We start from the raw sequence: 72,089 nt of genomic DNA, 5'->3' as shown, positions 1-72,089 counted from the left end.
CCCACTCCCTACAAACTGCAGCAGAAGGAACAATTGGGTACCAAAAACCACCACCAAGAAACCCATGGTACGATCAGGAGTGTCGTAATGCTACTGATGTGAAAAACGCAGCGTATAGGGCAACCCTGCCGACAGTAGCAACACGTAACGTGATGGAGAACTATCGGGAGAAAAGGAGTGAGGAGAAACGTATTTTCAGAAAAAAGAAGAAAGATCAAGAAAAAGGTGATCGTGAGCAAATCGAGATGTACAGGAGTCAGAATGAAGTCCGGAAATTTTACCAACGAGTAAAACACCAAACCGAAGGCTTTGGTGCAGGCACATCCTCCTGTAGAGATGAAGAAGGAAGCCTGGTGACAGATACAGACAGCGTGTTGAGGATCTGGAAGGTGCATTTTGAAAAGCTTCTAGTATCAAATAGTGGCGATGAAGAAGATACCCCAGAACCAATAAGAGATAACGATATAGAGTGTATACCACCTAGCCAAGAAGAGGTCATATAAGCAATTAATCGGCTCAAGAACAACAAAGAACCAGGAGCCGATGGGTTACCAGCCGAACTATTCAAGACTGGTGGCCAGATGATGGTTAGGAGCATGCACCAGCTGATTAGCACAATTTGGCTAGATGAATGCATTCCCAATTATTGGAACCTCAGCATCCTGTGTCCCGTGCACAAAAAAGGTGACAAGACGATATGTGCCAACTATAGAGGAATAAGTCTCCTTCCCATCGCATATAAAGTGCTATATAGTGTGCTGTGTGAACGATTGAAGCCAATGGTCAATGACATCATCGGACTATACCAATGCGGCTTCAGACCTGCCAAATCCACCATTGATCAAATTTTCACTCTGCGCCAAATCCTGGAAAAGACCCACGAACAACACATCGACACATACCACCTATTTGTCGGCTATAAAGCCGCATTCGACACCCTATCCGTTCAGAGGTGTTTAAAGCCATGTCTGCGTTCGGCATTCCTGCCAAATTAATACGGCTATGCAGGATAACTTTAAGTGGCACAAGGTCAGCAGTTAAAGTAAGAAAGGAGTCCTTCAATACCGAACGAGGATTCAGACAAGGTGACAGTTTGTCGTGTGATCTTTTTAATATCCTACTGGAAAAGGTCATACGATACGCTAAGTTGAACAGAAATGGCACTCTGTACACCAAACATCACATGTTACTCGTCTACGCCGATTACATCGATATAATGGGTCGAACATTGCGAGCGGTAACAGTCACCTTTGAACAAATTGAAAAGGAGTCTGCCAAATTGGGTCTGGCAGTAAACGGCGAGAAGACCATGCTGATGGTATCAACGCGCAAGACGTCCAGTAGACTCGGACCAACAGTGGAACTTGAGAACTACAGCTTCGAGGTAGTTAAACATGTTATATACCTTGGTACCGCCATAAACAAAACGAATGACATCAGCTTTGAAATTCGGAGAAGGATTGTGATGGCCAACAGATGCTACTATGGTCTAAGTAAGCAGTTTAGAAACAAGGCTACCTCCCGACAAACCAAACTCACACTTTACAAGACGCTGATACTACCCGTGCTATTATATGGATCTGAAGCATGGGTACTTGCGCAAGCTGATGAGACAGCTCTTGGGGTGTTTGAAAGAAAAATTCTCCGAATCTAAAAATTCTCCGATCTACGGGCCGATCTGCGTTGACAATTTATACGCGGACATCGACATAGTCAGTCGTATTGAGCTGCAGCGACTACGGAGGCTAGGCCATGTTGTGCGGATGAATGAACATGCCCCAGCTCAAAAGGCATATAAAAATGAGCCTACTGATGGTTCCCGTAGAAGGGGAAGGCCACGAATTAGATGGAAAGACCAAGTAGAAAACAACATCTTGGAACGTGGTCTTCTAAATTTGTGGAGTTGCGCACAAGACCGAAATCTTTTTTAAGCTCGGCTTATGGAACAACCGTTCTGTAACAAGCCAGCTAAGTAAGTATGTAGAATATTTAAATAAAAATATTTTTTCGGGCATTAAATAAGGAGTGGATTTTTTAAAAATATTTTTATTAGTAAACAAGGCGGAGATTTTTTAATTTTTTTTAATTAGCAAACATGGCGGGGATTTCTATTTTTTTAAATAGTAAACAGGGTGTGTATTTTTAAAATATATATTTATTTTCAAGTCACTGTAATCCTGTCATAATAGACATATGTATGTTTTGCAGCAACATATAATTTATAATATTAATTCGTTTTTTACTGTGTTGTTAATAACAAATTCGCTGGTTACGTTTAAAGGGATGACTTTATTGGTGTGTGAGTGTGCGTGTGTGTTTGTGCATCCGCGTCCATAAAGTCTACTTAAAATCACATCTTTTACTCACGCCACAGGCACAAATCTTTCACAATTCATGTGGTGATGCGGCTGATGTTGCCATTGCTTGTTATTACTGGTGGTGGTGGTGGTGGTGATGGTGATATGGTGGCGGCCATAACAATGGACCTTTATGATAGCCTTAACTAATCCCCTACCTCGCTCACTCCTGCTGTAAAATGGAATGAAATCTAAATTATAAAATATTACCAGAGCCTGGTATTTATCTAGTTTCAAGCTGTGATTTTAACAGGATTGAAAGAATAATGCAGACGGCATTCAACTATGGCAGAAGAAGAAAAAGAAGGGGGCAGCACAACAAACATTCAAAGTCAAAATCGAAAATGAAATGCATGAATGATGAGCACGGCATGTGGCTAAAAAAGAAGAAAGGAAAGGACGGAATAACACCAGACTCCTGCTGTAAAGTGTGATTTATATGTTATGGAAATTGATATATTGAGTAGTAGTAAAAGAGGTTGTGGATTGAAACCCTATGCTGAGTGTTAGCTTCTTAGAAGTGTAAGGAAGGGCACGTAGGAACAACAACAACAATGTGTGGCCTCAAGAACATCATTGACCTTAGGTCTCATATGCATAACTATTGTTTTATAAAAATAAAATCTATGGAAGAATGTGTGAGAACTTTGTTGCAATATGTGAAATGTTTTGGAATGGTTTTTCTAATTTTGACAATTTGAAATCTAACCAGTAAGGAAAGTAGTAAAGTCGGACGGGGCCGACCATATGATACCCTTCACCACTATGGGTATATTAAACAGGACAATTAGCATGAAATTGGATGAAATAAAATATGTGATATTTATCTAAATGTGAATCTACCTAGATCTATCCATAAAGTATGTAAATCGACTTCAAACAAATATAAATAGGTCATCCGTTGGGCTATGTCTGTAATTATAGAAAACGCAACTAAATAATTTTATGCTCAATTTTGTACGATGTGCAAACTTTGATGTCAATCTGTCTAACATGAGGAGTTTGATTCCCAATTTACTTGAAATCGCGCGAAAATATATAAGGTGCGTTAATTACTTAAAATCAATCTATAATAAAAGAGACTATATCTATCTATCTATCTAAATCTGGACCGATTTTCACGAAACTTGACAGACATCATTCTAGACCTAAACGATTAGGCTGTACCAAACTTCGTGCAAATCGAAAGATATATAGGGACTTTGGGGCATCATTTACATGAAATCGGATGAAACTATATATGGGAGCTATATCTAAATCTGGACCGATTTTCTCGAAACTTGGCAGACATCACTCTAGGCTTAATTCAGTACGTTATGCGAAATTTCGTGCAAATCGAAAGATATATTGGGACTTTGGGGCACCATTTACATGAAATCGGACGAAACTATATATGGGAGCTATATCTAAATCTTGACCGATTTTCATCAAACTTGGCAGACATCACTCTAGGCTTAATTCAGTACGTTATGCCAAATTTCGTGCAAATCGAAAGATATAAAGGGACTTTGTGGCACTATTTACATGAAATCGGACGAATCTATATATGGGAGTTATATCTAACTCTGGACCGATTTTCTTGAAACTTGGCAGACATCACTCTAGGCTTAATTCAGTACGTTATGCCAAATTTCGTGCAAATCAAAAGATATATAGGGACTTTAAGGCACCATTTACATGAAATCGGACGAAACTATATATGGGAGCTATATCTAAATCTGAACCGATTTTTACGAAACTTGGCAGACATCATTCTAGACCTAAATGATTAGGCTGTACCAAATGTCGTGCAAATCGAAAGATATATTGGGACCGTTTACATTAAATCGGTTAAATATATATATGGGAGCTATATCTAAATCTGAACCGATTTTTCCCAATTTCAATGGGGTTCGTCCTTGGGCCGAATAAGTGGCCTATGCCAAATTTCATCCAATTCGGATCATAAATGCGACCTGTACTTTGTTTACAATTTAACATGGACAGGCAGACGGACGGACATGCATAAATCGACTTAGAAAGTGATTCTATGTATATTTTCAAAAGGAAGCATGGGTCTATCTCGATTATTTTTGCCTGTTACAAACATATGCACAAAGACATAATACCCTGTACCACAGTGTGGTGAAGGGTATAAAAATTCTTATTTTTACGCAAAGAAAATATTTAGATATAATATAGGCAGTCCCTAATCAGCAGAAATTGGTCTTCTTGTATGGTCTTGCATGGCAAATTCATTAGACCCAGTTTTCTTGGAGATAATGTCATGCGGGCAGACATTCATATTCATTGTCCTGATGAACTTCCCATATACAATTATGTTCGGAAATTAAATAATCGGAGACTGTATATATATTCATAATAAAGTACATGCGTAATTTATCAAAATTGTTCGTAGCTTATCATTTGTCTAGCTGTCATTAACATCCATTCGCCAATAGTACATCAATGTGCATAATAAGATTTCTCCTGTCCGTTTTAATTCATTATGTTTTGATTTGGGTAGACAGCGGTCAGACATTTATATCATTACTGTATTTGACATATTTTGACCACAATTTGTTTGCAAATGAATGTTTGATTAACAACGGTTTGTCGATGTTAACCTAATACAAAAATCTTGTAATAACTGAAATGGAGACCATAAAATGAACTTGTTTTCATACACATCTCCAACTTCAATACAATATAAATTTTTTTGGGTACCCTCTACCATAGGTATACTGACAGGTACTTGCAATGATTTGTTATCATATGCGACTACAAAATACTAAATTACAGCGAATTCGGTTGAAAAAGGCGCTCAAGAACCCCAAAATATCGAAAACTGGGATCAACTTTAAATGATGGCTATCCGAAAAAAATGACCTATTTTTATAATTTTTAGTGGAAAAATTTGCTACCCAATAAGAACTCAAAGTACTAAATTAAAGCCAGTTCGGTCGAAAAATACGTTTACGATTCGTTTAAAGGTAAGAGTGATTACAACAGACGGGCATGTTTAAATCGTCAAAGAATTTTACGCTGATCAAGAATATTGCATTAAATTTGACATTTAACTAGTAACGAAAGGCAAAATTCGCTACAGAGATGCTCCTAAGATTGATATTGTATATCATCGGGAGAAAATATATATGGAAGCTCTATCCAAATCTGAACCGATTTCAAAACTTTCCACATTTCTAAACTTTAGTACGTTGTTCAAAATTTGTGTCAATTTTGTGTAAAATCTGACGAAAATATATATGTAGAAGCTATATCAAAATCTGAACCGATTTCAATGAGAATGGCAGAGATTAACTTATATTAACTACAGTTTATTGTGCAAAATTGTGTGGCAATCGGTCAAACTTTGGGTCTTTAGGGCACAATTTTCATAAAATCGGAAGAAAAAATGTATAGGAGCTATATATAAATCTGAACCGATTTTCAGGAAACTTTACACACATCACTCCAGACTCATTTCAGTACACTATGCCAAATTTTGTGCAAATCGAAATATATATATGGACTTTGGTACACCATTTACATTAAATCGATATATAGGAGCTATATGTAAATCCAAACCGATTTTCACGAAACTTAACGTGCACTATTCTAGACTTAATTAAGTACGATATGCCAAATTTCGTGCAAATCGAAATATATATAGGGACTTTGGTATATCTAAATCTGAACCGATTTTCAGGAAACTTATCACACATCATTCTAGACCTAATTCATTACGCTATGCCAAATTTCATGCAAATCGAAAGATATATGGGGACTTCGTGGACCATTTACATTAAATCGGACAAATATATATATGTGAGCTATATCTAAATCTGAACCGATTTTCTCCAATTTCAATAGGGTTCGTCCTTGGGCCAAATAAGTGACCTATGCCAAATTTTATCCAAATCGGATCATAAATGCGACCTGTACATTGTTCACAAAAATACATGGACGGACGGACAGACGGACATGCATAAATCGATTCAGAAAGTGATTCTATGCATATTCTCAAAAGGAACCATGGGTCTATCTCGTTTCCTTTTGCCTGTTACAAACATATGAACAAAGACATAATACCCTGTATTACAGGGTGGTGAAGGGTATAAACAATTAAGTGTAAATAAGAAAAAATATTTTATATTTAAATAAAATTTTGTACACTTCGTTTATTTGGCCCAAGGACGAACACTATTGAAATTTGTGATTTAGATATAGCTCCCATATGCGGTTTCGTCCGATTTTATGTAAATGGATCATCAAAGTCCCTATATATCTTTCGATTTGCCATCGCGTACTGAATTGAGTCTGGAATGATGCGTGCTAAGTATCGTAAAAATCGGTTCAGATTTAGATATAGCTCCCTTATATTTTTTCGATATATATTATTTTATTTTCACAGAAAAGTGCATATGTCAGAAAAACTAAGCTAACTAAGCTAAAACTAAACACAGTAATTTCGATCACAAATTAAATTTGAGTACCATTTAGTACCAAATTTCATGATTCACGCTCTACAGGTTCACCCAAATTCAAATTGTACCAAATTTAGCACACACTATTTCCAATAGTACCCACCCCAACAATCCAATTAAACTTCATGCATACCCCGACCATGCACCCTCACAATGATTCCAAATTAAAATTTCAGGATTCCAAGTCTATGGTTCAGCCACAATTTAAATTGTACCAAATTTAGTACAGAATAGTACCCACATTCCCACAGTTATTCTAAATCAAAGTTTCAGAATTTCAAATATATCGGTTCATCCACAATTCAATTTGTGCCAAATTTAGTACACAGTAGTACGAATTTCCAAAACTTCCTACTTAACTCAAATCTACACCTCCACAGTGATTTAAATCCAAGTTTCAGGATTCCAACTCTATCGGTTCACCCACAATTCAAATTGTACCAAATTTAGTACATAGTAGCACCAATTTCCAAAACGTCCTACTTAACCCAAACCTACACATCCATAGTGATCCTAACTCCAACTTCCAGGATTCCAATTCTATCGGTTCATCCACAATTCAAATTGTACACAGTAGTACCAGTTTCCAAACCTTCCTACATACCCCAATTCTACACCTCTACAGTGATCCTAAATCAAAATTTCGGGATTCCAACTCTATCGGTTTACCCACAATTCAAATTGTACCAAATTTAGTACACCTTAGTACTAAGTTTCGGTTCACCTAAAAATTTAGTACATAGTAGTACCAATTTCTAAACCCTCCTACATACCCCAACCCTACACCCCCACAGTGATCCTAAATCCAAGTTTCAGGATTCCAATTCTATCGGTTGGCCCACAATTCAAATTATACCAAATTTAGTATACAGTAGTACCAGTTTCCAAACCTTTACATACTCCAAATTTCATGATTCTAGCTCTATTGGTTCTCCTAAAATTCAAATTGTACCAAATTTAGTACTGTTTAGTACACATAAGTATTATTTTCTCAAACTGAATCCTGACCCCAATCCCACACATCTACAGTGATCCTAACTTCAAATTTCATTGTTCCCGCTCTATCGGTTCACCCAAATCCAAACAGTACCGATTTTAGTACGATTTAGTACTTTTCGTACACACAAGTAACAAATTTCTAAATCTACCTTCTTATCCCAATCCTACACTCCGACGGTATTTTTAATTTCAAATTCCAGAATTCCAGCTCGACTTGTATCTCCAAATGAAATTTGTACCAAATATAGTACCATATAGTACTTTTCGTACACATGAGTACACGCTTTCAAAACCATCTACTTAAATGGACCCTACTTCTCAACCATTATTCACACTCCGTTCCAATGCTACAGAACTGTACCAAATTTAGTACATATTCGTACTTTTCGGATAGTTAATGTTCGAATTTCCAAAAATATTTTGGTACATCTATCCTACACTCCATCAACGACCACCAAACCGAAAGCATAGCTCTAGCTCCACCGGTTCCCCAAATACAAATGGTATCACATGTAGTACTTTTCGTACCGTTCTAGTACGAATTTCCAAAAACCAAGCCTTATCTGTCACCTTTGGACCATGATTTCAAGATTCTAGCTTCAGCCGTTTCGTCTGGGCGTTGATGAATCATTAAATCAGTCAGTCAATCACTTTACTCTTTTATTAGTATAGATTAAATTTGTACCAAATATAGTACTTTCCGTATATACATGAGTACACGCTTTCAAAACCATCTCCTTAAATAGACTCAACATCTCGACCCTAATTAGCATTCCACATTTCAAGTCTTTAGCTCTATCCATTCACATGCTACGAATTTGTACCAAATTAAGTACATTTTAGTACTTTTCTGATAGTTAAAGTTCCTATTTCCAAAAACCCTTTGCTACACCTATCCTACAATCCATCAGCGACCACCGATACAAATTTTAGAGTTCTAGTTCTACCGGTTCGCCAAATACAAATGATATGACATTTAGTACTATTTAGTACTTTTCGTACCGTTCTAGTACGAATTTCCAAAAACCCAGCCTTATCTGTCACCTTTGGACCAAGAGTGACCCTAACCCAAAATTTCAAGATTTTAGGTTCAGCCGTTTCGTCTGGGTGTTGATGAATTGTTAAATCAGTCAGTCTGTCAATCACTTTACTCTTTTATTAGTATAGATAATGATGTGTGCTAAGTTTTGTAATTATAGCTCCCATATATATTTTCTTCCGACTTTTAAACCCTTCATCTGCAAAAAACGATTCTTTCGTGAATATCCATAGGATCACGTCCTAAGTCGGCAAATGCATGTCCGTCCATGTGAAAGTTTGGTGTGGAAAATATATATGGGAGCAATCATTCTAGACCTAATTCTTTATGCTGTGTCAAATTTTGTGCAAATCGAAAGATATATAGGGACTCTGCCGCACAATTTACATTAAGTCGGACGAAAGTATATATGGGAGCTATATCTAAATCTAAAGCGATTTTCTCCAATTTCAATAGGGTTCAATAGGATTATAAATGCGACCTGTACTTTGTTTACAATTTAACATCAACAGACGGACGGACATGCATAAATCGACTCAGAAAAGGAACCATGGGTCTATCTCGTTTCCTTTTGCCTGTTACAAATATATGCACAAAGGCATAATGCCCTGTACCACAGGGTTAGCAGGTATTAGCAGTTAATATTACACATTTTGGACGCACAATGGCTCATATTTCCTGTTACAAAAGAGACCGAATCCGTGCGTATCTTGTAAGTTCTACTCCACGAACGACAGCTGCGTGCTATAGCGGGCTAGTTGTTAATACACTTAATTACCACTACGTCTTATGAACAGCACATTTATAGACCGGTCACAAACACAGATTTTGTATGTAATACATACCTTGAAGTTAATAAAAAGACACACTTTTAATAAAACAAGTAAAAATTTTAAATTTCCAAGGAGCTCGAAATCAATGCGCACAACAAAGAAAAAATATTGTAAAGCACTTGCTAAAACATATTTTGTGTTTGACAGCTCACAGCTAATGTTCCGATCGTAGAGCTTATAAAAAAAAACATCAAAAATCTAATCAAAGCGTCCGTTATCCATTTTTGAAAAAAAAAATTAACGCTTTTTCAAATTTGAAAATTTGAATTAAATGCCGCTAGAGAGGCCCAATCGCCCACTGTGTGACAGTAAGGCAATTTGCAGTGTCCAAATAAAAGTCCCGATCGATTTCAGAATTTTGGACGATAAGCGAGAGCTTGCGCTGCTCATTTTTCGAACATTTTTGTTCCCCTTTCGAAGATATCGGAGGTTTCGGATTAACTCCGAATTGACCGTTCTCAGTTGAGCATGTGAAATGGTCACCACGGACAGTTTTGCGAAAAAACAGGCGAATATTGCATTTAGCCAATTATTAATTTTTTGTTGCTGGTTCATACGCATAGACTCATAACATATCAGCTATGCCAATCTCTAAATAAAACTGTCGAATGGAGCCACTTTATGAACTTCTTGATGATGTTTTAGATTTACATAGTAGATTTGAAAAAAGTCTTTGATGTTATCTGGGCCTTTCTTTATTTCATATTTTACACAATTCAATTTTATATTATTTCTTCCGTTATGACATATTTATAACATTCCTAATCATACAATCACTATAACAAAACAGTATTCCTGGAAATGCTAACTGATATTTTTCTAAAAAAGAAGTGTTGAGTTGTTAGTAATCGGAAACCATCGAGATTATATATCTGTTTAACGTTGCATCATCTCAAATTTCAATAACTTTATGAGTGATTCCTTTATTTATTAATTTGCATTCATGGCTTCTTGCGGTATCAACACATTTCAATCGCTGTCTGGCTACTCAGCGGGATACACTTTTAATAAACTATAAATAAGGCTAAGATGTCTGGAACAAAATAAAAACATAGTCATCAGGCAGACACATAAACAAATTAAGAAACTTCATAAATTGTTTAATGTATTCTTTAAGAGAGAGAGAGAGAGAGACAAACATGTCATATAGACATCCAAACTGTATAGGCATGGTAAACAGTCACCAATACCTGCTGATTAACATTAGGTTGTGCGATGAAGTGCTGAGACTGCTGGTGACAATGTCGTTCTACGGATAGCCGATGTAGAAAACGCTGATGATGAAATTTTTTAAACATGCCATAAAGAAGGAGTTGCTTTGAATTAGGCTAGCCGAGGTTAGTTGTCACTTGTGTTGACTTTAATGGTCTGTTGAGATCTAATCACTGCCACTTTAAATGGGATTTTATTGCATCAATGCCACAACAAAGAAAAGCCATATGAGATGAAGGAGAAAATGTGATACACCATGTTTATTTTATAGTCAGACCATAATAACTACATAACCTATGGACCTAGTATTGTGTTTAATTTAATATCTGTTTTTGAATCATCGCGTAGTACACTGTGGTATAGGGCATTATGTATTTGTACATTAGTCTGAAACAAATAGAATGGAACCAGACAGCGCAATTAAAACATTTGGGAATGTACTTCAATGCCACTACATTGGTACTGAAAATTTAGGAGCCTAAACAGAATTGGTTACAGGTTTCGTTTCTAATTGGGTGACACATCTTACTACCAAAAATTAATAATATTGGTCCACTTTTAGGAATAAACTCCATATAACTGTACTCCACAGGGACGCAGGGGAGCCCGGCTCGGTTTAGTTTTCCAACAGAGAAATTTTAATTCCACTAGAAATCTTCAAAGGAATGTAACAAAATTTTGGATGAAATCGTAACAAAATCGGTGGAGAATATGTCAAATCACATTAGAAGTGTAATGAAGATCATATATTATGGACAAAATATTAAAAATCGTTTAATATTTTGGTTTTTTCTTATACGTGAAAAAGTGTTCAAATTGAGTTGTTTCTAATTTTAATTATACCCGGCCCGGGCCCCGGGTTTTTTGTATCGCATATTCAGATTTAGCAAAAGGAGCATTTGAATTAGGCAGGAGCTAAAAATCGTCAATAAAAATTTTTTTAACCGTTTACACAATGCTGGATTCAAAAAGATGCCAGATGTTTGGGTGTCACACCAATTAGCAGAATAATAGGATGGATCGAATTTCCAACTGCGAAGCCTTGGCCAACGGAATGAGATAGACCCATTTCATAAACGGATGGTGACTGGAGAAGAGAAATGGATCACATACGTTAACCCTGTGCGAAAACGATCGTGGTTAAAGAGCGGTGGAGCACCTCAAACCTTGGCCAAACCAGGACTAACGGCCAGGAAGGTTCTGTTTTGCATTTGGTGGGACTGGAAGGGGATTATTTATTATGAGTTGCGTCCATATGGCCAAACGCTAAATTCTGATCTCGACTGTCAACAGCTGGACCGTTTGAAGATAGCAACTGACCAGAAACAGGACCACCAGGACAACGCTAGGCCACACACATCTACAGTGACTCGCTAGAAACTTCGGGAGCTAGGTTGGGAAGATTTAATGAATCCACCATACAGTCCGGACTTGGAAACAGGCGATTATCATATTTTTCTTGCATTGCAAAATTTCTTTAATGATAAAAATTGTTATCTAGGGAGGATTGTGTAAATCGACTACTAGAGTTTCTTTTTTTCAAATAGAGAGCAGGACATCTATGAGACGGTCATTATGAAGTTACCTTTAAAAACGGTGCAAATCGGACATTCCGAAGCATGTTAAAATAAAGTCCTATAGTTCATATACAAGTAATGAATTTCTTTTTCCCCAAACTAATATTTTAAAACCAGTAAGGAAAGTAGTAAAGTCGGACGGGGTCAACTATAAGATACCATTCACCACTATGGGTAGGGGAGAGGGGGCACCTTTGAACACTTTTTTCTTACAAGCCTCATAAAATTTTGTGTGTTATAATTTTTGGTTTCTTATAAGTTTTAACTAATAGGGACATATGTAACCTTTAAAATGAATATACATATGACATACTTTAAACTCGATATACATATTTTATTACTGTTAGTCAAAGTGTTCAAAATTTGATGTCAATCTGACTAACATGAGGAGTATGATGCCCAATTTACTTGACATAGGGCGAAAATATATATGGAAGCTCTATCCAAATATTAAGCGATTTCAAACAAACTTGTCACAGGTTAGGTTATACTAATTTCAGAACGTTTTGTTCCTATGGGTACCTTGGTACGTCAATTACTTAAAATCAATCTATCATAAAAGGGAGCTATATCTAAATCTGTACCGATTTTCACGAAACAAGGCAGACATCACTCTAGGCTCAATTCAGTATGTTATGCCAAATTTCGTGCAAATCGAAAGATATATAGCGACTTTGGTGCACCATTTACATGAAATCGGACGAAACTATATGTGGGAGCTATATCTAAATCGGGACCGATTTTCTCGAAACTTGGCAGACATCACTCTAGGCTTAATACAATACGTTATGCCAAATTTCGTGCAAATCAAAGGATATATAGGGACTTTGGTGCACCATTTACATGAAATCGGACGAAACTATATATGGGAGCTATATCTAAATCTTGGTCTATTTTCACGAAACTTAGCAGACATTATTCTAGACTCAATTCAGTACGTTATGCCAAAATTCGAGCAAATCGAAAGATATATAGGGACTTGGGGCACCATTTACATGAAATCGGACGAAACTATATATGGGAGCTATATCTAAATCAGGACCGATTTCCATGAAACTGGGCAGACCTCATTCTAGGCTCAATTCAGTACGTTATGGCACCATTTACCTTAAATCGGAGGAAAATATATATGGGAGCTATATCTAAATCTGGACCGATTTTCTCGAAACTGGGCAGACATCACTCTAGGCTTAATTCAGTACGTTATGTCAAATTTCGTGCAAATCAAAAGATATATAGGGACTTTGGGGCACCATTTACATGAAATCGGACGAAACTATATATGGGAGCTATACCTAAGTCTGGACCGATTTTCACGAAACTTGGCAGACATCATTCTAGACCTAAATGATTAGGCTGTACCAAATTTCGTGCAAATCGAAAGTTATATAGGGACCGTTTTCATTAAATCATATATATATATATATATATATATATATGGGAGCTATATCTAAATCTGAACCGATTTTCACGAAACTTGGCAGACCTAAATGATTAGGCTATAGCAAATTTCGTGCTAATCGAAAGATATATAGGGACTTTGGGGCACCATTTACATGAAATCGGACGAAACTATATATGGGAGCTATATCTAAATCAGGACCGATTTCCATGAAACTGGACAGACCTCATTCTAGGCTCAATTCAGTACGTTATGGCACCATTTACCTTAAATCGGAGGAAAATATATATGGGAGCTATATCTAAATCTGGACCGATTTTCTCGAAACTGGGCAGACATCACTCTAGGCTTAATTCAGTACGTTATGTCAAATTTCGTGCAAATCAAAAGATATATAGGGACTTCGGGGCACCATTTACATGAAATCGGACGAAACTTTATATGGGAGCTATACCTAAGTCTGGACCGATTTTCACGAAACTTGGCAGACATCATTCTAGACCTAAATGATTAGGCTGTACCAAATTTCGTGCAAATCGAAAGTTATATAGGGACCGTTTTCATTAAATCATATATATATATATATATATATGGGAGCTATAACTAAATCTGAACCGATTTTTCCCAATTTCAATAGGGTTCGTTCTTGGGCCAAATAAGTGACCTATGCCAAATTTCATCCAATTCGGATCATAAATGCGACCTGTACACCCGGTTGTAATGCAACTTCACTCCGAGCCACAGCAATTAGATCCGCAAACCTAGGGGCTCTGACACGCGTGCTACTGAAACCTTCGGTCAGGTTCATAGCCGAAGCTATTACCAGTAGATCCCCAAACAGTTCGAGACTGTTCATCCATAGACTAAAGCCTTTGCCCATCTTCATAGCCAAAGCTACTACCATTAGAACTAATATTTGCAGGCTCTCTACAATGAAACAATCGCAGAAAGGTAAAACAAAGCAAAAGTGACCACCAACTTCTTACGATATTGGTAGCCACCATGCATCTCACCTCTCCCAACAATTGCTCCACAAGACTTCTAGTTCGGGAATGGTCCCCTCCAGTCTAACCTCTGCACGTTTCCATAGCCGAAACTACTACCATTGGAACTAATAACTGCAGGCTCTCCACAATGGAATGACAATTAAAGGAGGATGAAAAACAAATGCAAAAACTAACAGAAAATGTTCAATATGTTCAGAACATGGTCAATCTTTGTAAATACCGCATTCGCATTCGACAGCCCTATCCGTTCAGAGGTGCTTAAAGCCAAGTGTACGTTCGGCATTCCTGCAAAATTAATACGGCTATGCAGGATAACTTTAAGTGGCACAACGTCAGCAGTTACAGTCGGAAAGGACCTATCGGTGACAGTTTATCGTGTGATTTTTTTACCATCCTGCTGGAATAGGTCATACGAGACGCAAAGGTGAACAGAAATGGCACTCTGTACACCAAACTACACATGTTACTCGCCTACGCCGATGACATCGATATAATGGGTGGAAAATTGCGAGCGGTAACAGCTACCTTTGAACAAATTGAGAACGAGTCTGCCAAAGTGGGTCTGACAGTAAAAGGCTAGAAGACCAAGCTGCTGATGGCATCAACGCACAAGACGTCAAGTAGACTTGGGCCAAATGTGGAACTTGAGAACTACAGCTGAGGTAGTTTAAGATTTTATATATGACATCAGTTTTAAAATTCGGAGAAGGATTGTGATGGTGAACAGAAGCTACTGTGGTCTAAGTAAGCAGTTTAGAATCAAGGCCACCTGCCGACAGACCAAACTCACATTTTACAAGACGCTGATCTACGGGCCGATCTTCGTCGACGGTGAATATCAGCGTCGAATGAACCACGCGCTTTAGAATTTATAGCGGACTTGGACATAGTCAGTCGTATTGCAGCGACTACGATGGCTAGGCCATGTTGTGCGAATGAATGATAATGCCCCAGCTCATACGGCATATAATAGCGAGCCTACTGAATGGGAAGGCCACGACTTAGATGGAAAGACCAAGTAGAAAACAATATCTTGGAACGTGGTCTTTCAAATTGGAGGAGATGTGCACAAGACCGTCGCGCTTGGAACTCTTTTTTAAGCTCGGCTTATGGAATAACCGTTCTGCAACAAGCCAGCTAAGTAAGTGTCTTCCTGCACTGAAGAGTTGCCAGCCAAAAATTTATCACGTCATAACTCAATGGTAAATATTCCTTTTTGAAATATCGATCGAAATAGTCTATACTTCTACTTAGTCCCCATAAATCCATATGTTCAAGGTCCTAGCCCAATGTTTGTACATAGGTATTTAGATTTTAAGCAATTTAACAAAGCATGACCTCTTAATTTTATATGATTTCTACTCACTGTGTCTTCGTTTTAGAATGATACTTTGCAAAACTTTGCATACAGAAGGACTGTAGGTAGACATGATAAATAAATGGTCACCAACTAAGCAATTTGACTTGTATTTTATTAAGTATACAATAAAACAACAACACAATCCCAACAACATTAACAATAAAACCAATGCTTAATAAGTCTCAGATAACACCAGACACCAATATAAACATCCTAAAACATCAGCGCTTGAAATAACTTCTTCTCCGCCACACACACACATTATGGACACTTTCAGCATATGTCCAAGTTAGTGTTTAACAACAGCAACAACAAAAACACCAGCGAAGAATAAAAAATCCCATATCTCTCTGAATCACTAGTCAAACCTAAATGGCTTAGATGCGATGCAAATGACATTCACCTTGAAGTTAATCAGGTTTGTAGTAGTGGTGGTAGAGGGATGTATGTGTGTGTGTAGGAAGGAATTCACTTCTGTGTGTATAGTGGCTATAGTTTTATAACCAATGTCGTTGTTTATTTGACACATTAAATATGGCCTGATAATTAAGTCATAAATTAGATGGCTGGCCGGTGGGTTCTTGGCTCATTCGTTTATGGATATAAAAGTCTTGATGGGATGGCAACTGGCAGCAGCATGACAATGGTTGCGGCTGCCGATGGTTGCTGACATTGGAAGATGTGAGATCTGCTACCTCTGCTGATGGTTATTTTGGGCTTACTTGATCATCTTGACATTGGACACATACCTTGCAACACCACAGTCACCAACAGCAGGATATCATCTTAATATTGTTTGTATGTCATTTTTTTCTTTTGCTGCAAGACTTAAGTCTTGCACGTTGGACGGTGAACACGACAAATGTATGTAAGAGGGAATTATTTATATAGTGTTTGCTTCGAGGTGACAGTTGTACAGATAGTGGTGGATGAACACGACCACCATTAAGCAAAGGTCGGCATAAAGACCAATTGGTCTGTATAGAGACCCACAGGTCTTTATAAAGACCAATTGGTCTGTATAGAGACCCACAGGTCTTCATAAAGACCAATTGGTCTGTATAGAGACCCACAGGTCTTTATAAAGACCAATTGGTCTGTATAGAGACCCACAGGTCTTTATAAAGACCAATTGGTCTGTATAGAGACCCACAGGTCTTTATAAAGACCAATTGGTCTGTATAGAGACCCACAGGTCTTTATAAAGACCAATTGGTCTGTATAGAGACCCACAGGTCTTTATAAAGACCAATTGGTCTGTATAGAGACCCACAGGTCTGTATAGAGACCCACAGGTCTGTATAGAGACCCACAGGTCTTTATAGAGACCCACAGGTCTGTATAGAGACCCACAGGTCTTTATAAAGACCAATTGGTCTGTATAGAGACCCACAGGTCTTTATAAAGACCAATTGGTCTGTATAGAGACCCACAGGTCTTTATAAAGACCAATTGGTCTGTATAGAGACCCACAGGTCTTTATAAAGACCAATTGGTTCTTTATAGAGACCAGGTGGGTTGCATAGAGACCCACAGGTCTTTATAAAGACCAATTGGGCTGTATAGACACCCACAGGTCTTTATAAAGACCAATTGGTCTGTATAGAGACCCACAGGTCTTTATAAAGACCAATTGGTCTGTATAGAGACCCACAGGTCTTTATAAAGACCAATTGGTCTGTATAGAGACCCACAGGTCTTTATAAAGACCAATTGGTCTGTATAGAGACCCACAGGTCTTTATAAAGACCAATTGGTCTATAGAGACCCACAGGTCTTTATAAAGAGTCTGTATAGAGACCCACAGGTCTTTATAAAGACCAATTGGTCTGTATAGAGACCCACAGGTCTTTATAAAGACCAATTGGTCTGTATAGAGACCCACAGGTCTTTATAACAGACCCACATGTCTTTATAACAGACGAATTGGTCGGTATAGAGACCCACAGTCTTTATAAAGACCAAGTGGTCTGTATAGAGACCCACAGGTCTTTATGAAAACCAATATTTGCTCTGCATAGAGACCCACAGGTCTGTATTGAGACCCACAGGCTTTATAAAGACCAAGTGGTCTGTATAGAGACCCACAGGTCTTTATGAAGACCAATATTTGCTCATCCGCGTCCATCGAGATTTGCCTGTAAAAAAGCCATACGCCTACCTATTGCCGACATCATTTAAGGTATTTAATATCATTTCAACATACATTTCATGATTTTAATGGCATGCTTCCATTGTTTTCTTGGACATCCATGGATGTCATCATCTTGTAGGGACTTCGTCTATTCGTCTAGATGCCATCGCAGCATGTTTTTTATAAATTGTAATATCATATTACACTTAATGATCGAAATGGTCGATGTGATGTTAAACGTCATCACCATCCTATCCAAGGCTGTTTCTTCGTTTTCAATATCATTGAAAGTTTATGAAATTAATGGCCACTAATCGATGGTTTCCCTATGTCTTCTAGTTTATGGTCGGACATTTATTTTAGCTTGTAATGAAGACAATGAATATGAAATTTTACTATCTAAGGAAGTTGTGCATTAATGAATTTATGCGACTGTGGATAGAGTAGATATATTGCATAGGGTATATTCAATAAATTTATGTTATAAATATATGTTAGTGGTAACAGCAACCATTCAGCATCAGAGATTAGAGTTATGAATTAGAAGGAAGCTGTTGAAATTCATCGGGATTGATAGGAATACATGTGTCTTAATTCAAATACCATAAAATATAATATAACTAGCAAAGTGCCCGCTACTTCGTATGCGGAAACGGTATAAAAGAATTATATTTCATATGGGAGTCGTGAATGCTGTATAATTTATTATACTATAGTTATGAATTCCAACTCTATTTCTACATCTAATATCAAGTTTATTACCAATTAGTACTCGTCATACACATAAGCACTATTTTCCGAAATTGATAAGATTAAAAATAGATTAGAATTCCAATTATATATTTACGTACACGTTCAGCATTTAGTTCCATTTAGCAATTTTCGAACACATAAGTACAAAAAAACCTTCTTTTTAACTCTCCGTCAGTGACCCACATTTCAAATTTTAGGTTACTTCAATCGGTTACCCATATCTAAATTTAAGGCATTTGCTATTCTATTTACTATTCGTACACCTAAATTCGAGTTTCCAAAGTTATCTCTTCAACAGTAATCTTTATTCAAACTCACAGGATTCTACCAAATCCAAATTGTTCGAAATTTTGTACCATTTAGTACTTTTCATACTCATAAGTAAGACTTTCTAAAACTACATCAATCCTACACTCTAACAGTAATCTTAATTTCACCAAAGTCCAAATTGTAACAAATTTTGTACTTTTCGTACTCAGTAAGTACGAATTTCCAAATGCTCCTCAATCCTGCTTTCAAATAGTAATCGCAAGTTCAAATTTAAGAATTCCATCTCTGTCTGTTCAAAAACCCAAATTGTACCAGATTTGGTACTATTCTGTACATACATTCGTAGCCCTATTCTAAACCTATATCACTTCTATACTTCCACAGTAACCTAAGATGCAACATTCAGGATTCGAATTCTACCCGTTCACCAAAGTCCAAATTGTACAAAATTTTTTTGTACACATAAGTACGAATTTCCAAAACAACATCAGTCATCCACTCCAATAATTATGCCCAAATTTAAGGATTCCCTTCACCAACAACCCAATTGTACCAAATGTAGTACAATTTATTACGTTATTTATTACGAGTTTCTAAAACTTCCTCAATTCAACAGTCCAGCAGTAATTTTAATCAAAAATTTCAGGATCCAAGCCTTATCCGTCCACGTAGATCCAAATTGTACGATATTTAGTACCATTTAGTACTTTTCATTCTTATGAGTTCTGATTTCCAACACGGTCTGAATCCTGTTAACTAACAGTAATTTTATTTTCAAATATAAGTTTTCAATCTCTATTCTTTCACTCCAATCTAAATTGTACAAAACTTAGTATCATTTAGTACACATAATTACGTATTTTCAAAACTACCTATACGTACACACAAAAAACCAGTAAGGAAAGTAGTAAAGTCGGACTGGGACGACTATATGATACCCTTCACCACTTTGGGGATATTCTCCATATTTATCCTAACAGATGTCGTATTTTCGAAGGAACGTTGACATGAAATTGAACTTAAATATGCGATCTTTATCTATAAGTAAACCGACTAAAAACAATTCCAACACACGTCATTCTGCAACCTATTCCCTACTGTTTTAAATGTAACAACGTTACCTAAAATCCGACGGGGCGTACAAAAATATTCAACTTCCCTACTATGTATTACCCAAATACGTCGAATCCATATCTTCAAGCAAATAATACAAACCGATTTAGATTTAGATATGGGAGCTATATCTAAATCTGAATCGATTTTCACTAAACTTTGCACAGATCATTCTAGACTCAATTCAGTACGATATGCCAAATTTCGTGCAAATCGAATGAGATATAGGGGCATTGGTGCACCATTTACATAAAATCGGTCGGAAATTCAGTACCCTATGTCAAATTTCGTGCAAATCGAAAGATATATAGGGACTTTGGTGCACCATTTACCTTAAATTGGACTAAACTATATATGGGAGCTATATCTAAATCGGAACCGATTTTCACGAAACTTAGTACACATCATTCTGGACCTTATTCAGTACCCTATGCCAAATTTCGTGCAAATCGAAAGATATATAGGGACTTTGGTGCACCATTTACCTTAAATCGGACGAAACTATATATGGGAGCTATATCTAAATCTGAACCGATTTTCTTCAAAAGGGTTCGTCCTTGGGCCAAAAAGTGACTTGTGCCAAATTTCATCCAAATCGGATTATAAATGCGACCTGTAATTTGTTTACAATTTAACAGACGGACGGACATGCATAAATCGACTCGGAAAATGATTCTATGCATATTCTCAAAAGGAACCATGTGTCTATCTCGTTACTTTTGCCTGTTACATAAAATTTCAAGATTCTATCTATATGTGTTCAATAAATATACAATTAGAACTAAATTTAGTAAAGTTTAGTACACTTATAGGTCGAATTTCCAAAAACCCTTTTGTACAGCTTTCTAACTTTCCATCAGTGACCCACATTCCAAATTTCAGAATTCTAGCTCTTCGCGTTCGCCTAATACAAAGGGTACCATATTAGGTACATTTTAGAAGATTTCGTATTTCGTATATATTTGAGCTACATTCCCCAAAACTTCATGTATTTCAACCTGCATCAATGCCAGTACGCTGTCAAAATTGTATCTCAAACGGACAAACCCTGCAGTTCGGTGTACATTTAAATAAACTCAAAAGAAACTATATGTGGGAGCTATATCGAAATCTTAACCGAGTTCAACAATACTTCGCATTAGTCTATATGCTGCGCAAAATTTTGTCTCAATCTGAGAAATATTGGGAGTTTGATACACCAAATAAATAACATCGGATGTAAATATGTGAACCTACTTTATCCAATTTCAATTGGGTTCGTCCTTGGGCCTTTGTTCACAAGAATACATTTACAGACGGGCACGCATAAATCAAATCAGAAAGTGATTCTATGCATATTCTCAAAAGTAACCATAGGTCTACCTAACATTATTTTGCCTGTTACAAACATATGTACAAAGACATAATACCCTGTACCACTGTGGGGAGAAGGGTATAAACCTTGACCTTGTCTGCCTTCGTCATTTTGTCATCGTGACCTAACATCTCCTAGATAACTAGGCGTTGTGGCATCTGAGATAATTAGTACCGCTAAAATCACAAAGCCAAAGCTAGATATGAGTTCAATAATCAATGGAAATAACCATCAGACCTAATCTTCCAAAACTCCAGAATCGAATTACACCCGACGTACAATGACGAGGAAGTGAAAATGTAGAGAATATGTACAATACGTATCCAAGAGAAATCTAGATCCAACCCTCTGAAACATGCGTTGGCTCCATCTCAAACTCTCATTCGCAAAATTAAAGTTAAATCGTCATAACCGCGAACTTTCCAGGTTGATCAGGAGAAATAAGTCTGCACAGTTGAAAAATGTCCATAAAGATAGCCCTGTTCTTTCCCTTACTCCCTCGGAAGTGGCGAATAAAATAAGTCTCCTGAAATGCATAGAACCCTAATACCTCAAACAAGAAAAAGAGCGTACCGTGGTCTGATTTATAAAGAAAACTGGTTCAATCCCATGTCAAAGGAGACTGCCACGAGAATACATCAACTGACAGCGGTAATGCATGCTCTAATCAGGAAGATGAGTGCAACATCGGCAACTTTCTTAAATCCTGGGAATCCCAAAGGAATATGCAGAATTTACGAGTCGAAGATTGCAACAAACACTTGTAAGTATTCGCCTTTTATACGAAGGTAGCCAGGAAGCACTACAGGAACGAGTTCTGCTACGTCAAAAATAGTGCGGAGATACGCAAAGAGGTGTTGGATAGGGGGCACAACATGATCTGAAATAACCTCCTGCCAGGAATTAACCTAATTGATCTGTTAAACTGTGAGTTCAAGAGACACTATACCCTGAGGATTCAAGCGGCTAGCATTGTTGTCTCTCCACACGAGACAATCGAATTGAACCTGCTGCGGAATAATGAGGAGTACACACAGAGCAGAACACATGTCAATATATTGAAGCGGATCTGGAATGGGGACCATACAGGGGCTCCTCGAAATATTCTTCGGAGACCCCATAAAGTATATAATATATTCCTGATCAGAATGAAATTCCATACCGATGTAGTTATGTCCGCCTGTCTGTTGAAAGCACGGTTGATGTCGTAGTATTTAATATAGAGCTGATATTTTGCAATATCAATATTGGTCCAATTTTGGGGTAGTCCCCGTTATTCGAAATTTTGGGGATGTTGGGAAAGTTTTACAACCAAATCGGCTCTAATTCCACATGTTGGATTATCATTGGGAGTTATATCTTCCTACAAAGGATTATCACCCTAATGTGTGGTTTTTGAGGATTCTTGTATGTTCAAGTATTTTGCTCAATTTTCCAACCCGACATTTTCAGCCTCAGTGAAGTTATTCACATGTACATTTTTGATATAATTTTTCTAGCATCAGTAAAGTTCTTAAGGCGTAGATTTTTAGTAGAATTTTCTAATATTAGTTATATTCTTAATATTAGTTTTCTATTTTGTTTTCCATTTCTTAAGGCGTGGATTTTTCAGCCCCCAGAGAGGTTCTTAAGGCGTAGATTCTTCATATATTTTTTATAGCTTTATTGAAGTTTAAAGCCTTAGATTTTTATAGTAATATTTCTAGCTCCTGTGAAGTTCTAAAGGCGTTGATTTTTAAAATATTTTTTTCTAGCCTAAGTGAAGTTCATAAGACTTGGATTTTTAACGGAATTTTTCTAGCCTCTGTATAGTTCCTAAGGCGTGGATTTTTAAAGTAATTTTTCTAGCCCCTGTATAGTTTCTAAAGCGTGGATTTTTAAAGGAATTTTTCCAACTTCTGCGTAATTTCTAAGGATTGGATTTTTAAAGGTAGTTTTCTAGCCTCTGTGTAGTTTCTAAGGCGTGGATTTTTAAAGGTAGTTTTCTAGCCTCTGTGTAGTTTCTAAGGCGTGGATTTTTAAAGGTAGTTTTCTAGCCTCTGTGTAGTTTCTAAGGCGTGGATTCTTAAAAGTAGTTTTATAGCCTCTGTGTAGTTTCTAAGGCGTGGATTTTTAAAGGTAGTTTTATAGCCTCTGTGTAGTTTCTAAGGCGTGGATTTTTAAAGGTAGTTTTATAGCCTCTGTGTAGTTTCTAAGGCGTGGATTTTAAAAAATAGTTTTATAGCCTCTGTGTAGTTTCTAAGGCGTGGATTTTTAGCCTCGAAAAGCATCAATTCGATAAAAAACATAGCGATATCCGTTTTTACAATACACGTTTGCTTACTCGCTCCCGGTTGCCCCATCACTCAGTTCAAAGATGTCAAAAAGACAGGATGAAACAGTGAAAGGATAACAATTGCAATGCTACCATATAAACGGCACTACGAGCACAACTGACAGTGGCACTAGGCTTTTACGAGTGTCCCCACGAATGGCCGGGGTTTTTCCTCTTTTTTTCCTCCAACAAGGATAAAACTTGTCAAGTTTTCAAGATGATATTTCTCGTTATTACTACTGTTAGCCTTGCAAGCAAGATGAGAATGAGCGTCAGTTGGTGTCAGTGTCAAAAAGAGTTTCGCTTGCGCTTTTGCTTTTGTTTCTTATTTTAACTGACAATGACAATAGTGACACTACACGAACACACACAAACATGTGCAATGCTATATAACCCCATGACAGTGACATCCTTCGTAACATCGACCTCCATTGGTATACCCCACAGACACATACATACAGACAGACTTGCAGAGGATGAAAGAGAGAGTTAAAATATATTGAAGTGGGTAGAAATTTGCACAGTGGTTAAGAGTGAATAAACGGGTCGAAATCAGGAGGATATGACGTTGCATTTGTTCTATAGAAATAAGAGTTGTAAAACATACCATTTTCTCTAGCCCCCTCTTAAAAGTCCCGCACCTATTTATATTTTGAAGATTTGAGCCGCATATTCAAACCTTAGTGGCTATAATTTAATATTCCGTATTTTTCGAAAGCTGGCAGATATCATCCGATGTAGGTCCATGTTTTACCATAACCCACATTTAAAGTTCCCGTCCTATTGTCAATATGTAAGGTAATTTGAATGCCCACATCATAGTTGAGGGTATAGTTCTGCCCGGACGAACCTTACCTAAACTTGTTTACTTTTTTTTTTTTTGAAATGAAACCACTGTCTTCCCCTCTCGCATCACCGACTGTGAATGACTTGCCTGAGTGACATTCAGAATGAATGAGAATGGATGCCAATGAAATTGATGTTGATTTGTTTGATAGTGACGTGGTTGTGATGTGACGTGACGTGATGTGATGCCGCATTAAGTGACAATAATAGAAATGGACAGTAGCAGCTGCTCCTGTTGCTGTCAATGTCTTCTGTCTTCATTGTTGGATATTCTCCGTAAACTGTCAAATCAAATCTCGGCATTATTATTTGTTGTTGTTGTAGTTTTTGTTGCTCAAAGATGTCATGTCACGAGCAGCAGGAGAAAACAGATTATTTATGGAATAATTCTTTGAATTGAGAAATACGATTTTACCCTTTTTCTTGTTGATGATATTGCCTGATGGCTGCCACTCCTTGAAAACAAATTTTGAAGAACAATTTGCTTATTATCATAATTTTCCTTTGTTTGTAGTTTTGACATTTCCTTTAAAGAACTCATCGCAAGGATTTTGGTTTTGGGTTGTTAAATTTTAACTGTCTTGTTTCAGAAGTTTATAGGTTTTGGTTAGTCTTTTGTGAGGATATGCAAAATTCATGAAGACATATCCCTTTTGTAATTGTTGTGGTCAGACAATGTGATTGTTTAGCATTGCTTTGTGAGACGTTTCGAAATTTGTTCTTAAGGATTTTAGGTCAAGGACTTTTAGGTTTCTGGCAGAATAATACCTTCGTGTACAATTTTGAATGGTTATGTTCGGTCTTGCGAATTTGTTATATATTTTTCTATCAAATTGATTCCCAACAAAGGAGGTTGTATCAAACGAATTATCGCGCATCAAGAAGTGGACCATACTGAACATTATTAACGAGGAAATTTTCATTGCCATTTAGATCTCGATCTCGAAATCTGATGCATCGTAATATTTTAAACGTCGTTATGTTTGCCCGGTAGAACATTTTATCCTTGTTTATGGTCTTTTTATGATAATATGTGATTGTTAAATAACTCCTAGAATGATTCTTATGCTCCATGAAAATTAAATACCAAATTAAAGACACTCAGATTAAAAAATTGCGAGACCATTATATGGAGGTTGTTACCGTTAATCAATATTGCGAAGGTCGACTTATTGAAGGTATAAGCTGCAAGTTCCAAGTGATTTGCTGTAATTTGGAATTCCGACCGCTTGTATGGTGTAAAATATATTTTATTCGGCATATTCCCGATATTATTACTTTCCCACCATGTAGTTATCCTTTGGAATTCCAATGGGCGAAAAACTATATGTATATATGGATCCATGGGTTCATTATAAAGTGCCTACCTGAATTTTGGGGTTTTAAAAATTGTATCCTCATTTTTCCTGTGGCTGTATTTTGGCATTCAGAAATTTCAAGCATATTTTGGCATAGGACCCATTACTATTTTGGGCATTATGAAGGTTTCAGATACATTTTCGCACCGAAGGGGTTATAATTTGGCTTTATTGGTATTTCGAATTTTTGATTCAGATCGCTTTTTATACCCAACATTATACTGTGGCACAGGATTTTATGTATTTACGCATATGCGGAGAATGATTAAAATACGCTCTTTCTCACGAATGCCCACGGCGAGAATTCGAATGTTTTCAATTTATCGCGAATGATAAAGTTACAATGAATGAACAAGCATTTGCAATCCCTCGCGAATGTTCGCATTGTGCGAAATATTGACGAACGATAAAATTTCACTGCAAGCGTCGTCGATTCGTTCTTTCGCGAGCACTTGTTGCTGAAAAGCATTCTTTTGAGTCCCTCTATATCATAGGATTTGCACGAAATTTTGCACAGAGTACTGAATTAGGTCCAGAATTATGTGTACCAAGTTTCGAGAAAATCGGTTCAGATTTAGATATAGCACCATATATAGCTTCGTCCGATGTAAGGTAAATGATGCACCAAAGTCCCCATAAATCATTCGATTTGCATGAAATTAGGCATAGGCTACTGAATTGGGTGCAGAATGATGTGTGCCAAGTTTCTAGAAAATCGGTTCCGATTTAGATATAGCTCCCATATATAATTTCGTCCGATTTAAAGTAAATGGTGCACCAATGTCCCTTTATACCTTTCGATTTGCATGAAATTTGGCACAGCGTTATAAATTAAGTCTAGAATAATGTGTGCTAAGTTTCGTAAAAATCTGTCCAAATGTAGATATAGCTCCCATATATATTTTCGTCCGATATAAGGTAAATGGGGCACCAAAGCCCCTATATATCTTTCGATTTGCACGAAATTTGGCATTAATTACTGAATTAGGTCAAGAATGATGTGCTAAGTTTCGTGAAAATCGGTTCAATTTAGATATAGCTCCAAAATATATTTTCGTTCCGTTTAATGTGCACTAAAGAACCAAAGATTGGCCGACCCGCACACAGTTTTGGACAAAGTATTGAAGTTACTATAACCTTTCGTGTGTCAAGTTTTCTTGAAATTGGTTCAGATTTAGATATTTGTCCTATATGTACTTTCGCCCGATTTTAAGTAAATGGTGTACTAAAGACCCATAGGTAGGCCGATTGGCAAAACGTACTGAAATTAATATAAATTAATCTCGGGTAAGTTTCCTTGAAATTGGTTCAGATTTATATAATTTCGACCTATTCATGTTGATTGTAAACCAAATAATCAATGGGTGCCTGATTGGGATTACATTTTAAACAGTGAACTTATAGATAAAGATCGCATTTTTATGTTCGTTCAATTTCATGTCAATGTTCCTTCGAAAAGACGACATATGTAAAGATACATATGTAGAATATCCCCAAAGTGGTGAAGGGTATCATATAGTCGGCCCAGTCCGACCTTACTACTTTCCTTACTGCTTATTCATTATTATACCATTCAGCACGCTGTGGTACAGGGTATTATGTCTTTGTACAGGCAAAAATAATCGAGATAGACCCATGGTTCCTTCTCAAAATAAGCATAGAATCACTTTCTGAGTCGATTTATGCATGTCCGTCCGTCTGTCCATGTTAAATTGTAAACAAAGTACAGGTCGCATTTATGATCCGAATTGGATGAAATTTGGCACAGCTCATTTGTTTGGCCGAAGGACGAACCCTATTGAAATTGGGAAAAAACGGTTCAGATTTAGATATAGCTCCCACATATATTTTCGTCCGATTTAAGGTAAATGGGGCACAAAAGTCCCTTTATATCTTTCGATTTGCACGAAATTTGGCACAGGGTACTGAATTGGGTCCAGAATGATGTGTGCCATCATTCGAGAAATTCGGTTCAGATTTATATATAGCTCCCATATATAGTTTCGACCGATTTAAGGTAAATGGTGTACCAAAGTCCCTACATATCATTCGATTTGCATAAAATTTGGCACAGTGTACTGAATTAGGTGCAGAATGATGTGTGCTAAGTTTCGTGAACATCGGTCCAGATTTAGATATAGCTTCCATATATATTTTCGTCCGATTTAAGGTAAATCGGTCTCCAAAGTCCCTATATATCTTTCGATTTGCGCGAAATTCGGCATAGGTTACTGAATTGGGTCCAGCAGGATGTTAGCTAAGTTTCGAGTAACGACTATTCCCTATACTATGGTATAATACGCCTATATGGGGACAACCCCTACACACGGAACTTATCAACTAACTATTTTAATATAAGACGGAGGTTATATTGAAACTACCCTTAAAAGGGGGCGAATATTAATAATTTTTGGTAGGAAGATTTGTTACCATTTGCGACAACCAAATACCAAATTACACCGAATTCGGTTGAAGAACACGCAAAAATACCGAACATTGAAGGTGTCTTATATGGGGGCTACCCGATAAAATGGGCCTGTATTTATAATTTTTAGTCAAGAAATTTAGTACCCTATAAGAACCCATTGTACCATATTTCAGCAAATTCAGTTTTAAAACGCACTTAAAACCCCCCCCAAAATACCGTAAATTGGGGGTACAGTTATATGGGGGTTACCACAAAAAGTGAACCGATATTTAAAATATTTTGTGGATGTATTTAGTACCCAAAAAGGAACCCAATGTACCACATTTCAGCGAATACGGTTTGAAAGCGCGCTCAAGAACCCCAAAATATCGAAAATTAGGCGGCACCTTATATGGGGGCTATGCCTAAACGTGCATCCAAACAAAAGACGACTTTCTGCTAAATTTTGGCGAGCTCGTTTAGTGAACAATTTGAATGCTCGTTTGGTGAAGAATTTATAGCGTTAATTCATACATTCTCATAGAATAGCACATCCTTGTACTTAAAATTATTCATATTGAACCCAGTTTGAGTGTAGCCCCCATATAACGGTACCCCACATCTATGTACTAGTAACCAGTAAGGAAAGTTCAAAAGGCAAAGGGCCGACTATATTATACCCTTCACCACTTTTGGGTACATACAACAGACATAGCACCTTGGGAGGACCTATGAAATGAAATCGGACGAAATTACATGTGTGAAGTACGTAGATATTCGAACTAATTTAAAAAAACCCACACACATATCATTGTGAAATCTATTCCAAATTCCATACCCGCTGCTAAATTTCGTGAATATAGAACAAACACAGCCCCCTCGGTGTAGCATTTACATAAAATCGGACGAAACCATATATGGGAGCTATATCTGAACCGATCCCAGCAAAACTTCACATACATCAAACTGAACTAAATTCAGTACGTTGTTCAAAATATTGGCTCAATCGGACAAATATTGGGTGTTTGTTGCACCATTGACATAAAATCGGACGAAGCTATATATGGGAGCTATATCTAAATCTGAACCTATTCCAAGAAAACTTCGCATACATCAATCAAGACCTAGTTCAGTACTCTGTGCAAAGTTTTGTCTCAATCCGACCATAATTGGGAGTTTGTTGCACCATTTACATAAAATCGGACGAAACTATATGTGGGATCTATACCTAAACCTGAACCGATTTGCTCCAATTTTAATAGGGTTCATCCTTAGGCCAAATAAGTGAATTGTGTCAAATTTCATCCAAATCAGATCATAAATGCGACCTGCACTTCGCTCACAAAAATACATGGACGGATGGACAGATGGACGGAAATGCATAAATCGATTTAGAAAGTGAATCTAGTCATATTGTTAAAAGGAACCATGGGTCTATCTCGATTCCTTTTGCTTTTTACAATCATATGCACAACGACATAATACCCTTTAAAACAGTGTGGCGAAGCGTATAAAAATGTCTATGTTAATGTGGAATTGTTGTCTGATGACCCGAAATGCCAAATTATGGGATTATAAGTTGCCGCATATGCATGGGCAGTGTTACCGCTGGGAATTTTAAAAATGTTGCACAAAAAGTCGTTCCTTTCAAAAAAAAAAGTCGCACAGAAAGCTAAATTTGTCAATAAAGCTGTTCCGAGGACGAGTCAGATACCCTTGGAACTCAAAAATGATGTAGACGAATCCAAATTCATTTGAATTTACACATTAAACTGAAAATACAATTTAATAAAAACAGCGAAGAAAAGTTGCACAAAGCTTAAAAAGTTGCAAACAGAGCTACTGGGCATCAAAAGATAACGGTAACCCTAAGCATGGGACAATTAAAATATTCAAAATATGAAAGTTATATCAAAACATAAAGCTTTACCGAAGCTGTCTTTGAGGACATAACATAAAACTATGGTACTGCCACATTGGACTAATAAGACTTTCAAAGATTGAAAAGATTTCCTCTTATTATCGTGTGGGATAGTTGGAATCCCTGGACAATATTTCCGTTTAGTGCTTCTTAATAAAACCTTTCAAATCACATGCCCCAGTGCAACCCATTCATTCGCTAACTTACAAAACTCTCAAACACATTTTCCTAACCAGCAGCACCAGCCACTACCTACCACCGCATTACAAACGGTAGCATTTTTAAAAGCAATTTAATGTCGGCATAGAAAAAGTAATTGCTTTATGTTCACATAATTCTATGGAATTTATGGCATAAAGGTGTTCTATAAACATCATAAAGAAATCATGGCAATGCCAAAGCATTCCGAGACGATTATTATGTTTAGCCAAGCAAATCAGCCTGCTAGTCAGTCAGTCCATTACGCTTATCTCCAGTTCTTTCTTTGTAATTGCCCTGAACCTCAAAGTATGCTGATGGCAACAATAACGACGACATCAAATCAAATGCACATTTCCACAAGTCCGTTCGTCCGTCCACACACACACATTATGGCAATGCAGACATGAACTTTAATTAACAAAACTCGCCGGATCATTAATGTGACCAAGCAGGTCATAAATCAAATTGGTTATTATTATTGTGGTGAATTTTTAATTGCTTAAGTTGTCAAGACATTTTACAGCGAGTGTGCGAGGAGTGAAGATAACGAGAGGAAGGAGGGGGACTTACCATTGACATGCATATGATTTTCCAAAAGATTAGGTGGCGATGGAAAATAGGGTTGTCGGTTAGTTTGGGTGGATGATGAAGATTGGTCTAAAAATATTTTGAAAATTAAAATGCATCGCTTATATTGATCCTTGGAAAATATTCCTTTAAAAAATCCACGCCTACTTGTCTTTGGAAAAAGTATTCATTTAAAAAATCCACGCCTACTTGTCTTTGGAAAAAGTATTCATTTAAAAAATCCACGCCTACTTGTCTTTGGAAAAAGTATTCATTTAAAAAATCCACGCCTACTTGTCTTTGGAAAAAGTATTCATTTAAAAAAATCCACGCCTACTTGTCTTTGGAAAAAGTATTCATTTAAAAAATCCACGCCTACTTGTCTTTGGAAAAAGTATTCATTTAAAAAATCCACGCCTACTTGTCTTTGGAAAAAGTATTCATTTAAAAAATCCACGCCTACTTGTCTTTGGAAAAAGTATTCATTTAAAAAATCAACGCCTACTTGTCTTTGGAAAAAGTATTCATTTAAAAAATCCACGCCTACTTGTCTTTGGAAAAAATATTCCTTTAAAAAATCCACGCCTACTTTTCTTTGGAAAAAATATTCCTTTAAAAAATCCACACCTGTTTGTTCCTTTAAAAAATCCACGCCTTTATTCCTTTAAAAAATCCACGCCTACTTGTCTATGGAAAAAATATTCCTTTAAAAAATCCACGGCTACTTGTCTTTGGAAAAAATATTCCTTTAAAAAATCCACGCCTACTTGTCTTTGGAAAAAATATTCCTTTAAAAAATCCACGCCTACTTGTCTTTGGAAAAAATATTCCTTTAAAAAATCCACGCCTACTTGTCTTTGGAAAAAATTTCCTTTAAAAAATCCACGCCCACTTGTCTTTGGAAAAAATATTCCTTTAAAAAAATCCAGGATTATTGTTCGTTGAAAAAATATTCCTTTAAAAAATCCACGCCAACTTGTCTTTGGAAAAAATATTCCTTTAAAAAATCCTCGTCTACTTGTCTTTGGAAAAAATATTCATTTAAAAAATCCACGCCAACTTGTCTTTGGAAAAAATATTCCTTTAAAAAATCCTCGTCTACTTGTCTTTGGAAAAAATATTCCTTTAAAAAATCCACGCCTATTTTTCTGTTGAAAAACATTCCTTTAAAAAATCCTCGTCTTTTTTGCTGTTGAAAAATATTCGTTTAAAAATCCAAGTTTTTTTGGTGTGGCAACCCTTACGGGAATACAACAACTCCACTTGCTCATCATGTTTAGAAGATCTTAAGAGTTTCACTGCCAGTTAATGTAGATTTCAGTTGATGGAGACTTCTGCTCCACCACCACTGCCACTATCACTAGCACTAGCAGCACCATCACCACTCTATTGCCTCCACTCACTCATGCGTTTTTATCATCAACATAAAATTGCATAAAATTAATTTACTTTGGCAAAAATAACAACAACAACCCCATCAGAGACGATCAACTTTTGTGGTGAGAGCTACAGATGTGAAGAGCTAGTAGCTATAAATTCATTGCAAGGTAGTAAACATGTTGCATTATATGACACCCCAACGCACAGAAGGAGGGAGGAAGGGGTACCGAGAGTGGAGGCAATGACAGCGACAGCAGCACCATTATGTGAAATATGTTGCACTGCTTCAGCGACAGCAGCATGACAGGCGAGTGTATAAATATTTCAACTTAAAATCAATTAAACTTGTGAAAATATCATAAAGTGGCGATGAAACATTAACATGAGACCAACAACAACTACAACTGCACATCATCACCAACCTATGCAGTATGAAGTTGTTGTGTTGCCATTGCATTGTCAGATGACTTTGTTAACAAAATTACGAGAAGTTTGGATAACAGCTGCTGTCATTGGTACATACTACATACATACATATGACAAAAGGGTCAGAAATCAAATACAGCGGCTGAAGCGATCCGCAAGAAATTTTGTAGGATGTCCCAATGTAGTCAAGGTAGATCATGTGTTTATATTTAGTAGATTAAATATATCGAAACGTAAATTGTTAGTCGTTTGTTTACAACAAGATTTGACATCCCAAGAGCATCTGAAAAATCAAATTAGAGCCAATTCGGTTATAAATGTGTTATAGGTGCTATCCGGAAACATGGGTCAATGTTTATCATTTTTGGTAGGGATATAATCTACACAATGAGTATCTATAATAATAAATTGACCCTAAATTGGTTGAAAAACGTGCACCAGCTCCTCGCCATACCATACCATACCATACCACAAACCGAAGTGACAATACCGAATAATGGAGGGTACTGTGATATGGGGTCTATCCTAAAAAGTGAACCGATATCGATAATTTTTGGTAGGGAGATTTGCTAACCATGTCCCATGATAGTTGTGCACTATCAATTTACGCACGGCACCAATCTAAAGTGTAGTACAGTTTGTGGACGAACTTCACTACCAACAAGCAGTTTTCCGCTGCATAAATATTTATGTTTATCGATACATTCTTGCCGTGCAAAACGATCGCACGAAACTGTTACGTTGGTTATGATTCGTGTACATTTTTTACAATGTGAGACAAAATCGAGGACATGGAAAATTCCTATTGGGGATAAAATACCTTGGTGAAAATTTGAAAACAACAGAAGGAACCAGTAAGGAAAGTAGTTAAGTCGGACGGAGCCGACTATATGATACCCTTCACCACTATGGGTATATTAAATAAACATAACATGAAATTGGGTGATCTAAAATATGTGACCTTTATCTAAATGTGAATCGACCTAGATCAATCCATAAACATATCATTCGTTTTTCATAATGGGTCAAAATTATGTAAGTCGATTTAAAAAATATATCAAAGTGCTCAATTTTGTACTTTGTTCAAAATTTCATGTCAGTATTACCAACATGAGGAGTTTGGTGCACCATTTATTTAAATTGGATAAAAAAGCTATATCCAAATATGAAACGATTTCAACGAAACTTTTCACAGGTTGGGTTATACTAATTTCAGCAGGTTTTGTTCCTAATGGCCATATTTTGGGTCCTACTTAAAATCGGGCGAACATATATGAGAGCTATATGTAAATCTGAACCGATTTTCAAGAAATTTAACACACATCATTCTAGACTCAATTCAGTACGCTATGCCAAATTTCATGGAAATCGAACGATATATAGGGACTTTGGTGAACCATTTAAATCGGTCGAAAATATATATGGGATCTATATCCAAATCTGAACCGATTTTCAATAAATTTTACACACATCATTCTAGACTCAATTGAGTACACCGTGCCAAAGTTCGTGCAAATCGGAAGATATTTAGGTACTTTGGCATACCATTTACCTAACATCGAGCGAAGCTATATATGTGAGCTGTAGCTAAATCTGACCCGATTTTCACGAAACTTATCACACGTTATTCCAGACTTAATTCAGTACGCTATGCCAAAATTCGTGCAAATCGAATAATTTTCAGGGTCTTTGGTGCACCATTTACCTAAAATCGGGCGAAACTATATGGAAGATATATCTAAATCTGAACCGATTTTCAAGAAATTTAACACATCATACTAGACTTAATCCAGTATGATATGCCAAATTTTGTGCAAATCGGAAAATATATAGGTACTTTGATGCACCATTTACATAAAATCGGACGAAAATATATATGAGAGCTATATCTAAATCTGAACCGATATTCACGAAATTTTACACACATCGTTCTAGACTTAATTCAGTACTCTGTGCAAAATTTTCAATTGGGTCAAAATTGGGTGTTTGGTGCACTATTTACATTAAATCCGACGAAACTATTTATGGGAGCTATATCTAAATCTGAACCGATTTTCTCCAATTTCAATAGGTTTCGTCCTTGGGCCAAATAAGTGGCATGGGCCAAATTTCATCCAAATCGGATCATAAATGCGACCTGTACTAGACGGACAGACGGATATGCTTAAATCGACTAAGGAAGTGATTCTATGCATATTTCCAAAAGGAACCCCGTGTCTATCTCGTTTCCTTTTACCACAATGTGGTGAAGGGTATAAAAATCGCCACAGGTCAAAGTTCGGATATGTCGTGATTATTATTATTATTATTTTTTTTTGTTGCTGACGACCCCATTGTACGTGAAACGAATGATTTATATCTTGACTAGCGGGCATATGCTAAATCAAGACTACATCTCAATCTTACACTGCAACAGTAATATTAATTCCAAATTTCACGATAACAGCTCTGTCGAATCACCTTTAGTTCCCATAAGTAACAATTTTCAAAACTATATGCATACTCCAATCCTACACACTAAATTTATCCGAATCGGATGAAATTTGGCACTGCTCATTTACTTGACCCAAGGACGAATTCTATTAAATTCGTGAAAATCTGTTCAGATTTAGATATAGCTCCTATGTATATTTTCGTCCGATTTTTAAGAATTTGTGCACCAAAGAGTCAAGTTTAGGCCGACTGGCCTATTTTTTTTAGAAAATGATGCACCAAATTGTACACGACGTACAAATTTTAGGATAGTCGAACGTGTGCCAAGTTCTATTGAAATCGGTTCAGATTTATATATAGCTCCATATGTATTTTCGTTTAATTTTTCGAAGTTTTAGTGTACCGTTTTATGGGGCTACCATAAAAAGTGGAAAAACTTATAATTTTTGTTGCAGACATTTGGTACCAAAAAAAACCCAGTGTACCAAATTTCAGCGTGTTCGTTGGAATAGCGCGCTCAAGAAAACTAAAATATTAAAAAATTGTTGGCACCCTTATATGGGACCTATGCTTAAACGTGCACCGATATAGATTATCTTCGAAATTGACCTGTCTCAACAAGGCTTTGTAAAATTTTGGCGATCTATCTCAATCCGTTTAGAAGCTAAGTGATTACTATATAGGCAGACGGACATGATTAAATCATCATAGAATTTTACGCCGATATATACACTGAATTGGGTCTAGAGTGATGTCTGCCAAGTTTCGTGAAAATCGGTCCAGATTTAGACATAGCTCCCATATATAGTTTCGTCCGATTTCCTGTAAATGGTGCACCAAAGTCCCTATATATCTTTCGATTTGCGCAAAATTTGGCATAACGTACTGAATTGAGCCTAGAATGATGTCTGCCAAGTTTCGAGAAAATCGGTATAGATGTAGATATAGCTCCCATATATAGTTTCGTCCGATTTCATGTAAATGGTGCACCAAAGTCCCCATATATCTTTCGATTTGCACGAAATTTGACACAACGTACTGAATTGAGCCTAGAATGACGTCTGCCAAGTTTCGAGAAAATCGGAATAGATTTAGATATAGCTCCCATAAATAGTTTCGTCCGATTTCATGTAAATTGTGCACCAAAGTCCCTATATATCTTTCGATTTGCACGAAATTTGACATAACGTACTGAAATGAGCCTAGAGTGATGTCTGCCAAGTTTCATGAAAATCGGTCCAAATTTGGATATAGCTCCCATATATAGTTTCGTCCGATTTCATGTAAATTGTGCACCAAAGTCCCTATATATCTTTCGATTTGCACGAAATTTGGCATAACGTACTGAATTTATGCTAGAGTGATGTTTGCCAAGTTTCCTGAAAATTGGTCTTGATTTAGATATAGCTCCCATATATAAATTCGTCCGATTTCATGTAAATGGTGCACCAAAGTCCCCATATATCTTTCGATTTGCACGAAATTTGGCACATCGTACTGAATTGAGCCTAGAGTGATGTTTGGTATGTTTCGTGAAAATCGGTCCAAATTTAGATATAGCTCCCATATATAGTTTCTTCCAATTTCATGTAAATGGTGCACCAAAGTCCCATATATATTTCGATTTGCACGAAATTTGGCATAACGTACTGAATTGATGCTGGAATGATGTGTGCTGAGTTTCATGAAAATCGATTCAGATCTAGATATATATGTTTTCGTCCGATTTAATGTATGTCCGATTTAATGTCTAAATAATGTACCAAGTTCCTATGTTGCATAGCGTTTTGAATTTAAACCAGAATAATGTGTGCTAAGTTTAGTGATAATCGGTTGAGATTTAGATATAGCCCCCTTATATTATAAATTGATTTTAAGTAATTGACGCACCAAGGAACCAAAATATGGCAGATAGGAACAAAACGTACAGAAATCAGTATAACCTAACCTGTTACAAGTTTTGTTGAAATCGGTTCATATTTGGATATAGCATCCATTTATAAGTAAATTGTGTATCAAACTCCTCATATTTGTTAGATTGACATCAAATTTTGCACAACGTACAAAATTGAGCATAGAATAAAGTAGTTGGGTTTTCTAGAAGTACAGACCTAGCCCAACGGATGACCTACTGATATTTGCATACTTTTGTTCCATTGTAACAAACGAATGACATGTTTATGGATAGATCTAGGTCGTTTCACATTTAGATAAATATCACATATTTTATTTCATACAATTTCATGATAATAGTCCTGTTTAATATACCCTTAGTGGTAAAGGGTATCATATAGTCGGCCCCGTCCCACTTTACTACTTTCCTTACTGGTTTTTTTTGCAGCAGAAATATTAATTCCAAATTTCACGATAACAGCTCTGTCGAATCACCTAAGTCATATTGCCCAATTTCAGGATTCCAACTTGTATAAAATTTGGTACCATTTAGTACCCACAAGTAACAATTTTCAAAACTATATGCATACTCCAATCCTGCACACTAAATTTCAGGATTACATCTCCATCGGATCAACTTGTATGAAATGTAGTAGGGGAGATGGGGGAGGGGACACCTTCGAACAGCGCTCATAAAATCTCGATTTAAAATTTTTCCGACCCGCAACCAATGTTTATACCCTTCAACACACTGTGGTGCAGGGTATTATGTCTTGGTGCATATGTTTGTAACAGGCGAGATAGACCCATGGTTCGTTTTGAGAATATGCATAGAATCACTTTCTGAGTCGATTTATGCATGTCCGTCCGCATTCTGTCCGTCTGTTGATGTTGTATATGTAAATTGTAAACTAACGCTTTTATTATCCGAATTGGATGAAATTTGCACTGCTCATTTATTTGACCCAAGGACGAATCCTGTTAAATTCGTGAAAATCTGTTCAGATTTAGATATAGCTCCCATGTATATTTTATATTTTTAGGAATTTGTGCACCAAAGAGTCAAATTTAGGCCGATTGGCTCGAAATTTTGCACAACGCACTGAAGTTAAGAGAGCCTATCGTTTGCAAAGTTCTATTGAAATCGGTTCAGATTTAAATATAGCTCAGCGTATTCGCTGGAGTTGCGCTCTCAACAACCCCAAAATATCAAACATTTTTGCACCCTTATATGGGAGCTATGCTTAAACGTGGATCGATATAGCTTATCTTCGACCTTGCCTACAGACAACTTTTTGTAAAATTTTGGCGATCTAACTCAATTCGTTTAGAATCTTGAGTGAATACAACCGGCAGACGGACATGCTTAAATCGTCAAAGCATTTTACGCTGATCAAGATTATATATACATTACAGGGTCGGAAATGATTATTTTGTTGAGTTATAAATGGAAAAACAAACTTAATATATGGAGGGTAAGTCCGATCACATATAGATACAGATCACATATTTAATTTAGTCCAATTTCATGTAAATGTTCCTTAAAAAATGCGATGTCTGTTAGGACGCATTTCTTGAATATAGCCAAAGGGTATATAGTAGGGCCCGTCCGACTTACTGGTTTTCATCTGTTTCCATTTTCAAAAATTACCGCCGTTTCACCCTATTACATTTTACAATGTTCTTGTAGAATCATAATCAGCGTCATCGAAACCCTTATATGTGATACTTATTTATTTCAAAAGCCCACAAATGTAATTACTTCCAAAAAATGGGATCTTGTGTTGTTGTATATGTTGTTGTATATGATAGAATAGTAAGACCTGGCTTAAACTACGAAGAAGTTTAGTTCAGAACTCATTTATATATTGGCAAAGTTTATACAGCTATAGTTTCTATTCTATTGCACCCAAATAAATCATTTGAAATTCCAACAAACGGGTCATCTCACAATTGGTGGTACACGTCATAAAGGTTTATACGGACGGCATATAATAGAGGTGTGTTGGCATTCGGGAGTTTTCTTTGGGAATCGTCCTCTGAAAAACATACGACTGTTTCATAATTAAGTTTCATTGTATTATACTTCAGGATATCCTAGTAATAAATTGCATTATTGTCGCATCGAGCTTTATAATAGTGTTTGAAGAAGAACATCCTAAGATAGGTAGTTTCCACATGATCGAATAGATGCTGAAATTTGAAATGAGCTGTGATTTTGGGGGTAATTCTGAAAATTCGTACTATAAATATAGTCGACACCTACTTTTAATAGGTTTTTTATTCTCTGAGGAAATTAAGTAAAAATTATCGATACTCAGATTGGAAAACTGGCCAAGTAAAGAGATCGGAATGTAGGATTTCATTCATTTCGGTGGAATAATTACTAAAATGGTAGGTGTAGTCAGCCTCAAATAACCCAGAATACCGAAGAAATTGCGGGATCTTTACATGAGTTTCGGTATATATGTTGTGACGGTGGAAGTCGCCATCTCGTTTCCACCCACACTATAAATCATTTTTTTTACATTATAATTATATTCCATGGTTACCTGAATTGTTTTGATTGAAATACATATTGAATTTATTTAACCCTTTATTGTACCCACATTATTATACCAGCCTCGTAGGTTTTGTTCCCGCCTGTTCTAGTTGCCCTCGTTCTTGTTTACTTAAAAATATCATCAAAACAACATACCGTTACGACGATGCAGCCAGCCCTTTGCGCAGGTAATAGGTACAACAACACGCACAGGCAAGGGTGTTGGATACGAAAACAAGTAGCAACAACATGCGTAGGAGAATGAACGTGGGTAATGGGAAATAAAAAAAAAGAACAGGCAGTGGTATGCAATTTTTGGTAAACAAGCAGCAACAACATGCGTATGGGAATTCGAGGCAATGCAAATTGGAACAACAAGGAATAACAGGACTTTGGCTATCGACAGTGGCCCTACGTGGGGACGTCGACTATAAAAGAAAGTTGTAACGATGAGAAGGGGATCAGTGAGTTACAAGTGAACAACGAAAACACAAGTGCCAAGGAACTATTCAAGGAGAACCGGTGAGTATAGTGCGCGAACAGAGTGATATTTATAAGCGTGTTTCGTAGGCCGCTTATAACTCGGGAAATTCGTGGACATTTATAAGCGTGTTTCGTACGCCGCTTATTGTGCTTCGACTAAACGCTCGCGAATAAGCGTGTTTCGTACGCCGCTTACTGTGCTTCGACAAAACGCTCGTGAATAAGCGTGTTTCGTACGCCGCTGTTTCGTACGCCGCTGCGGAGATTTCCAACAGTCGACGCTAAGCGTGTTGCCAACGCCGCTTACGAGCCTGGACTGGGAGAGTCAGCCAAAGAGATCCAGCGGATTTTTCAACGAAAACACCTCTGTACCGCTAGTTTTGCCGTATTGCCTACATATACTAATAAATAAACTAGCCACAAACCTAAAACACATCTTTTCTTTACTCCGGTCCAGCAATCTATAAATTTCTGTGACGGACCCTTGGCCACCGCGAGCTTACCTCAGCCAACGGAGGCAAAAGTGTCCTTACAGTGGCGCCCGAGCAGGGACAAAGGAGTAAAGATTAAACGGTTACAACAAGGAAGGTAAGTGGCTAGTTCCGACAGGCAGGATGACTTTGCGTACATCATGGGCATACAGTCTGCGGAAAGAGGAGTTAGGAAATTACCTCAATGAGTTCGGCCTCGATATCAGCGGAACCGTCGATGAACTCCGAAGACGCTTCGGACAATTCTTAGGAGAAGACCACGAGCCTGAGGATTTACAACGGCTATTGCAGTAGCAGGAACTGCATGAGCAACAGACCCCGAGACCAGACAGTAAGGCGGGAGTTTCACCCAAGCGAGGGCCTACCCTTGCCATCACAGATCCCAGCGGAGTCACCGCTGCATTAGAGCCCAGCCGATCGCGACCAGCCACCCCTACGGCCACGACGGGTGAACGAACTACGTTACCTCCCCTTACTGATATCCGAGCCATTGCCGATCAAGTACGTAAGTGGAATATTAGCTTTGACGGAGGACCTGACCCCCTGGAATTTCTAGAAAGGGTAGAAGAACTGGCTGGTATGTACGCGGTGAAGTTGGACATGCTTCCGAAAATGATGCCAGAAGTTATGAGAGGGAAGGCGTTGGTGTGGTTCCGTAATAATAACCGACATTGGCAGTCCTGGACCGACTTTCGTGGAGACTTCCAGCAGTTCTTCCTTCCATCCCGATACTTTGAACATCTGGAGGATGAAATTCGCAAGCGAAGTCAACGGGCCAAAGAGACCTTGGGGGTGATTAGTAGTCCTCCCAGGGTAAATACGTCGCCTCGGTATGTCGAATCCACGGAGTCGGAGGCAGACGAAGGTCTGTCCCGAGCAAACCCACGCCTTATCACCACTCGAGAGGAACAATGCAATGGGCCGGCAAGGATGCGTAGTGTCGTGGTAGTTCCTGAGGACCGGCCATCCGTGTGTGAATTCTTGTGCCGAGACGAATTGTCAGAAGAGGTGCGACAGGGATTGCAGAGACACATCCGAATGGGGCTAGAACTACGAATCCCCCAGAAGCAGTACAAAAGGATCGTAGAGGTGTGTGACCGTCGGTACCGGTTGCTGATTAACCGACAAGGGCAGGCTATCATCATGCCACAATAAAAGCCAGCCGCCGAGGAGGGGGAGCAGTGTGACGGTGGAAGTCGCCATCTCGTTTCCACCCACACTATAAATCATTTTTTTTTATACATTATAATTATATTCCATGGTTACCTGAATTGTATTTATTGAAATACATGTTGCATTTATTTAACCCTTCTTTGTACCCACATTATTATACCAGCCTCGTAGGTTTTGTTCCCGCCTGTTCTAGTTGCCCTCGTTCTTGTTTACTTAAAAATATCATCAAAACAACATACCGTTACGACGATGCAGCCAGCCCTTTGCGCAGGTAATAGGTACAACAACACGCACAGGCAAGGGTGTTGGATACGAAAACAAGTAGCAACAACATGCGTAGGAGAATGAACGTGGGTAATGGAGAATAAAAAAAGAACAGGCAGTGGTATGCAATTTTTGGTAAACAACATGCGTATGGGAATTCGAGGCAATGCAAATTGGAACAACAAGGAATAACAGGACTTTGGCTATCGACAGTGGCCCTACGTGGGGACGTCGACTATAAAAGAAAGTTGTAACGATGAGAAGGGGATCAGTGAGTTACAAGTGAACAACGAAAACACGAGTGCCAAGGAACTATTCAAGGAGAACCGGTGAGTATAGTGCGCGAACAGAGTGATATTTATAAGCGTGTTTCGTAGGCCGCTTATAACTCGGGAAATTCATGGACATTTATAAGCGTGTTTCGTACGCCGCTTATCGTGCTCTGACTTAACGCTCGTGGATAAGCGTGTTTCGTACGCCGCTTATCGCCCTTCGACCAAGCGTTCGTGAATAAGCGTGTTTCGTACGCCGCTTATTGTGCTTCGACAAAACGCTCGTGAATAAGCGTGTTTCGTACGCCGCTTATTGTGCTTCGACTAAACGCTCGCGAATAAGCGTGTTTCGTACGCCGCTTATTGTGCTTCGACAAAACGCTCGTGAATAAGCGTGTTTCGTACGCCGCTTATTGTGCTTCGACAAAACGCTCGTGAATAAGCGTGTTTCGTACGCCGCTTATTGTGCTTCGATTAAACGCTCGCGAATAAGCGTGTTTCGTACGCCGCTTATTGTGCTTCGACAAAACGCTCGTGAATAAGCGTGTTTCGTACGCCGCTTATTGTGCTTCGACAAAACGCTCGTGAATAAGCGTGTTTCGTACGCCGCTTATTGTGCTTCGATTAAACGCTCGCGAATAAGCGTGTTTCGTACGCCGCTTATTGTGCTTCGACAAAACGCTCGTGAATAAGCGTGTTTCGTATGCTGCTTATTGTGCTTCGACTAAACGCTCGCGAATAAGCGTGTTTCGTACGCCGCTTACTGTGCTTCGACAAAACGCTCGTGAATAAGCGTGTTTCGTACGCCGCTTATTGTGCTTCGACAAAACGCTCGTGTATAAGCGTGTTTCGTACGCCGCTTATTGTGCTTCGATTAAACGCTCGCGAATAAGCGTGTTTCGTACGCCGCTTATTGTGCTTCGACAAAACGCTCGTGAATAAGCGTGTTTCGTACGCCGCTTACTGTACTAAGACGCAGCGGGGGACTTTTCGCAGCTTGAGGACGATCAACAGCCGACGCCGAGCGTGTTGCCTACGCCGCTCCCGGCCAACAGCCGACGCTAAGCGTGTTGCCAAAGCCGCTTAGGCGCATTAACGCCGCTGACCAGCTAGCAAGTAACAGGACGGACAGCAAGTTTCCCTACGCCGCTGCGGAGATTTCCAACAGTCGACGCTAAGCGTGTTGCCAACGCCGCTTACGAGCCTGGACTGGGAGAGTCAGCCAAAGAGATCCAGCGGATTTTCCAACGAAAACACCTCTGTACCGCTAGTTTTGCCGTATTGCCTACATATACTAATAAATAAACTAGCCACAAACCTAAAACACATCTTTTCTTTACTCCGGTCCAGCAATCTATAAATTTCTGTGACGGACCCTTGGCCACCGCGAGCTTACCTCAGCCAACGGAGGCAAAAGTGTCCTTACAATGTAAAAAAGGGCTATGTCAAAACATGGACCGAATTTCGGTTGGATAAACCCTTCAAAGACCCCAAATGTGACCCATATATTAGAAATGTTCTACCAAACGTGATTTTAACCAACCATAAGTCCTAAAAGTCGGATTACCAAAAGGCAACATAATCGAAAATTGAATTGAGGGTTTTTTTATTGAATGGCGCCCAACATGAAGAAATAAGCTATAAAATATTAATTGTATTATTTATAACGTATCGTGAACGTATAATTCTTCTACCATTAAAAATGTCCATCAGCTATTGATATCAATCAAAACAGAATATGAAAAACATTGACGCCATCCATCACCATCACAAGGAAATCCAACCACCTGACAATCTTTCACTTGATGTTGTAACATTAATCACTTACTTTTACAGCGAATTCGTACAAATATACACACACATACACATTGAAGCAACATGTACGTATGTGTGTACTATTTGCAAACATAATTTACTCTCGACGAATATTTAATTACAATTTTCTACCCATGCGAATAGCAAAAAAAGTTCCACCACAGATGTATAATGTGTCTCAACAAGTATCACATACACAAACGCATACACACACACTTATACACTCTTAATCAAATTCTCAGCTTTATTCACGCAAAATTTATTTCCTTTCGCGTCATTTACATCCTGCCCTGAAATGACTGATGAAGTGAATATTTCAAAAATTAATGCATGCCAAAATGAATGCTGGGCAGAAGAAGGAGAAGATGGAAAAAGCTGAACGGAGTATTCATCATCGTCAGAATCGCAGGGCGAGCAACAGCAGTAAGATATGCTCTGCTCGGCACAGCATCGTGATCTGAAAGATGTTAAAATCGTGTTGGGAGGGACATGAATATTTAACGTGTGATATGTGTGATGCCTGCTGGCGGGTTGGCTGATGACTGTTGATGATGCATGATGTTGTCGTCATTGTCGTTGTCGCTGATGTTGTAGCGCTGTTATTGTTAGCATTGATGTTGATCTCCTTGTCATGGTAACGTTGTCATTGTCATTGCTTTTTGCATTTTCGTTGCTCATTTTGTTGTATGTAGATTTTGTCGTTCTTCGCTCATTTCTTCTTCTTCTTTTGTAAGAATGATTTGTGTGTGTGTGTTTGAAATGTTGTTGGGTGTTCATGTTGAAACAACTTTTGATATGTCGCTGTTGGCCCTGTTGCTGTCACGACTGTCAGTATGGCCGCTCTATTCGATGCTACTGTCTTTTTATCCTCGAACACATTGGGTATTGGAGAATTTTTTTCTCAATAATGTTGGGCGCCACTTTTGGATTTCATCAAGAATAATTTTTTCGGAGGACCAAAGTAGGCCTTTATTTTTATATAATATTTTTCTCCGAAGACCAAAAGTGGTCTGTATTTTTAAAGAATATTTTTTTCGTGGATCATCAGTCATGGCGTGGATTTTTAAAGAATAATTTTTTCATCATCAAGAATAATTTTTTCGGAGGACCAAAGTAGGCCTGTATTTTTAAAGAATATTTTTCTCCGAAGACCAAAAGAGATCTGGATTTTTAAAGAATATTTTTTCCGAGGACCAAAAGAGGCGTAGATTTTTAAAGAATATTTGTTCCGGGGACCAAAAGAGGCCTGGATTTTTATAAAATATTTGTTTCCAGGAACAAAAGAGGCTTGGGTTTTTAAAGAATATTTTTTCCCTCATAATTTTTGATAATCTGGACCCTATAATAGGAGAATTTATTTACATATCCGCAATGGCGCCCAACCTAATGATATTACTTTCGATTTAGTTGACACTTTTTTTTGAAACCTTCATAAATTCCATCCGACCCACTGTAAATTACATGTCCCGAATTTTCTCTGAACAGTGTTGCTACCTTTTGCTGTACGTACAGCAAGAGAACGCGCTAAACAATTCCCATCAGGCAACTTCACTGTCACTTGTCACATCTCACATGTCAACATGTTGGCATTGAGGTGACAGGCAGGAACAGAGGGAACCCCGAGCAGTGGCAGCAACAAATAGTGAAATTCACAAAAAAAAGAACGGCGAAAAAATACAACAGTGAAAATGCTGAACGTGAATAAGGCTGCAAAAAGTGAGTGAATGGAAGTCCTACATTCACATTCCTTCACACACACACTTGCACACACACATCCATAAATTTACTGTTCGTATGGATGGGTTCGGAAATGTGTTCCCATGAATATTACACGCCGATGGTGTGCCTCTGTGTTGTTTTTTTGGCATTGTTTGTGTCTTTGCAAATTTTGATCCTGGCATTGTTGTTGTCGACAATGGTAACGATGACGATGGCAGCGACGTTGATTGTTGTGTGACTGTGCCACACCATTGTCACTGTTATTTGTTTCTATCTGCCATTGATTCGGCGAGGTGGTAGTGGCGATGTTGCCGCGGCTGCCACTGCTGCTTCACATGACACAAAATGAATTACTCGCGTGAACAACAAAACTGTCAGGGCGCTGTCAGTTGAAGAGGCGTGTTGCATTCATGTTGCGTGCTTATGTTTGAGGTGTCAGCTAGAGCTGTTTGAATTCTGTTTCAGTTACTGGCGTTGCTGTTGTTTTTATTGTCGTTGCTGTTGTTGTTGCAGCTGATTCAGTTGTATGTCATGTGTTTCTTTTGTATTGTGTTTCGGCGATACTCCAGTGACACCGAAAAAAATACAAAATACGAATGACAAGTGAAGAACCTCCTTGGTAAAAAGGGTGTTGACGAAGATTTGTTATCAGAATATAATTAGGAAGTATGTAATTAAATGTGAATAATAATTTTAAATAATTGTTGCCAAAAATGTATAAACTAATACAAGTGATATTGCATTTTGGGATACCTAAATATAACAGGTAAAGACGACGTCAGGTTCCTTCTGTCTGACGGAACTTATTCAATGCCAAGTGCAACTAGTTTGTTTGCCAACTGCGGCTAAGATCGTGATAATACCAAAATGGACTCTAGTGTTGTCTGAGATCTATACTAAAACGTGGACTATCATAGACTAATTTTGTCAAACAGATCCAAATGGCGAATTACAGAAAATTGGTTGTTCTGTTTTATCTTCCTTCAGGTTTAGACCCTCAGAATAGATAATATCTAGAGTCAGTGCTATATTAAAGATTATTTTAATACTTCATTAGATAGATCTTTTTTAGGGAGGTCCTTCAAAAATACATATAATCCTCCATGTCAACCGGTGGTAAAGAAATGCTTCGAAGAAGGTTCCAAATCAACGCCATTCAATATAGTTAAAATATCAAAAATTAAAGTGACATTTGTGTAAATTATTTCGGTAGATAATAGGCGGTCAGAAGACGCAAAATGTGGTTACCATTCGGATTTCATCGTCCTACGTTCTTCAAGCGGAACAGTCGCCACATGACCAGCTTTAGTTGGATTTGGCACGTTTTCGAATACCCACAATGTTCCTGGTCCGTCCTTTACTTTAGAAGCAATAATACTGTTCCTATATGGCGTAGGGGATGATAGATACCAAGCTCTGATTGGCTTTAACATGACGAAGGCTTATCTTGGTCCCTCTTTCATTTCAATTGTGGACACTGACCTCCCCGCGGTACCATCTGGGGAGCTATTCTCATCACCCGATGAAATAGTGAGCTAATATGTGCCGCGAGTTCACCCATAAGAACTATAAAAAAAATCGGTTGAGGCGTCGGGTTAGTTGCCCACTCTCGGAAAACCCAACCTACTATGAAAAAGCTAAGAAAAAGAAAACCAAACCCCCCTAATGTTGACGACCACGATCTGCGAATCTGCACTTGGAATGTGCGCACGTTGTACTCAAGAAGTACAAAGCCGATATTATTGCCCTACAGGAAATGCGATGGAAAGGGACAGGCGTAAGTAAATCTGATGAATACGCCCTGTATTATAGGTGCCATGAAACGAGACATGAATTTGCCTGCTGATTTATGGTTAACAGGAGAATAAAATACCTTGTCGCCAGATTCAATCCAGTAGATGAGCGAATTGTTATAATCCGTATAAAAGCGAAGTTCTTCTACATCAGCACCATTTTCAAGCATCTCGATCTCTCCTGATCAAGCAACGAGAAATCAAATTCATCATGTTGTGATAGACGGAAGGCATTTATCCAGTGTTTTAGACATCCGATCCGAGGAGCTAATATCGATTCGAACCATTACCTTGTAGCAGTCAAGGTACGCACCCGTCTTAATGTAGCAGCAAAGGTGCGATCTAACACAACACGGAAACTCGACGTCGAAAAGCAGCAAACACAAACTGTAGCCGAGGCCTACTCCGCTCAACTTACCCATCTGCTTGAAGAAATCACTTCTTGTCCCCATAATAGTATAGAAGCACAATGGCAACGAATTGTCCACTCCCTACAAACTGCAGCAAAAGCAACACTTGGGTACCAAAAACTACCACCAAGAAACCCATGGTACGATCAGGAGTGTCGTAATGTTACTGATGTGAAAAACGCAGCGTATAGGGGAACCCTGCAGAAAGTAGCAACACGTAACATGATGGAGAATTATCGGGAGAAAAGGGGAGAGGAGAAACGTGTTTTCATAAAAAAGAAGAAAGAACAAGAAAAACGTGAGCGAGAGCAAGTCGGGATGTACAGGAGTCAGAATGAAGTCCGGATATTTTACCAACGAGTAAAACACCAAACCGAAGGCTTTGGTGCAGGCACATCCTCCTGTAGAGATGAAGAAGGAAACCTGGTGACAGATACAGACAGCGTGTTGAGGATCTGGAAGGAGCATTTTGAAAAGCTTCTAGTATCAAATAGTGGCGATGAAGAAGATACCCCAGTACCAATAAGAGATGATGGTATAGAATGTATACCACCTAGCCAAGATGAGGTCATAAAAGCAATTAATCGGCTCAAGAACAACAAATCAGCAGGATCCGATGGGTTACCAGCCGAACTATTCAAGACTGGTGGCCAGATGCTGGTCAGGAGCATGCACCAGCTGATTAACACAATTTGGCTAGATGAATGCATGCCCAATGATTGGAACCTCAGCATCCTGTGTCCCGTGCATAAAAAAGGAGACAAGACGATATGTGCCAACTATAGAGGCACATAACGAGGATTCAGACAAGGTGACAGTTTGTCGTGTGATCTTTTTAACATCCTACTGGAAAAGGTCATACGAGACGCAAAGATGAACAGAAATGGCGCTCTGTACACCAAATAACATCAGTTTCTCGCCTACGCCGATGACATCGATATAATGGGTCGAACATTGCGAGCGGTAACAGCCACCTTTGAACAAATTGAAAAGGAGTCTGCCAAAGTGGGTCTGGCAGTAAACGGCGAGAAGACCAAGCTGATGGTATCAACGCGCAAGACGTCCAGTAGACTCGGACCAACTGTGGAACTTGAGAACTACAGCTTCGAGGTAGTTAAAGAGTTTATATACCTTGGGACCGCCATAAATAAAACGAATAATATCAGTTTTGAAATTCGGAGAAGGATTGTGATGGCCAACAGATGCTACTATGGTCTAAGTAATGGTGTTTCTACACGATATGTATTTTACATATGTGCTGTCACTTTTTTACATATGGAAATCGAACTCGTCATGTGAAACATACGGAAATTTCAATGTGTCAAAACGATATGCAATTACATATGTATTTTTTTCCGAATAGGACGCGCTCTATTTTCGTATGTGAAACATAAGGAAATCAGCTGTTTGAATGAAACACATTGTTGGAAGAAAATATTTCAATTGCAATTCAAAAAAAAAGGATGAAAAGGCAACAATTACAAATTATTATTTCGTTTGTAGGTGTTTAATAAAAAAATGATGTTGATTTAAGAAAAAATAAAAGTGTTTTTTTGTTTATAGGTTATGTCATATGTAAAATACATATGCCGATTTGAACACAAAAATAAATGTTTTGTGTACACTGCTAATTTTGACACACATAAGGAATTACATATGGATGAAAAAGTGACAGCACATATGTAAAATACATATCGTGTAAAAACACCATAAGCAGTTTAGAAACAAGGACACCTCTCGCCAGACCAAACTCACACTTTACAGGACGCTGATACTACCCGTGCTATTATATGGATCAGAAGCATGGGTACTTGCGCAAGCAGATGAGGCAGCGCTTGGGGTGTTTGAGAGAAAAATTCTCCGAAAGATCTACGGGCCGATCTGCGTCGACGGTGAATATCGGCGTCGAATGAACCACGAGCTTTACAATTTATACGCAGACATCGACATAGTCAGTCGTATTGAGCTGCAGCGACTACGGTGGCATGTTGTGCGGATGAATGAAGATGCCCCACCTCAAAAGGCATATAAAAATGAGCCTACGGATGGTTCCCGTAGAAGGGGAAGGCCACGAATTAGATGGAAAGACCAAGTAGAAAACAACATCTTGGAACGTGGTCTTCCAAATTGGTGGACTTGCGCACAAGACCGACGCGCTTGGAAATCTTTTTTAAGCTCGGCTTATGGAACAACCGTTCTGTAACAAGCCAGCTAAGTAAGTAAGTAAGTTAATTTACAGATACTTAGGTTGTAGAAAGCGTTACATCCACTTTGGTTAAAAAAATTAAGTTAAAACTGCAAAATACCAGCAAATATGAAAACAGGAAAACTTCAATTTCTTGAAGCACCAGGTATAAAGAGTGATTCATACTTTTTAAGCTGCTTACTCTTAGCTTCCTTTTACCAGGTGTCTGCCAACAATCCAGATATTCATTGGTAAGTATAGGAGCATAATTGTATCGTAGGTCCTGTGAGTGATATGACTAATCTAATCCCTTGCTGTAGAAAAATATTGTCTTATTTATTCCATATGGATAAAGAGTGCATTGGGTTACCAGATTTAGGAATGATAGCCACTTTATTTCCCTTCCCAGATTTGGAAGGCGAAATAACTTTAAACCTCAAGATCATTTAAGTGATGTAATAACTGGCTTCGACCAGCCTTTCCACTTTATATACCTTATATACTGACCCTACACCACTTTTGGTATATTCTTAAGATAATATGCTTCTCGTGCTCCATGAAACCGGAATGTAATAATGCAGCCACCTCGGCGGGAACTGCGAAATAATCCCTACTAAAAACCAAAAACAATGTAGTTAATCCTGCCAGAATGCACATTACAGTCACTTCAATAGGAAAATGTGATTAAATCTTAAAAATAAAATAGGGAGGGATCCTTATATGGGGGGTATTCAACATTGGATTATATCGAAATGTTTCTACTAATATGCTTTTCACCCTCTAAAACTCCGAAATGCAAAGTTATTGACATTTAATACAAGGGTACAATCATCTAATTTCAATATTTTTGAAGGAAACCTGCAATGACAAAATACAGATTCATCTACAGCAAAATGCGATTAAGACCTTTAAAATGGCGTTGTACAGTAACAGGGGGCTATACCCAAAATGTGGTCCGATATCTGCCTTCTCTAATACCAATCATTCTAGAGGTAGTTGCATCGTGATTCATCGTGATTTGCGCAGCTCACTTATTATCTCTAGAACTATCCCCGTTCCGACCCCATTCTCAGTATTTTTATACAGTTAGCTGAATTTCTCATGCGAAATTGTCGTAATTTTGCATTCCGTTTTTGGAAGAAATAAACTTTGCACAAGGTGGACGGATTACTATGTCGAAACATTGAGAGATATCGGGTCCATGTTTTGACATACTTTCATACTTAGTTGGCTTATGGCAGAAAGTTTGTTCATAAGTCGAGCTTAAGCGCGTGGGTCCAAGGGCATCTCATCCAATTTGAAAGACGATGTACCGAGATGTTGTCTTCTATTTGATTTTTTTTATCGGATTCGTGGCCTTCCCATTCTGCCTGAAACATCCGTTGACCAACACTATTCTCCTTCGGATTTCAAAGCCGATGTTATCAGTTTTATTTATGGCGGTATATAAAATCGTTCACTACCTCGAAGCTGTATTTATGTTCCATAGTTGGTTCGAGTCCTTGCTCTACTCGTCATTTACGGTCGGACCCACTTTGGTAGACTCATTTTAAATTCGTTTAAAGATGGCTGTTGAAATTTGGAATGCACATTAAGGTAGATAAGTAGGGTCGATGTAACGAGCTGGCCTTGGAAGTGTGTACTTATGTATAGGAAAATTACTTGTAGTACTATATTCGGTACAAATTTCATTTGGAGGTACAAATCGATTTGGAATCCTGAAAATGTAAATTAACATTAACGTCGGAGTGTAGGATTGGGATATGTAGGTAGTTTTGGAATTTTTTACTTATGTGTACGAAAAGTGTATAATCGTACTATAATTGGTACGATTTGGATTTTTGTTGAACCGATAGAGCTGGGAAAATGAAATTTGGAGTCAGGATCACTTTTGGGGTGTAGTTTGTACTGATGTGTACAAACCAACTTAGAATTTAGGTAAACCGATAAAAAATTTTAGATTTTTATTCCGACAAAATTTTTTTCTTTTGACACTAAAAGGGTTAAATGGTTCTAAAAGTGTTAATAATGGTTGGTATAGGGTTTTAAATACTTCACACATTCGCTAACGAAGTAGCGTATATATGCTAGTAATTACATAAAATTATAATTATACAAAATCCCATCACCCCAATATCCTTGGTCTTCTCTGTGACAACACTGCCTCTTTTTCTCTTTAACACATACACACATCACCTCATAGCGAAATAAAAACACCGGCAGCATTGTTGTCACACCAGCGTACAATCATCGTCAACGTCACCTTCATTCGTCGTAGCAGAAATAGCAACAACAACAACATTAACACACACCGAAATAACGAACGTGTATCGCCTCGCACCATACTTAGTGCCATCAAGGAATTTATAAATGCACTGACAGGAGCTGTTACGCTGAGTAGTTGTTGGTGTTGTTGTTGCTGGCTTGCTGAAATGTCGCCTCTCGTCGCCACCTTGAGGAGTTGAGCAACATCCTCATTTAAGTCTTTCTTTTTGCCTGGGACTTGCAATCACTTTTTGTGTTGTTGTTGTAAAAATGCGCTGATGGCGTTTTGCTGTCGTGACAGCCAAGCCAAGCAACTCACCCAGGAAGATACATAAATTATTTTTTAAATATATTTTTGTTGTTGTTGTTCAGAGCTAAAGGAAGCTCACGTTCCGTTAAGGAGAATACAAGTTGAAGATGACAAAGATGCGGATGGTGATGGCGATAATAAAGAAGAAGACATAAACGTTGTCTCATTGTCTATAAAACTGTCAAGGGGTTTGAGTTTTTTTGCGATTTTCTTCCTTTGAAATTTTTGTAGGATCTTCCCCCTACCTCATGTAGTCCTGCCAAGGAAGCTGCTGTGAAGCAAAATCCTTGTCTCAAAAAAATAAAAATTGGAGGCAAAATAAATGATTACAACAAATTGTTTTCCCATTGTCTTTCACTCTACACGTCAAGCATGCGAACATTTTATTTCCTGAGCTGGGTGTGGTGGTGGTGCTGAGCAGCGGAAACGGAAGAGACAATGAATTGCGGTTGGGCCCGAATTCGTATGTGGTGTGATGTGGCTTTTTTCATTATTTATATTTTTTGCCATCCCCACTACCTATCTACCCATCCAGTATGCGGAAAATTATACTTCCTTGGATGTGTTAACCACCACCCGACCGACCAACCGACTACTGATTATGTTGATGGATGTTAGTCGTTTTTTAAGTGATTTGTTTTCACATACCTCCACCGAATATGGTTGTGATTTAAATGGATTGCTCTCAAAAGCCGGGGATAAGTGAATGTGTCTGGAACGTCTTGTTCTTCTCCTTGAAATCTCAAATAATTTATTTTCTTGTTTCATCCTCCTCTATTGTCTCGCTGTGTGTCCTTTTTGGCAGATTTTTCTTCTTTTCCACAAAAGATGATTGTCTTCTTGTCAGTTATGTTCGTTCGTATCTTCATTGTCTATTTCTACCTCATGTTCATTCCCTGTTTTTTTTCTGGTGTGCCATTTTGCACAGATGTGACATTTTTTGTTAAGTGATTGATATCTGACAGCACATAACTCAAAATAATTTCCATAAACAGAGTCTACTAACGTTGATTTATCATCGTCATCATCATAGTCGTCGTTGTCACTGTCGTCCTCAGCCTCATCAAACACACACACACACACACTCGAACAACGACAAAGGCGTTGATGAAGACGAAACGCGACAGTGGCAGCACAAGACATATGTCTCTAAAAAAAACAATTTTGAAATGACAGTTTCCATTTGATGTTTGAATTTTTGCCATCTATGTCAGTTATTGCAATTTATCCTTTGGGATGTTGTTGATAAATATTCGGCAATTTAAAATTATAAAATATATACACTTAGTACTTACTCATATATCAAAAGAGGAAAAGGGGGTGAGAGGGTGTTGTGGCAATTGTTAGCAGTGAAATATTTTAAATGTTCGGTGAGATAATTATGAAGAGAAAATATGAAATGATGGGGAGATAAGCACATCAATAATTTATTGAACATTATTAATCCATGACAGAGGTACAGATTTGAGTATATATTCCATTCCGTGCGTACAGTTATGGACCAATAGTCGCGATGTTTTTAATGTAGCACGGGTTCTGACTGAAGAAGACCTCTATTGTTTTCGGTAATGATCGGTTTATATTAGGGAATGAAATTGATCAACAACTTTATTTTAGTCTGTTTTTCTAGTCGCTCTAGAAGTCACAATTATGACCCGAACATCACGACATTTTACACTAAGAAAGGGGTATGACCATAGAATTAGCATGACTGTTTTGATTAAGATCGTTCAAAATTTAGCGGGTCAAATGAACCCAAACTGGAGGACATACATTCGGGAAGCTGATAGTATATCCAAGAATAGTTGTCGACCTTAAAATTGATAATGATTATATTAGTGTATGTCCTCGGATGTGGGAATTATAAGTAAATAATTACAGGGATCTACGTATTCTGATATTCTTTAGCATTACCGCACTAGAGGGCATAAATTACACGTTGATGGCTGGGAAATTTTGCTTGAATTTTCGCTAGAGATCAGATTTATATTTAGGGTATAAACCGGACCGAAACCTTTATTTGTGTCTGTTCCGCACCAGGAATCCGATATGTTAAATTATATGTATAAGAAGAAGCAGTACTTTAAGGTGAGGTTATATCAAAACATGGGCCTATCCGAATACAGCACAAATTTTTGTATAAGTCAGCCTTCCAGAAATCTTTATACCAAATTACAGCTCCATCGGTTTGCGGCTAAGGTATTCCAAAATATCGAACATGGTATTGTACGGTTATATGGGAGCTACCAACTACAACCAGCTACAACCAACTGACATTAATAGTTGTTGGTAGAAAGATTTGACACCCCATAAACATGTTTATACCCTCCACCATAGTATGAAGGGTATATTAGTTTTGTTTTTCCGTTTGTAACGCATCGAAATAATCACCTTCGACCCTATAAAGTATATATATTCTTGATCAGCTTAAAATTCTATGACGATTCAACCATGTCCGTCTGTTGTAATCACTCTAGCGTCTAAACGAATTGAGATAGATCGCCAAAATTTTGCATAGATACGTCTTTTGTCTGCAGGCAGGTCAAGTTCGAAGATGTGATATATGGGTCCACGTTTAGACATAACTCCCATATAATGGTACCTCCCTTATTACGGTATTTTGAGGTTCTTGAGCGCGTTTTTCAACTGAATTCGCTGAAATTTGGTACATTGATTTCTTATCGGGTAGCAAATCTCTCCACTAAAAATTATAAATATGGGTCCATATTTTCGGACAGCCCCCATATAAGGGTACCCCCCAATTTTCGGTATTTTGAGGTTCTTGAGCGCGTTTTTCAACTGAATTCGCTGAAATTTGGTACATTGATTTCTTATTGGGTAGCAAATCTCTCCACTAAAAATTATAAATATGGGTCCATATTTTCGGACAGCTCCCATATAAGGGTACCCCTAATTTTGCGGTATTTTGGGAGGGGTTTGATCGCATTTTTCGACCGAATTCGCTGAAATTCGGTACTTTGAGTTCTTATTGGGTAGCAGATCTCTGTATTAAAAATTATAAATATAGGTAAATTTTTTCGGGTAGCCCCCATATAAGCTTACCCCCCAATTTTCGGTATTTTTGGATTCTTGAGCGCGGTTTTCAACCGAATTCGCTGAAATTTGGTACTTTGAGTTCTAATTGGGTAGCAAATCTCTCCACTAAAAATTATAAATATGGGTCCATATTTTCGGATAGCCCCCATATAAGGGTACCCCTAATTTTGCGGTATTTTGGGGGGTTTGATCGCATTTTTCGACCGAATTCGCTGAAATTTGGTATTTTGTAGTCGTATATGGTAACAAATCTCCCCACCGAAAATTATTAATATTCTCCCCTTTTTAGGGGTAGTCCCCATATAACCCCCTATTTTATATTAAAATAGTTATCTGATTTGTTCCGAGTGTTGCGGTTGGGTAGTCGTTACGGGGAATTGTCAATTTTTACCCTACAACGACTATTAACCATCTGCTGTAAGCATTCCGCCTTCTAAAGCTATTGTGATAAAAAACACAAACATGACTATAATGAAATATATCGGCAGATATGTAGGCATCTCCTCAATATAGTGATACCTCCTGAAGGAAAGAATGGAGATAAACAATTAAAATATTGGGTTCAAAATTGGCATATACCGGTCATTAATTAGGCATAGCCATCATATATGATATCCCCAAATATGCACTATTTCCTACACAATGCAATCAATATTGGTCCCCCTTTAGGCATACCCTCATATAACTTTGTAACCTAAATTGCAGTAGTTTTCTCTACCATGCGTTATCAGTATCAGTCCACTATTTGGATCTTACAGATTTTAGGAAAAACCCCCATTAAAAATTGCTGAAGTTTGTATATGGTGTACATAATCGGTTTGTAGAATTATCGGTATATGCCCACTTTTTGGTATGTTCCCTATATTTTCATTGCATGTATCTGTCAGTATAACTATGGTGGAGGGTATTCAAAGTTCGGCCCGGTCGAACTTAACGCTTTTTCACTTGTTAAGTTTCAAATCAGAGCGAATTCAGTTGAAAAACGTGTATAAAGGGAGATTTTCTACATAATAAAAAACCAAAATATAAGAAGTGAAAAAAGCGTTAATTTCGGCCGGGCAGAATTTGGATACCCTACACCATAAGTATTCTAACAGGTAATGCAACGAAAATATTTTGAACATACCCAAAAGTGGATCTATACCGATAATTCTACAAACCCATTTATGTGCACCAAATACAAATGTCAGCCATTTTTAATGGATAGTTTTCCTAGAAATCATTACCAACGTACACAGGTTTTATTTCGGAAGTGGAAGCTGCTGGAAGTATATGTCCGTGGAAGCGATACCTAAAGTGGAATCAATATTGATTATACCATATAGGCTAACTCATTCTCGAAAAAATGAATGTATATTAACTTTGTCATTCCGTTTGAATCCATTCGAAGTATTAATTTCCGACCGTGTAGCCTATAAAGGGGTTTTCACGCATACCAATTTCGAAGACTGACCATATTGAGACTTATCCCCCATATAACGATACTCGTGATTTTAGACACGTGCACCACAGCACCAAAAATTCTTCAAATACATTTATGCAAAGATACAAGTCTTTAACATAATGTATGCTCATTTTCCAGCCGGTTGAAAATCTTGAAAATTCCTGGAAAACATTATTGCATAAGTCGACTGATTTCTTATAGCCCCTGAAGAAAAATCCCACTCGCTGTTCATTGCTTTCGAAGTTTTAGGCATAATTCCAAAAGCATACGTTAAGTGGGACCACAATTTAATTTGAGGTTGGAGGGTAAATAAGGTGTCTGTACGGCCAAAATCAAATTGTAGCTATCCACATATCCACTTAGCTCTGAAAATACTTGTAGAAGAGATCTTATCATTTGAGAACTCGAAATGTTTAATTACACCCACGTTGATTGGAAAATATGTCTTGGATCTTTGAAATATCTAAAATTGGATAATTCCTAGCCACTTAGTATGAAAAATTCATCCATATCTTTAATATAAGTAAAGCTGGATGGGTCCAGGTCTATGATGTCCAACATTTATATATTTTGGAATTTTTCTCATTTGGGATATTTCGTTTTCTCAAAGAAGCAACTTAATGTATTGGCAATGGATGTAAAAAATGACAACCCCCTATCTTAAATATTGACTTTAACTGACAGAATAAGTCTAAATCGGCATTGAATATTCCGCTGACAAGGGATGTTGCAAATCGTATTAAAAAACCTGTAAGGAAAGTAGTAAAGTCGGACGGGCCGACTATATGATACCCTTCACCACTTTGAGTGTATTCAACAGATGAAACCTAACAAACTTCCCATTTTTAAAGGACCAGTAAAATGAAATTGGAACCATAAACACGTCATTCTGCAACCGATACTAAATTGTTCATTTGGTCAGATATAGAAGCTATATCTAAATCTGAACCGATTTCAGGAAACTTAACACACATCTAGACCTAATTCATTACGCTGTGCCAAATTTAGTGCAAACCGAATGGTGCACCATTTACAATAAATCGGACGAAAATATATATGGGAGCTATATCAAATTCGAACCCATTTTCAGGAAACTTAGCACACATCATTCTAGACCTAATTCATTACGCTGAGCCAAATTTAGTGCAAATCGAGAGATATATAGGGACTTTGGTGCACCATTTACATTAAATCGGACGAAAATATATATGAGATCTATATCTAAAGCTGAACAGATTTTCAGGAAACTTAACACACATCATTCTACACCTAATTTATTACGCTGAGCCAAATTTCGTGCAAATCGAAAGATATATATTGACTTTGGTGCACCATTTACATTAAATCGGACGAAAATATATATGGGAGCTATACATAAATCTGAACCATTTTCAGGAAACTTAACACACATCATTTTAGACCTAATTTGTTACGCTGTGCCAAATTTCGTGCTTAAATCGACTCAAAAAGTGATTCTATGCATATTCCCAATTCGGTCGAAAAATACGATCAGAACCCCAAAAATACCAAAAATTTGGGGAACCGTTATATGGGGAATACCAGAAAAACTGGACCTATATTTATAATCTTTAGTGGAGTCATTTGGTACCCAATAATAACCCAATATACAAAATTTCAAAGAATTCAGTTTTAAAACGAGCCCAAGAACCCGAAAATACCGAAAATTGGGGGTACCCTTATATGGGGGCTCTCCGAAAAAATGGACCTTTATTTATAATTTTTGGTAGGGAGATTTGCTACCCAATAAGAACTCATAGTACTAAATTTGAGCGAATTCGGTCGAAAAATGCGATCAAAATCCCCAATATACCGAAAATTGGGGGTACTATTATATGGAGACTATCCGAAAAAATGGACCTTTATTTATAATTTTTGGTGGGGAGATTTTCTATCTAATAGGAACTCAAAGTATCAAATTTCAGCGAATTCAGTTAAAAAAAGCGCTCAAGAACCCCAAAATACCGAAAATTGTGGGGTACCCTTATATGGGGGCTATCCGAAAAAATTGACCTTTATTTATAATTTTTGGTAGGGAGATTTGCTACTCCATAAGAACTCATAGTACCAAATTTCAGCGAATTCAGTTAAAAAATGCGCTCAAGAACCTTAAAATACTGAAAATTTGGGGGTACCCTTATATGGGAGCTATACCTAAACGTGGACCGATTTTCTCCAATTTCAATAGGGTTCGTCCTTGGGCCAATTAAGTGATCTGTGCCAAATTTCATCCAAATCGGATCATAAATGCGACCTGTACTTTGTTTACAAAAATACATGGACGGACAGACGGACATGCATAAATCGACTCAGAAAGTGATTCTATACATATTTTCAAAAGGAACCATGGGTCTATCTCGATTATTTTTGCCTATTACAAACATATGCACAAAGTCATAATACACTGTACCACAGTGTGGTGAAGGGTATAATAAGGAAAATGTGTTTAAAAATGGTTTGGGGGACTGAACAAATAAATGACACCCATGTTGAAAAACTGGGATACGAGTTTCATACCAAAGATTATGCTGTAGCTTTATTCGAGTCTTTAACAAAACATGGCCTATATCGAAAATGTTTGAAACATAATTTCTATTTTACAAGATCCCGAAGTACAAAACAGCAGACAGTTCGATGAAGAAGTGTGTCTAAAATATTTAAACACACATTACAGTGTACAGCGACCAAGTAGTTCAAAACTGAAAATGACGCTTGACCTTTATGTGGGGAATATATCAAAAAATATATTGAAACATTACGACACCCTCTAAATTCACGGACTTTACAATTACAGCCACTTCGGTTTGAATGTGTGCTTAAAACTTTAAAAATACCGAATAAGTGTGATAGGGCTTTATATGGGAAATAGGTCAAAAAATATAAACCGATGCTGAACATACTCTACAAACATCTTGTTCGCCTTTCTAGAACCCGGAATATTATTCATTTGCCAACTGATTGGGCTCTCGGTTGGCAAATGAGGCTGTTATCGTGCGGCTAAAATACCGAAAAATGCGCAATTCGGCTATAATCTTCAAAAATTAAATGGGAGTTATACGAAAAAGTTGGACCCATATATGCCTCTTACAATACCAAAGCTATATCTTAAATATTCGTGATTTCAGCAGACACACAGATTATAGAGGGAAACAGACGACAATGCATTTTATTCTGATCAAATATAAAACTTTATGGGGTGTCCGGTGAATATTCCAAAGTAGTGCAAATGATTCCATCGACCATCTAATTTATTTATAATTATTTTTGCCATATTGTAGGCACTGTCGATCATATCATTTCATCTCTTTTTACAAACCTGTCAATTATATTTAGCCTCAAACGAATTTGAAATATAAAACCGGAGTATTATATTATCGCTTGGCTACCTTATATTTCAACATCATATATTCTAAAACCAACACATTAGAATTCGATACCTTATTATCCGAGAAAAAAACGCTTTTAATTATGATTCACACACACACAATTAATATTAAATAGGATGCTAATATCCTCTAACTCTAAATTGAAAACAAATTCTGGGAACCGAAACATCCCATGAAACCTGAGCTAATTCCTTTGGCACATTTGAAATCATTCAGATGTCTTTCATCATTATCTTTATCGAAGAAGGAGAAAGAAGATACATCAATTATATTCAATTAAAATTTCATGCTTTTGTTATGATGGTTCCATTATACGCTAATGATCGACAATACAATACCAAAATAAAATATCATATAACACCTTCATATGCCGCAGGTTTTTTTTTGTGTTGCAGCTCATGTTGTGGCAACACCTTAATCCTTAACTTCCACACACAACAATAAATAAACATCAACACATTGTCAATCACAATAGAAAAGGAGTGCCACATTTGTTATCCCGAAATAACCATACAAACAAAAGCGGATTGTGTAGCACGGAAGGAATATCTTCAGAGTGTTTTGTTTGGGGAACAGAGCACTATTCCATATAACTAAGGAGTAAGACGGTTGATGTTGTTACCATGGTGCCAACTACTCACCATCATCAGCATCGACGTCATCCTCATCATCTTAGCCTCTGTGAAACGTGATATGTGACATGTTGTTGTTGTATTTTCGTGGAGATATGATGCCCATTGTCTGAGCTGGATGCTGTTGTTCCTGTTGATGGTAACGAAGATGATGACGAAGACAGTGTCATGAATGAGTGACATCTTGTATGAACATTCATCCTTTTTTGTGTGTGTCTTTCAATCATCAACAACAGGAGCTACTACCACCTCATTGTCAGCATGATCAGTAGCCTGTCATTCGTTCAAAACTTCATTTATTTAAACAGGAAAATATGTGTAAGAGATAATCAAGGAAACCTTTACAATCCACGCCTATTTTGCTGGCAGGAAAAAATGATTCTTTTAAAAATCCACGCCTATTTTGCTGGCAGGAAAAAATGATTCTTTTAAAAATCCACGCCTATTTTGCTGGCAGGAAAAAATGATTCTTTTAAAAATCCACGCCTATTTTGCTGGCAGGAAAAAATGATTCTTTTAAAAATCCACGCCTATTTTGCTGGCAGGAAAAAATGATTCTTTTAAAAATCCACGCCTATTTTGCTGGCAGGAAAAAATGATTCTTTTAAAAATCCACGCCTATTTTGCTGGCAGGAAAAAATGATTCTTTTAAAAATCCACGCCTATTTTGCTGGCAGGAAAAAATGATTCTTTTAAAAATCCACGCCTATTTTGCTGGCAGGAAAAAATGATTCTTTTAAAAATCCACGCCTATTTTGCTGGCAGGAAAAAATGATTCTTTTAAAAATCCACGCCTATTTTGCTGGCAGGAAAAAATGATTCTTTTAAAAATCCACGCCTATTTTGCTGGCAGGAAAAAATGATTCTTTTAAAAATCCACGCCTATTTTGCTGGCAGGAAAAAATGATTCTTTTAAAAATCCACGCCTATTTTGCTGGCAGGAAAAAATGATTCTTTTAAAAATCCGCGCCTATTTTGCTGGCAGGAAAAAATGATTCTTTTAAAAATCCACGCCTATTTTGCTGGCAGGAAAAAATGATTCTTTTAAAAATCCACGCCTATTTTGCTGGCAGGAAAAAATGATTCTTTTAAAAATCCACGCCTATTTTGCTGGCAGGAAAAAATGATTCTTTTAAAAATCCACGCCTATTTTGCTGGCAGGAAAAAATGATTCTTTTAAAAATCCACGCCTATTTTGCTGGCAGGAAAAAATGATTCTTTTAAAAATCCACGCCTATTTTGCTGGCAGGAAAAAATGATTCTTTTAAAAATCCACGCCTATTTTGCTGGCAGGAAAAAATGATTCTTTTAAAAATCCACGCCTATTTTGCTGGCAGGAAAAAATGATTCTTTTAAAAATCCACGCCTATTTTGCTGGCAGGAAAAAATGATTCTTTTAAAAATCCACGCCTATTTTGCTGGCAGGAAAAAATGATTCTTTTAAAAATCCACGCCTATTTTGCTGGCAGGAAAAAATGATTCTTTTAAAAATCCACGCCTATTTTGCTGGCAGGAAAAAATGATTCTTTTAAAAATCCACGCCTATTTTGCTGGCAGGAAAAAATGATTCTTTTAAAAATCCACGCCTATTTTGCTGGCAGGAAAAAATGATTCTTTTAAAAATCCACGCCTATTTTGCTGGCAGGAAAAAATGATTCTTTTAAAAATCCACGCCTATTTTGCTGGCAGGAAAAAATGATTCTTTTAAAAATCCACGCCTATTTTGCTGGCAGGAAAAAATGATTCTTTTAAAAATCCACGCCTATTTTGCTGGCAGGAAAAAATGATTCTTTTAAAAATCCACGCCTATTTTGCTGGCAGGAAAAAATGATTCTTTTAAAAATCCACGCCTATTTTGCTGGCAGGAAAAAATGATTCTTTTAAAAATCCACGCCTATTTTGCTGGCAGGAAAAAATGATTCTTTTAAAAATCCACGCCTATTTTGCTGGCAGGAAAAAATGATTCTTTTAAAAATCCACGCCTATTTTGCTGGCAGGAAAAAATGATTCTTTTAAAAATCCACGCCTATTTTGCTGGCAGGAAAAAATGATTCTTTTAAAAATCCACGCCTATTTTGCTGGCAGGAAAAAATGATTCTTTTAAAAATCCACGCCTATTTTGCTGGCAGGAAAAAATGATTCTTTTAAAAATCCACGCCTATTTTGCTGGCAGGAAAAAATGATTCTTTTAAAAATCCACGCCTATTTTGCTGGCAGGAAAAAATGATTCTTTTAAAAATCCACGCCTATTTTGCTGGCAGGAAAAAATGATTCTTTTAAAAATCCACGCCTATTTTGCTGGCAGGAAAAAATGATTCTTTTAAAAATCCACGCCTATTTTGCTGGCAGGAAAAAATGATTCTTTTAAAAATCCACGCCTATTTTGCTGTCAGGAAAAAATGATTCTTTTAAAAATCCACGCCTATTTTGCTGTCAGGAAAAAATGATTCTTTTAAAAATCCACGCCTATTTTGCTGTCAGGAAAAAATGATTCTTTTAAAAATCCACGCCTATTTTGCTGTCAGGAAAAAATGATTCTTTTAAAAATCCACGCCTATTTTGCTGTCAGGAAAAAATGATTCTTTTAAAAATCCACGCCTATTTTGCTGTCAGGAAAAAATGATTCTTTTAAAAATCCACGCCTATTTTGCTGTCAGGAAAAAATGATTCTTTTAAAAATCCACGCCTATTTTGCTGTCAGGAAAAAATGATTCTTTTAAAAATCCACGCCTATTTTGCTGTCAGGAAAAAATGATTCTTTTAAAAATCCACGCCTATTTTGCTGTCAGGAAAAAATGATTCTTTTAAAAATCCACGCCTATTTTGCTGTCAGGAAAAAATGATTCTTTTAAAAATCCACGCCTATTTTGCTGGCAGGAAAAATGATTCTTTTAAAAATCCACGCCTATTTTGCTGGCAGGAAAAAATGATTCTTTTAAAAATCCACGCCTATTTTGCTGGCAGGAAAAAATGATTCTTTTAAAAATCCACGCCTATTTTGCTGGCAGGAAAAAATGATTCTTTTAAAAATCCACGCCTATTTTGCTGGCAGGAAAAAATGATTCTTTTAAAAATCCACGCCTATTTTGCTGGCAGGAAAAAATGATTCTTTTAAAAATCCACGCCTATTTTGCTGGCAGGAAAAATATTCTTTAAAAGACCTTGTATGTTTATACCCTTCACCACTCTGTGGTACAGGGTATTATGTCTTTATGCATATGTTTGTAACAGGCAAAAGAAAACAAGATAGACACATGGTTCCTTTTGAGAATATGCATAGAATCACTTTCTGAGTCGATTTACGCATGTCCGTCCGTTCGTCTGTCCGTCCATGTATTTTTGTGAACAAAGTACAGGTCGCAAGTATGATCCGATTTGGATGAAATTTGGCATAGGTCACTTGTTTGCCCCAAGGACGAACCCTATTGAAATTGGGAAAAATCGATTCTGATTTAGATATAGCTCCCATATACAGTTTCGTCCGATTTAATGTAAATGGCCCACCAATGTCCCTATATATCATTCGATTTGCACGAAATTTGACAGAGCGTTCTGTATTAGGTGCAGAATGATGTGTGCTGAGTTTAGTGAAAATCGGTTCAGATTTAGATATAGCTCCCATATATAGTTTCGTCCGATTTTATGTAAATGGTCCACCAAAGTCCCTATATATCTTTCGATTTGCACGAAATTTAGCACATCGTATTCAATTAAGTCTAGAATGATGTGTGTTAAGTTTCGTGAAAATCGGGTCAGATTTAGATATAGCTCCTATATATATTTTCGTCCGATTTAATGTAAATGATGCACCGAAGTCCCTATATATCATTCGATTTGCATGAAATTTGGCACAGCGTAATAAATTAGGCCTATAATGATGTGTACAGAGTTTCATGAAAATCGGTTCAGATTTAGGTATAGCTCCCATATATATTTTCGTCCGATTTTACGTAAATGGTGCAACAAAGTCTCTATATATAATACGATTTGCACGAAATTTGGCACAGCGTAATGAATTAGGCCTAGAATAATGCGTGCTGAGTTTGATTAAAATCGGTTCAGATTTAGATATAGCTCCCATACATAGTTTCGTTCGATTTTAGGAAAATTGTGCACTAAAGTCCCTATATATCTTTCGATTTGCACGAAATTTGACAAAGCGTTATGAATGAAGTATAGAATGATGTGTGTAAAGTCTCCTGAAAATATATATTTCCCATATATATTTTCGTTCGATTTAATGTAAATGGTCCACCAAAGTCCCTATATATCTTTCTATTTGCACGAAATTTAGCATATAGTATTCAATTAAGTCTAGAATGATGTGTGCTAAGTTTCGTGAAAATAGGTTCAGATTTAGATATAGCTCCCATATATATTTTCGTCCAATTTAAGGTAAATGGTGTACCAAAGTTTGCACGAAATTTGGCACAGCGTAATGAATTAGGTCTAGATTGATGTGTGGTAAATTTACTGAAATCGTTGAAATCGGTTCAGATTTAGATATAGCTTCTATATCTGACCAAATGAAAAAAATTAGTATAGGTTGCAGAATGACATGTTTATGGATCCAATTTCATTTTGATGGATTCATCTGTTGAATATACCCAAAGTGGTGAAGGGTGTCATATAGTCGGCCCCGTCCGACTTTACTACTTTCCTTACTGGTTTTTATTTTAAATCCAGCTAATACCACTCACCATTATTTATGTCTGGGTTGTGCACATGCACATCTGTCATCTCTACTCATTTGTTGCTATCTACAATCTTTCATACATATTTTACAATTTTTGAAAGCATATTTCATTTTTACAATTTCCCCCCCCTAAAAGATAATCAAATTTATGCTGTCAAAAAATTTTCAAAATTAATTACTTACAGCTTCCGATCTAACCAAACAGATGTGTGTTGCCGAGATGGCCTCTATGGCAGTATCTCTGAGTGTGTCCGGGCATGTTAAGTTCTCAACATTACTGTGATGATGCTTACCAACCACCCATACCTACCTAGTCGAGGTATCCTTTTGCCATGTAATCAGATTAAAGCTTTCAACTCAAAAACGGAAGTTACATTAAAACAAAGTGCCTCTACACATGCACAAACACACATCCATGCATACGTACACTCACACTGTCATTCCTCTTTACGACACCGGCCATGAATGACATTGCGTTCATATTTTCATTTGATGAGACTGGAATGGAATGGTAGTTGCAATGAAAAGTCATCATTTTTCATTCATTCAAAACAATGACACACGGAGTGACACACGAACTAGACACAATGGCCAAAGACTGGTTGACTGCCTCCTCCTTCTGACTATCATTTGCATCATGGCATTCAAATAGCCTGCCAGTTTGCCTACCCATCCGGAGGACGAAATTCAGTGTGAGAGAGTGTACAAGAAATGAGGATTGAGGGAGACACATCTCAAAATGAACAAAATGTCAAGCGATGACTTGTGCAGTTAAGTGACCATCATGGTGCATATAACATGACACAGTGGCCATCATCAGTCATGTACAGTGACAGTTACAAAAACAGTCAGTGTCTCTCTCTCGGTGTGTGTGTGTGTAGTGTAGTGGATGTGAACAAAAAGCTAGGCCAAGCCATTTGCTATGATAGCGGAAAAACGAGTGACTGCTCACGTGAAGGAAGAAGGACAAGCAACATTGGACACAACACTGGAGGGAAATGAATGTGGCCAGAAACGCAATGAAATGCAAAGATATAAAAGAATTGGATATAAACGAAGTTGGGATGGCCCTACATGGGACAACTTTCTAGGGGGAAATTTTTTCCAGGACCCATTTTTTCCGGGACACAACAGCATATCTTTTTCATGCAGCAAAGACGCGTGGATTTTAAAAGAATATTTTTTTCCTCAAAAAAAGGCGTGGATTTTTATACCCTTCACCACACTGTGGTACAGGGTATTATGTCTTTGTGCATATGTTTGTAACAGGCAAAAGGAAACGAGATAGACACATGGTTCCTTTTGAGAATATGCATAGAATCACTTTTTAAGTCGATGTATGCATGTCCGTCCGTTTATCTGTCCATGTTAAATTGTAAACAAAGTACAGGTCGCATTTATTATCCGAATTGGATGAAATTTGGCATAGGTCACTTATTCGGCCCAAAGACGAACCCTATTGAAATTGGGAAAAATCGGTTGAGATTTAGATATAGCTCACATATATACATTTAACCGATATAATGTAATCGGTCCCTATATATCTTTCGATTTGCACGAAATTTGGTACAGCCTAATCAGTGAAAATCGGTCCAGATTTAGATATAGCTCCCATATATATTTTCGTCCGATTTAAGGTAAATGGTGCACCAAAGTCCCTAAATATCTTTCGATTTGCACGAAATTTATTATAGCGTACTGAATAAAGTCTAGAATGGTGTGTGTTAAGTTTCGTGAAAATCGGTTCCGATTTATATATAGCTCTCATATATATTTTCGTCCTATTTAAGGAAAATGGTGAACCAAAGTCCCTAAATATCTTTCGATTTGCACGAAATTTGGCCCAGCATAATGAATTGGGTCTAGAATGATGTGTGTTGAGTTTCGTGAGAATCGGTTCAGATTTAGATATAGCTCCCATATATATTTTCGTCCGATTTAAGGTAAATGGTGCACCAAAGTCCCTAAATATCTTTCGATTTGCACGAAATTAATTATAGCGTGCTGAAAAAAGTCTAGAATGGTGTGTGTTAAGTTTCGTGAAAATCGGTTCCGATTTATATATAGCTCTCATATATATTTTCGTCCGATTTAAGAAAAATGGTGAACCAAAGTCCCTAAATATCTTTCGATTTGCACGAAATTTGGCACAGCATAATTAATTGGGTCTAGAATGATGTGTGTTGAGTTTCGTGAAAATCGGTTCAGATTTAGATATAGCTCTCATATATATTTTCGTCCGATTTAAGGTAAATAGTGCATCAGAGTCCCTATATATCCTTCGATTTGCACGAAATTTGGCATATCGTACTGAATGAAGTATAGAATGATCTGTGTTAAGTTTCCTGTAAATCGCTCCATATTTAGATATAGCTTCCATATACATTTTCGTCCACATATATCTTTCGTAATGAACTTAGTATAACCTGTAAGTTAGATATAAATGCTGCACCGAATTTCCCAGGTGGGTCCGATTGGCATAAAATTTTGCACAACGTATTGAAGTTATTATGAGATAACGTGTGGCAAGTTTTGTTGAAATTGGTTCAGATTTGGATATAGTTCCTATATATAAAGGGTCGTCAGATTTTAAGTAAAAGTGCACCAAAGACCCAAAGTCGTCCGATTTGAAGTAAATGGTGCACCAAACTACTCATGTATAGGTTGTAGAAAGTATAGGTTGCAGAAAGACATGCTTATGGGTCCAATTTCATTTTACTGGTTCTTCAAAAATGCGACGTCTGTTTAGATTCACCTGTTGTATATAGCCAAAGTGGTGAAGGGTATCATATAGTCGGCCCCGTCCGACTTTACTTCTTTCCTTACTGGTTAAAGAATAATTTTTTCCTCGAGCAAAATAGGCCGGGATTTTTAAAGAATATTTTTTTCCTCGAGCAAAATAGGCGTCGATTTTTAAAAGAATCATTTTTTCCTGCAGCAAAATAGGCGTCGATTTGTAAAAAAAATTATTTTTTCCTGCAGCAAAATAGGCGTGGATTTTTAGAGAATCATTTTTTCCTGCAGAACCAGTAAGGAAAGCAGTAAAGTCGGACGGGGCCGACTATATGATACCCTTCACCACTTTGGGTATATTCAACAGATGAATCATAACAGACGTCGAATTTTTGAAGGACCATTAACATGAAAATGGATCCATAAACATATCATTCTGTAACCTACACTAAAGTTTTCATTTGGTCAGATATAGGGTTGCTTCTTACAATGGGACAAAATTATATAAAGCAATGTAAAGGAAATGTATTATAGTAACTACAGTTCATTGTACCAATTGTGTGGAAATCAGACAAACTTTGGGACTTTAGTGCACAATTTACACACACTCGGAAGAAAAAACATATAGGAGCTATATCTAAATCTGAACCGATTTTCACGAAACTTAACACACATAATTCTAGACCTTATTCATTACGCAATACCAAATTTCGTGCAAATCGAAATATATAGGGACTTGCAACATTTACATTAAATCGGACAAAATTATATATGGGAGCTATATCTACATCTGGGCCGATTTTCAGTAAACTTAACACACATTATTCTAGATGTAATTCATTACGATATGCCGAATTTCGTGCAAATCGAAATATATATAGGGATTTTGGTGCACCATTTACATGAAATCGGACGAAACTATATATGGGAGCTATATCTAAATCTGGACCGATTTTCTCGAAACTTCGTAGACACCATTCTAGACTCAATTCAGTACGTTATGCCCAATTTCGTGCAAATCGAAAGATATATAGCGACTTTGGTGCACCATTTACATGAAATCGGACGAAACTATATATGGGAGCTATATCTAAATCTGGACCGATTTTCACGAAACTTGGCAGACATCATTCCAGACCTAAATGATTAGGCTGTACCAAATTTCGTGCAAATCGAAAGATATATAGCGACTTTGGTGCACCATTTACATGAAATCGGACGAAACTATATATGGGAGCTATATCTAAATCTGGACCGATATTCTCGAAACTTGGCAGACACCACTCGAGGCTTAATTCAGTACGTTATGCCAAATTTCGTGCAAATCGAAAGATATATAGGGACTTTGGGGCACTATTTACATGAAATCGGACGAAACTATATATGGGAGCTATATCTAAATCTTGACCGATTTTCACGAAACTTGGTAGACATCATTCTAGACCTAATTCATTATGCTGTACCAAATTTCGTGCAAATCGAAAGATATATAGGGACCGTTTACATTAAATCGGTTAAATATATATATGGGAGCTATATCTAAATCTGAACCGATTTTTCCCAATTTCAATAGGGTTCGTCCTTGGGCCAAACAAATGAGCTGTGCCAAATTTCATCCAATTCGGATCATAAATGCGACCTGTACTTTGCTCACAAAAATACATGGACAGACAGACAGACAGACGGACAGAGGGACGGACAAGCATAAATCGACTTAGAAAGTGATTCTATGCATATTCTCAAAAGGAACCATGTGTCTATCTCGTTTCCTTTTGCCTGTTACAAACATATGCACAAAGACATAATACCCTGTACCACAGTGTGGTGAAGGGTATAAAAATAGGCGTAGAGCATTTCTACTTCTCCTGTCCTCATAAACCCTAATATACTTCCTTGTCCATGTAGCTCCATTCCATCAGGAGGAAAAATAACAGCAACTGTCAAAATGTCCACCCAAATTTCTTTTGTAAAACGTATTTTAGTTTAGCATAGCTTACGCTCGGTCTTGCCAGTTGGGAAATGTCGTCGCAAATATATCCAAATAGGACTTTTGGACGTTAAGGCATGCGAATATAAATTATGTCCTGTGACAGACAGTCAACTTTCAACTCAACTTGAAAGTTTTGCATGTGCGTTCTAAACTGGTGCTGCTGCTGCTTTTGCTCCTACTGCCATTGCTTCTGATCCTCCTATTGTCGTTGCTGCTGTGGACTTGAGCGATGATGATTATGACTTTGTTGCCCCTGGACTAGATGGCTTTTTGCATTTGTACTTGAAGAAGTGTGTGTGTGTGTGTGTAAGCAACCACATGAATACTTAGACGAGTCCAGGCAGGGATGTGGGTCGAGAATTGTTTTGCTGCAAATCTAAACGTTGTGTGTGTGAGTGTGCATTCTGATGTTCTCTACAATAAATCAAAATGCAATGTCATGAAATACAACATGCAGTGCTGACATTTATGTCATATTCTACGATGAAAAGTCATCAGGGTGAGACAAGGAACACGTTGTACGGTTTAATAGTTCAACTGGGTATTGTGGGTTGGTTGGACTGGCGATATGTGTAAGTTAGTTGGTTTTTTTTTTTTTTTTTTTTGCTGTTAAACGAATTGTAGATGGATGTTGTGTTTGCAGTGTCATTTACAAGAGACAGGACGAAAACGAACGATAGAGTGGAAAGAGAGAAGTAAGAAGAAAAAAACTTATGACGCCTTTCCGAATACAAATGGCCTACTGTCATTCTACTGGGTGCACTTGCCACAAGATGTATGAATGTGAGC

This window comes from Musca vetustissima, unplaced genomic scaffold (assembly GCF_032173495.1).
Source record: "Musca vetustissima isolate MV318-11 ecotype Yass unplaced genomic scaffold, APGP_CSIRO_Mvet_v1 utg8356, whole genome shotgun sequence".
NCBI classification, from domain to species: Eukaryota; Metazoa; Arthropoda; class Insecta; order Diptera; family Muscidae; genus Musca; species Musca vetustissima.
Note: the sequence above shows the minus strand (reverse complement) of the source record.